The sequence below is a fragment of the Loxodonta africana genome, chromosome X, assembly GCF_030014295.1.
Source record: "Loxodonta africana isolate mLoxAfr1 chromosome X, mLoxAfr1.hap2, whole genome shotgun sequence".
Taxonomy (NCBI): domain Eukaryota; kingdom Metazoa; phylum Chordata; class Mammalia; order Proboscidea; family Elephantidae; genus Loxodonta; species Loxodonta africana.
In genome coordinates this window covers 37,933,147-38,005,235 of record NC_087369.1, presented here as the reverse complement: position 1 = coordinate 38,005,235, position 72,089 = coordinate 37,933,147, and positions in this window count along the sequence as shown.

Sequence of the window (72,089 nt, the reverse complement as noted above, 5' to 3'; positions counted from 1 at the left end):
AACAAGCTCAATGAACCCCATAAAGGATAGACCTCAAAAAAAGTCACCAAGACATATCATAATCAAACTTTCCAAAACCAAAGACAAAGAAAGAATTCTGAGAGCAGCTAGGGATAAACAAAAAGTCACCTACAAAGGAGAATCAATAACACTAAACTCAAATTACTCAGCAGAAACCGTACAGGCAAGAAGGCAATAGGATGACATATAAAAGCCTTGAAGGGAAAAAAAAATTGACAGCCAATAGTTATATATCCATCAATATTATCTCTCGAATATGATGGCAAAATTAGGTCATTTCCAGATAAAGAGAAATTAAGACAATTTGTAAAAAGCAGACCAAAATTATGAGAAATATTAAAGGCAGTCCTCTGGTTAGAGAACCAACAATATCAGGCAATAATTCAAGACTAGGACACATGACAGATCAACTGGATATCAACATAGACAGGGAATTCACAGAAATAAATCAAAGGTAAAAGATTGAAAATAGGGAACCAGAGACATAAATACGTAAAAGACAACAATGTAAAACAAAAAAAGAGGGAATAAATGTTGTGGTCACAGAACTTCCATATGGTGAAGAAGTCACAGCGATATCAAGAAATAAAAGACTGGTTAAAACTTAGAAAAATAAAGGTAAATTTCAAGGTAACCACACAGGAAGCTAACAAATCTACCCTTCAAAATAAAAAAAAGAAGAAAAACATAAAGACTCTGCAAACACAAAACCAACAATAATGAAAGAGATGAAAAGAAAATGCATAAACTAAAAGAACTCAGCATGGAACAAAGAAACTGTCAAAAGCACACACACAAACAAAAGTGACAGCTCTAAACTCATATCTATCAATAATTACACTGAATGTAAATGGCGTAAATGCACTAGTAAAGACACAGAAAGTGGAAGAATGAATACTAAAATATGCTCCATCTATATGCTGTTTACAAGAGACACACCTCAGGCACAAACACATAAACTAAAACCAAAAGACAGAAAAAAAATATCAAGCAAACAATAACCAAAAAAGAGCAGGAGTGGCAATATTAATCTCTGATAAAATAGACTTTAAAGCAAAATCCACCATAAAGAATAAGGCAGGGCACTATATAATGATTAGAGTCTACACACCAGGAGGATATAACCCCAATATATATGCACCCAATGACAGGGCTCCAAAATACATAAAACAAAGTCTAACAACAATGAAAAGAGAAATAGACAGTTCCACAATAATAGTAGGAAACTTCAACACACCTATTTCAGTGGAGGACAGAACATCTAGAAAGAAATTCAATAAAGACACAGAAGATCTAAATGCCACAATCAACCAATTCAACCTCATAACATATACAGAACACTCCACCCAAGAGCAGCCAAATATACATTCTTTTCCAATGCACATGGAATGTTCTCCAGAATAGATTGCATTTTAGGGCACAAAGCAAGCCTTAACAAAATTCAAAACATCTAAATAATATAAAGCATCTTCTCTGATCATACTGACATAAAAGTAGAAATTAATAACAGAAATAGCAAGGAAAAAATCAAATACATGGAAACTGAAAGTCACTTTGCTTAGGGTAATAGAAGAAATCAAGGATGGTGTCATGGATTAAATTGTGTCCCCAAAAAACATGTGTATCAATTTGGCTAGGCCATGATTCCCAATATCATGTGATTGTCTACCATTTTGTCATCTAATGTGATTTTCCTATGTGTTATAAATCCTATCTCTATGACGTTAATGAGATGGGATTAGTGGCAGCTATATTAATGAGGCAGGAATCAATCTACAAGATTTGATTATGCCTTAAGGCAATCCCTTTTGAGATATAAAGAAGTGAGCAGAGAGACAAGGGTACCTCATACCACCAAGAAACACGAGCCAGGAGAATAGCACATCCTTTGAATCCGGAGTTCCTGCACTGAGATGCTCCTAGACCAGGGAGGATTGATGGCAAGGACCTATCTCCAGAGCCAGCAGAGAGAGAAAGCCTTCCCCTGGAGCAGATACCCTGAATTTGGATTTCTAGCTTCCTAGACAGCGAGAGAATAAATTTCTCTTTGGTAAAGCCATCCAATTGTGGTATTTCTGTTATAGCAGCACTAGATAACCAAGACAGAGGGAATAAAAAATTCATAGAATCAAATGAGAATGAAAACACATCTTATCAAAACCTTTGGACACAGCAAAAGCAGTGCTTAGAGGTCAATTTATAGCAATAAACACACAAAAAAGAAGAAAGGGTCAAAATAAAAACATTAACCCTACAACTCAAGCAAATAGAAAGAAAGCAGCAAAAGAAACCCTCGGGCACAAGAAGAAAGGAAATAATAAAGATTAGCACAGAAATAAATGAAATAGAGAACAGAAAAACAATTGAAAGAGTTAACAAGACCAAAAGCTGGTTCTTTGAAAAAAATCAACAAAATTGACAAACCATTGGCCAAACAGACCAAAAAAAAAAGGAGAGGAAGCAAACAAACTGAATAAGAGATGAGACAGGTGATATCACAACAGACCCAACTGAAATAAAAAAGATCATAACAGAATACTATGAAAAACTGTACTCTAACAAATTTGAAAACCTAGAGGAAATGGACTAGTTTACAGAAACATGCTACGTACCTAAACTAATACAAACTGAGGTAGGAAAACTAAAAAAACCCATAATAAAAGAAGAGATTCAAAAGGTAATTAAAAAAAAAAAAACTCCCAACAAATAAAAAGCCCTGGCCCAGACAGATTCAGTGGAAAATTCTACCAAACTTTCGGAGAAGAGCTAACACCAATACCACTAAATCTATTTCAGACTACAGAAAAGGAAGGAATACTCCCGAACACATTCCACAAAGCCTGCATAACCCTGAAACGAAAGCCAGGCAAAGACACAACAGAAAAAGAAAATTACAGACCAATATCCCCCATGAACATAGATGCAAGAGTTCTCTACAAAATTCTAGCCAGTAGAATTCAGCAGCATATCAGAAAAATAATACATCATGACCAAGTGGGATTCATATCAAGTTTGCAGGCATGGTTCAACATTAGAAAATCAATTAATGTAATCCACCACATAAATAAAATGAAAAAAGGCATTTGACAAAGTTCAACACTCATTCCTGATAAAAACTCTATAGGAATAGAAAGGAAATTGTTCAACATAATAAAGGGCATTTATGTCAAGACAACAGCCAACATCATTCTAAATGGAGAGACTGAAAGCATTCCTTTTGAAAATAGAAACCAGACAAGGATGCCCTTTATCACCACTCTTATTCAACATTGTGCTGGAAGTCCTAGCTAGAGCAATAATGCAAGAAAAAGAAATAAAGGGCATCCAAATTGGTAAGGAAGAGATAAAACTACCCCTATATGCAAATGATATGATCTTATACACAGAATACCCCAAAGAATCCACAAGAAACCTACTGGAACTAATAGAAGATTTCAGCAAAGGAGCAGGATACAAGATAAACATACAAAAATCAGTAGGATTCCTCTATATAAACAAAGACAACTTTGAAAAGGAAATCACCAAATCAATACCATTTACAATAGCCCCCAAGAAGATAAAGTACTTAGGAATAAATCCAACCAGGGACATAAAAGACCTATAAAATGAAAACTACAAGACACTACTGCAAGAAACCAAGAGAGACCTACATAAGTGGAAAAACATACCATGCTCACGGATAGGAAGGCTCAACATTGTGAAAATGTCAATTCTACCCAAATCGATCTACAGATACAATGCAATTCCAATCCAAATTCCAATGGCATCCTTTAATGAGATGGAGAAACAAATCACCAACGCTATATGGAAAGGGGGGAGGGCCCAGATAAGTAAAGCATTATTGAAGAAGAATAAAGTGGGAGGCCTCACACTACCTGATTTTAGAACCTATTATACAGCCACAGTAGCCATAATATCCTGTTACTGGTACACAACAGACACACAGACCAATGGAACAGAATTGAGAACCCAGATGTAAATTCATCCAGCTATGAGCAGCTGATATTTGACAAAGGCCCAAAGTCTGTTAAATGGGGAAAAGACAGTCTCTTTAACAAATGGTGCTGACATAACTGGATGTCCATCTGTAAAAAAAAAAAAAGAAAGAAACAGGACCTATCCCTCACTCCATACACAAAAACTAACTCAAAATGGACCAAAGACCTAAATATAAAATCTAAAATGACAAAGATTATGGAAGGAAAAAGTAGGGACAATATTAGGTGCCCCAATGTATGACGTAAGTCAGAAACAAACCATAAATAAGAATGCTCAAACACCAATAGAGAAACTAGATAAACTGGGAGCTCCTAAAAATTAAACAGTTACACTCATCAAAAGACTTCAGCAAAGAGTAAAAAGAGAACCTACAGACTGGGGGGAAAAAATGGAGTGAACAGACCAGTGAGTAAGTTACTGCATAAAAGAGGATTAGTGAGAATCACAATAACTGAAGTAGAGATAAGGTGGTAAGTACTTGTTTTTGTTGTTGTTAGCTGCTGTTGAGTCTGCTGCAACTCAAGCCGATCCCATGTATAACAAAATGAAACGTCACCCAGTTCTTTGCCATCTTCATGATCATTGGTATACTCAAGTCCATTGTTGTGACCATTGTGTCAATCCATCTTTGAGAGTTTCCTGTGCCTTCTTTGATCCTCCACTCTACCTGATGTCCTTTTCCAGCGATCAGTCCCTCCTGATGATGCACCCAAAGAAGGTGAGTCGAAATCTCGGGAACTGTTCTGTGCTTCATAGGGTTTACATTGTCTAATTTTCAGAAGTAGATTGCCAGGCCTTTCCTCCTAGTGTCTTAGTCTAGAAGCTCCTCTGAAACCTGTCCACCATGGGTGACCCTGTTGGTATTTGAAATACTAGAGACATAGCTTTCAGCATTATAGCAAAACATAAGCCACGACAATACAACAAACTGACAGATGGGTAGTGGACTTGTTTTTAGAAGTCATAAAAATGGAATTAACAGGAGATTGGATAAAAGATGAAATTTTATATCATTCTTCCCCTTCAGAACATGATATGGTCCTGAGCTTGAAAGATTGAGTACATGGCAATGAAGTTATCCAATACAATAAAATCAGTATTAAAAAAAAAAAGGTAGTCTTGTTTGGGCAAGATACTGTGTTCGATTTTGAGTTTGTTGAGTTTGAAGTTAGGAGACTCTTTCCTCTGAAATGTGCAGAATCTGAGAGTAGAGAGACAATTTAGCCAGCTGTTGCAGTAGCCCAGCCTCCAATTTGCCAAAGATCATTTTAAATTGAAACTCAATGTAGTACTATGAACACTTATTAAGCACCCGTGTTCAAAATATTGTGCTAATTGCTATGGAATATATTACATGTCATCAAAATATTCTCAGCTTAGTGGGTGGGTTTGGAAATATTAATGGCAATAATTCAAATCTTCTTATTCCTAATTTAGTGTTTTTTTCACTGTATCATGAAATATATGGATGGAAGTTGGCTGGGTAGATATAAAAGACACTGTAAAAGTAAAATCAGTGGGTACGATCACTATAGAAATATGGAGAAGGAGTTGGGGTTTGCTTAGAGAAGAGGAGCGTTAAAAATAATATTAATTTTCAAGGTAACATGAATTCATGAATAATAGGATCGAGTCAAAAAGATGGCAGGAAGGGAAGGAGTGGTATATTTAATTATGAACCAGCAACTTCAGAAGATCGGGATGAATCTCCACATGGAAGTCACTCACAGGAAAAAAGAAAGGTGTGTATGTTGTTGTTTTTGTCAGGTACCATAGAGTTGGTTCTGACTCATAGTGGCCCTAGAGGGCAGAGTAGAGCTGCCCCATAGGACTTCCAAGGGGCAGCTGGTAGATTTGAACTGCTGACCTTTTGGTTAGCAGCTGAGCTCTTAACTACTATACCACCAGGGCTCCAATTTGGAAACCATAGCTCTCTTACAGAATGCATATTTTATCAGACTATGTAGTACTTACCTATCTTGTTTTAATAGGTATGCAGTTTATATTGCATCTTGTAATAAACATATCAGACTGTTCCATATTCAGGACAACAACCACTGGCTCTCTTTCAAATAAACAGGTTATAAATAAATTCTTAATTTTTTTTTTGTACATGCAAATGTTGGTATTCTGAACCTTAATGCAAGGCATGCAGCATCTATTAGATTTTAAATTATTATGTTTTTCACCAATTAGCTTACTTTTTATTCTTAGAGATACTGAAATGTTTTGCCTCTAAGTGCTTGATCAACCCTGCAGCCACAAAATTAATTGGCTTCTAAAATATGTCCTAATTCTCAGTCTTTATTTTTTTAATTAATAATAAAGAATTCTTCAAAGATGAGACTGCATATAATAGAATAATTTAAAAACAGATATTGCAACAATAGATACACAAAACAAAAACTATCACTGGGCGTAGAGAAGTAAATTTTCATCACACCTTATGGAAAATAATATCACATATCTGGTGGGAGGAATACCCTGGTGTGCTAATTGCTCTACATTTACTGCATTCCCCATATGGTCAGAAAAACCCCAATGAATGATGAGAGATTGTCTTTTGGATATTTTGTAACTTCATCAATTCTCTGAAAAGCCTGGCTTATACATTCTGCCAATCAAGCACTAGAGTGTTTACTTCCTAAAAAAGCAGACACATATTGGCATTTCAATTTTTAAGCAATGTTCCTAGTCCGCTACTGACTATGTTTCCTGAGCTCATGAACCATTATAAAACCATTACAAAGACATTTTCTAAAGCCACTTCCTAGAGTCATTTCAATGTTACCATCATTCTAAGATGACCTGGCCATAAACATTGACGTGGGAGAAGTAAATATAAAAGAGCCATTGCATTTCTAGGACTGGAAATTATAAGCATTGTTAGTGCAGTTTTATGTACTTCAACTGGTATTTTAGAAAAGTCACTGTAGATTGGATGAAACAATAGATGGCTGAGGTAAACCTGGATTCACAATTTCTTATGTCACTTAATTGGAATATAAAAATAAAAACTCCCAAATGTATAAATGTTTTCAATATGAAATTTCACATTTAAATTTAAATGCTAGGTTAAGAGACCATATAAAATGAACAAATCCATAATATGAATGGTTGCAGGGAAGGGCATTTTGAAATTCTAAAAAATCAAAGAGAAAATAAAATAATTCTAGGGTGGAGCATTATCAGGGAGAGTATCGTATTGTGATTTTATTTTGTTTTGCAACGTAGGAAAGGGTGTTGTTTATTCAGAAACACATTGGAAGAGAAAGTTCTATTATTCTGGGGCAAGTTTCCACAAGAACAAAAAGAGTCTAAACTGACCTAGGAAAGGTAGGTGGTTTAGGATATTTGTCAATACTCCTTTAGTGACCATGGAGAAATCACTTTCCCATTGGTGTTTTGGTGGTTCACAAAGGCAGAGAAAGATCTGGGGATATAAAGTATGAAAGATGGAGAGAAAAAATGGAGGTAAGAATACCAGACAGCATCAGAGAGTTAAAGACATATGAAGTAAAAAATAGACACAAATAGAGTCAACAAGTAGAGACAGAGAATGAAGACAAGAGTGAGATAAAAGGAGTTTAAATTTCTCACATTTCATAACATGGAGGAACCTGGAAGGCTTTATGCTGAGTGAAATTAGTCAGTTGCAAAAGGATAAATATTGTATAAGACCACTATTATAAGAACTTGAGAAATAGTTTAAACTGAGAAGAAAATATTCTTTCGTGGTTATGAGAGGGGGGAGGGAGGGAGGGTGGGAGGGGGCATTCATTAATTACTTAGTAGATAAAAACTGCTTTAGGCGAAGGGAAAGACAGCACACAATACAGGTGAGGTCAGCACAATTGGACTAAATCAAAAGCAAAGAAGTTTCCTGAATAAACTGAATGCTTCAAAGGCCAGCATAGCAGGGGCAGGGGTCTGGGGACCATGGTTTCAGGGGACATCTAAGTCAATTGGCATAATAAAATCTATTAAGAAAACATTCTGCATCCCACTTTGAAGAGTGGCATCTGGGGTCTTAAACTCTAGCAAGCAGCCATCTAAGATGCATCAATTGGTCTCAACCCACCTGGATCAAAGGAGAATGAAAAGCACCAAGGACACAAGGTGATTATGAGCCCAAGAGACAGAAAGGGACACATGAACCAGCGACTACATCACTCTGAGACCAGAAGAACTAGATGGTGCCCGGCTACAACGGATGACTGCCCTGACAGGGAACACAACCGAGAACCCCTGAGGGAGCAGGAGAGCAGTGGGATGCAGACCCCAAATTCTCATAAAAAGACCAGACTTAATGGTCTGACTGAGACTAGAAGGACCCCGGTGGTCATGGCCCCCAGACCTTTTGTTGGCCCAGGAAAGGAACCTTTCCCGAAGCCAACTCTTCAGACATGGATTGGACTGGATAATGGGTTGGAGAGGGATGCTGGTGAGGAGTGAGCTTCTTGGATCAGGTGGACACTTGAGACTATGTTGGCATCTCCTGCCTGGAGGGAGAGGAGAGGGTGTAGGGGATTAGAAGCTGGTGAAATGGACATGAAAAGGGAGAGTGGAGGGAGAGAGCGGGCTGTCTCATTAGGGGGAGAGTAATTGGGAGTGTGTAGCAATGTGTACATGGGTTTTTGTGTGAGAGACTGACTTGATTTGTAAACTTTCACTTAATGCACAATAAAAATTATTAAAAAAAAGTTTAAATTTCTCAGTGTAAAACAATTCCTCTAGAAGGAAGAACATAGGCTTTTGATTCAGAGAGGCCTAAGCTTAACCATGTCCACAGCCAAGGTAATAAGCCTCTGACCTTAAGTTCCCTCATATATAAAATGATGTTACTGAAACCTACCTCATAGAATTATTGCAAAGATCAAAAAGTGTTAAGTAATTAAAAGTGCTTAGTATATGATTGGTTCTTGATAAATCAGAGTAACAAATTAATGATTATGGTAGTGAGGACAATAATAATTTTTGTGCCAGGTTCTTTTAAAAATGGTTTTCTGGAAGTTACAATGTTCTCCAGTTTAATGATTCCTAATTAATAATTCTTAATTTTGGTTTTGTCTCCCACAGATAACTTACCAGTTATCCGAAGTCCCATGAAGAAACTTTCAAAACAAAATTAATAGGAATTTGCTTCACAATTTTAACATTAATTATGGGATAAACTGTACTTTTAAGAATTCAAATGTAGGTTGGGGAGGGGGTAGGTAAGACTCTATGGGGCTAATGTGGAGGAGCCTTGATATGATTGTGGTGGTAGTAACATGAAACAGCATATGTGATAAAATTGTACAGAGCTGCATGCACACCCCAAAATGCGTGTATAACTGGTGAAATATGAATGAGCTCTGGGATTGTACCAATGTCAAATTCCTAGTTTTGATATTGCACTGTAATTTTGCAAGAGGTTGACACTGGGGGAGGCTGAGTGAAGGGTGCATGGGACATGACTGTACCACATTTCATTGCAACTTTCTGTGAATTTATAATTACTTCAAAACAAAAAAAAAAAATTTTAAGTGTGCAGGGTAGTGATAAACTGAACAACAGGATGTATTTCCCCTGATAGTATAAGGATACATAGAGGTTCTAATTCCTGGAAAGAATAGAATGGCATAACTTAAATCCAAGCCATCTTATTTTATCTAAGAGTTGTTATACTGATAAAGTCTTTCCATACATTTCGAAATAATGTTGTTACCAATTTATTTCTATCTTCCAACAGTAGTTCTGACTACACAGCTTCATGATTCTAGATTTGTTTCTGCGGTCATTTTTAGGGAGACCAGTTGCCATGATACAAAAAAAAAAAAAAAGAGGAGTACAATTATAGTTAAATAAAAGTATTATCTCCTGGGAAAATAACAATTATTCCCTAGAGGTTAACACAAGAGGCAACGGTAGATGATGATGGTATAAATTATAAGAAAATTTCAGCTCTATTAGTGTAAAACTTGTTTAGCAATTTAAATTTAAAAATCAAATGTAGTGGAACTTGACAGAATAAATGATCCTCATTGGGCATTTTGAAATAGAAGTTGAACAACACCCTATTTTCGCTCATTGTTTTAGAGCCATCACCTTACATGTTGCCTATTAGTAAGGATCCAAAATATGTTTAATATAAGACTAGATGGGCACCTGAATGAATGACTAACAATGAATTAATGAATTTGTAGAAAGGATTCCCGAAGGAGAAGACAATGGCAAGAGGCAACTCCTATAGTCCAATATAACTGTGAGGTTCTATGAGTCAATGCATGGGTGGTGAAGATGTAAAATGTAAAATCAGGACATAGGAATGTGGGTTCCAAAGCAATGATGCTTACAGTGAGAGCTTTTCCAACGTAGCCCTAGACTGAGTTTAAAGTATAGAAACTGTGGGAAAAGAAATAGAATTGTTTGACAAGGATAGAAATGGAACTGTCATAAAGGTGACAAAAATTAGATAACTTTCTCCAGAGCCTAACATTACTTTTACATTCTTTGTCAGGAGCAAGATATCCAAGGCCATGCTGGGAAATGAAGCTTAAAGCAATGTTGGAACAATGGTAGTGAAGCCAGTGGGGAATTTTCTCCTATAAAAGGATTACTCTGTTGGGTCTGGTTGAATAATACTTTATACCTCATACAGAAAATTAATTCTAACAGGAAACTAAGGTTTGAAGTTAGAATGAACACTGGAAGTTGTCAGATTCTTATTCCAGGTTCTCATTTGTCAGAAAGAAGGACTTTATCTGGGGACACAAACAAGGAAGGAACCTCGCCACTGCCTGAAATGAACATTATATAAGCTGTCACTCCCTAATCGCAGGTGTAGATGGACCTGAAAAATAACTGTGTGAGAAATCAACTCACAACAACCAATGTCACTTAGATAATCAGTCTAACACTCAAATGCTTCCTGCCTAAAAAACCTAACAGCAAATCTGTTCACAACATCACTAAAGCCTTGGTGAAGGACACAGGATTCCCTATGAAAATGAAACTCCTTTTTACTGTAATAAAATAAAAATATATGTTCCATGATTGGCAAGCATTAACTTTCTAAATATCTTTTTTGTTTGCCACAAAACCATAGGAAGTCACTAACATTTTGAGAATGTTCTGTTACATTCCAAATTATTTTCTATACCAAACTAATCTCCAGTTCCCTGATGATCTCACATTTTAGAATTTATAGTGATTTGATTTATTTTTTCAGAATTAAATTGTATTGATTTCACAGTATGGTCCTCTTCTGACAAATATTATATATTACGTAATGCTTTCAATAATCCAGTGAAGTCATTTCTTTCATTTTACATATGCAGAAACAGAGCATAACTGCTTAAAAGTGAGTTGATGAAAAATGGCAGGAATTTCAACTCTGACTAAGACGGATTAGCCAGGACAAGATTTAACTTCCTTTCTGGAACAAATACAAAATAGACAAAATACCTAAATCAACAATTTTCAAGATACTGTTCATTAGAAAAGGAAAGACACTGATCCCATTGAGATGGGAATCAAATACAGTGAGGCCTATTATTGCCTCAGATTACTACCAGGGTGTGATGCACAAAGGTGGAATGAAGACTGAGCTCAGCAGACTCCCTGAGGTGATAAGATAGAAGTGAGATTCTGGGGATACCAAGGCAGCTAGAGTTCAAACGACAGAGTAATAAAGGAGAACTGAGACTATCTCTATCTGAGACTATGGGAAGTACCACCCACAATACATAAAAAAAAGAAAAAAATCAACAAAACTGAAGGGAGAAATAGACATTTCAACAATAATATTTGGAGAATTCAGTATCCCGCCTTTAATAATGGTATAACAACTATAAAAAAGACCAATAAGGAAATGGAATAACACTATAAAACATCTAGACCTAACAGATATATACAGAAAAAATAAATACTCCATCAAATAGCAATAGGATACACATTCCTCTCCATTGCACATAGAACATTCTTCAGGATAGAGCATATGTTAGACCACAAAGCAAGTTTCCTATAAAAATTGAATGAAATTAGAAGTCAATAAAAAAAAGGAAAACTGGAAATTACACAAATATGTGTAAATTAACACCACACTGTTAAATAACCAATGGGTCAAAGGGAAATCGCAAGGGAAAATAGAAAATGCTTAGAGATGAATAATAATGAAAGCACAACTTATCAAAACATATGGGATGGAGTGGAAGCAGTGATCAGAGGGAAATTTATAAATGGCTACATTAAAAATGAAGAAGTATCTCAAATCAATAACCTAGCTCTACTCCTTTAGGAACCAGAACAAAGCAAAACAAAGCTATATCCAAAGGCAGTAGAAGGAAAGAAATAATAAAGATTAGAGGAGAGATAAATGAAATAGAGAATTTAAAAAACGAGAGAAAACCAAGTAAACCAAAGGTTGGTTCTTTGAAATGATTAAAAAATATTAACAAGCCTTTAGCTAAACTGACTAAAAGAGAGAGATTTATATTACCCTGCTGGTATAGTGGTTAAGAGCTCGACTGGTAACCAAAAGGTCAGCAGTTGAAATTCACCAGCCGCTCCTTGGAAACTCTATGGGGCAGTTCTACTCTGTCCTAGAAGGTCGCTATGAGTCAGAATCGACTCAACGGCACCTAACAACAACAACAAAATAATAATAAATGAAAGTGAGGACATTACTACCAACTTAATAGAAATAAAAAAGAACTTTAAAAGAATACTATGAGCAAATAACACACCAACAAACTAGATAGCCTAGATGATAGGAAAAGAATTCCTAGAAGCATATAAACTACCAAAGTATGTTGTTGTTGTTGTTAGGTGCCGTCGAGTCGGTTCCAACTCATAGCAACCCCATGCACAACAGAACGAAACACTGCCTGGTACTGCACCATCCTCACAGTCATCGTTATGCTTGAGCTCATTGTTGCAGCCACTGTGTCAATCCACCTCATTGAGGGTCTTCCTCTTTTCTGTTGACCCTGTACTCTGCCAAGCCTGATGTCCTTCTCCAGGAACTGATCCCTCCTGAGAACATGTCCAAAGTATGTAAGACGCAGTCTTGCCATCCTTGCTTCTAAGGAGCATTCTGGTTGTACTTCTTCTAAGACAGATTTGTTCGTTCTTTTGGCAGTCCATGGTATATATATTCAATATTCTTCACCAACACCACAATTCAAAGGCGTCAACTCTTCTTCTTTGGTCTTCCTTATTCATTGTCCAGGTTTCACATACATATGATGTGATTGAAAATACCATGGTTTGGGTCAGGTGCACCTTAGTCTTCAGGGTGACATCTTTGCTCTTCAACACTTTGAAGAGGTCTTTTGCAGCAGATTTGCCCAATGCAATGCGTCTTTTGATTTCTTGACTGCTGCTTCCATGGCTGTTGATTGTGGATCCAAGTAAAATGAAATCCTTGACAACGTCAGTCTTTTCTCCATTTATCATGTTGCTCATTGCTCCAATTGTGAGGATTTTTTTTTTCTTTATGTTGAGGTGCAGTCCATACTGAAGGCTGTGGTCTTTGATCTTCATTAGTAAGTGCTTCAAGTCCTCTTCACTTTCAGCAAGCAAGGTTGTGTCATCTGCATAACGCAGGTTGTTAATGAGTCTGCCTCCAATCCTGATGCCCCGTTCTTCTTCATATAGTCCAGCTTCTCGTATAATTTGTTCAGCATACAGTTTAAATAGGTGTGATGAAAGAACACAACCCTGACGCACACCTTTCCTGACTTTAAACCAATCAGTATCCCCTTGTTCTGCCCGAACAACTCCCTCTTGATTTATGTAAAGGTTCCGCATGAGCACAATTAAGTGTTCTGGAATTCCCATTCTTCGCAATGTTATCCATAGTTTGTTATGATCCACACAGTCAAATGCCTTTGTATAATCAATAAAGCACAGGTAAACAACCTTCTGGTATTCTCTGCTTTCAGCCAGAATCCATCTGACATCAGCAGTGATATCCCTGGTTCCACATCCTCTTCTGAAACCGGACTGAATTTCTGGCAGTTCCCTGTTGATATACTGCTGCAGCCATTTTTGAATGATCTTCTGCAGAATTTTGCTTGCGTGTGATATTAATGATATTGTTCTATAATTTCCACATTCGGTTGGATCACCTTTCTTGGGAATAGGCATAAATATGGATCTCTTCCAGTCAGTTGGCCAGGAAGCTGTCTTCCATATTTCTTGGCATAGACAAGTGAGCACCTCCAGTACTGGATCTGTTTGTTGGAACATCTCAGTTGAGATTCCATCAATTCCTGGAGCCTTGTTTTTCGCCAATGCCTTCAGAGCAGCTTGGACTTCTTCCTTCAGTACCAACGGTTCCTGATCATGTGCCACCTCTTGAAATGGTTGAATATCGACTAATTCTTTTTGGTATAATGACTCTGTGTATTCCTTCCATCTTCCTTTGATGCTTCCTGCGTCTTTTAATACTTTCCCCATGCAATCCTTCACTATTGCAACACGAGGCTTGAATTTTTCTTCAGTTCTTTCAGCTTGAGAAACGCCAAGCGTGTTCTTCCCTTTTGGTTTTCCATCTCCGGCCTTTTGCACACGTCATTATAACACTTTACTTTGTCTTCTTGAGAGGCCTTTTGAAATCCTTTCGGTTCTTTTACTTCATCAATTCTTCCTTTTGCTTTAGCTGCTCGACGCTCAAGAGCAAGTTTCAGAGTCTCCTCTGACATCCATCTTGGTCTTTTCTTTCTTTCCTGTCTTTTCAGTGACCTCTTGCTTTCTTCACGGATGATGTCCTTGATGTCATTCCACAACTCGTCTGGTCTTTGGTCACTAGGGTTCAATGCATTAAATCTATCCTTGAGATGGACTCTAAATTCAGGTGGGATATACTTAAGGTCATATTTTGGCTCTCGTGGACTTGCTCTGATTTTCTTCAGTTTCAGCTTGAACTTGCATATGAGCAATTGATGGTCTGTTCCACAGTCGGCCACTGGCCTTGTTCTGACTGATGTTATTGAGTTTTTCCAACATCTCTTTCCACAGATGTAGTCAATTTGATTTCTGTGTGTTCCATCTGGTGAGGTCCATGTGTGTAGTCGCCGTTTATGTTGGTAAAAGAAGGTATTTGCAATGAAGAAGTCGTTGCTCTTGCAAAATTCTATCATTTGATCTCCGGCATTGTTTTTATCACCAAGGCCATATTTTTCAACTACTGATCCTTCTTCTTTGTTTCCAACTTTCGCATTCCAATCGCTAGTAATTATCAATGCATCTTGATTGCATGTTTGATCTATTTCAGACTGTAGCAGCTGATAAAAATCTTCTATTTCTTCATCTTTGGTTCTAGTGGTTGGTGCATAAATTTGAATAATAGTTGTATTAACTGGTCTTCCTTGTAGTCGTATGGATATTATCCTATCACTGACAGCGTTGTACTTCAGGGTAGATCTTGAAACGTTCTTTTTGACAATGAATGCAACACCATTCCTCTTTGAGTTGTCATTCCCAGCATAGTAGACTGTATGATTGATTCAAAATGGCCAATACCAGTCCATTTCAGCTCACTAATGCCTAGGATATCGATGTTTACGTGTTCCATTTCATTTTTGACAATTTCCAGTTTTCCTAGATTCATACTTCGTACATTCCAGGTTCCAATTATTAATGGATGTTTGCAGCTGTTTCTTCTCATTTTGAGTCATGCCACATCAGCAAATGAAGGTTCCAAAAGCTTTACTCCATCCATGTCATTAAGGTAGACTCTACTTTGAGGAGGCAGCTCTTCCCCAGTCATCTTTTGAGTGCCTTCCAACCTGGGGGTCTCCTCTTCCAGCACTATATCAGACAATGTTCCGCTGCTATTCATAAGGTTTTCACTGGCTAATGCTTTTCAGAAGTAAATTGCCGGGTCCTTCTTCCTAGTCTGCCTTAGTCTGGAAGCTCAGCTGAAACCTATCCTCCATGGGTGACCCTGCTGGTATCTAATGCTGGCATAGCTTCCAGCATCACAGCAACACACAAGCCCCCACAATATGACAAACTGACAGACGCGTGGGGGTACCAAAGCATATTCAAAAATAAATAGAAAATTTGAACAGACCTATAACAAATAAAAAAGTAAACCAGTAATCAAAAACCTCCCAACAAAGAAAAGCTCAGGACTATATGGCTTAGCTGGTGAATTCTAACAAATATTTAAAGAAAAATTAACACAGATCTTTCTCAAACTCTTCCATAAATAGAAGAGGAGGAAACACTTCCTAAGTCATTATATGAGGGCAAAATTACTCTGATAACAGAACCAAAGACATCACAAGGAAAAAAAAAATTAAAGACCTATATCTCTTATGTATATAGATGAAAAAATCCTCAAAAAAAATACTAATAAACCAATCTTGGAGCATATTATGAGAATTACACATGATGACCATATGGGAATTATCCCTGTGATACAAAGGTGGCTCAAGATAAGAAAATCAGTTAAAGTAATACATGACATTAACAGAATGAAGGAAAAAATAACACGATTATTTCATTTGATGCAGAAAAAAAGCATTCGAAAAATCCAACGCTCTTTTACAATAAAAATGCTCAACAAATTAGGAATAGAAGTTCCTCATCCTGATGAAGGACATCTATGAAAAACTCATAGCCTACATCATACCTAATGGTAAAGACTGAAATTTTCCTCCTAAGACCGGAAACAAGACAAGGAGGTTCACTCTCACCATTTCTATTGAATACTGTTCTAGAAGTTCTAGCCAGAGTAATTAGGTGATTAAAAAAAAAATAAGTGAACAAACAAATAAACATAGTCAAATTGGAAAAGAAGAGGTAAAACTATATTTGCAGATGACATGACCCTATATGTTAAAAAAAAAGCTAAAGAATTCCCACACGCATATAAAAAACTATTAGAGCTAATAAATTAACAAAGCTTGAAGTTATGAGATAAACATGCAAAAATCATTTGTATTTCTATGAAATCAATAATCTGACAAGGATATTAAGAAAACAATTCAATTTACAATAGCATCAAAAATAATAAAATAGCAATCCAGATGACCTTGAGTTTGGCGATGGCTTTTTAGATACAACAAAAAGTATGATTTATGAAAGAAAAAAATGATAAGTTGGACACATTAATAATGCTTCAAGTACAGTGCTCATGTTTATTTCATGAAATGAAAGAATCCTTTCCATGTGAGAAATTTTGTACTTACTGCCTGGAATATTGTTCACCCAGCATTGTACTTATGTTGCTCATTCTTGTTCAAATTTTAGATCACATTGACCTCTTCAGCTAAACCTTTCCTGACCACCCTATCTAGATTTATCTAACCGTGTATACACTATCAAAACACAAGGCATACTTTCTTCTTTTCACTTACTACAATATACAATTGTCTTTTTTTATTTGGTTTATGTGCTTCAGCAGATATTGAAACATTTCTGTCAAACGCTACCGCTATGTGTTAGTCTACCAGTTTGATGTTAAGATTTAAAATGAACTCAAAATAAAAAGGAAAAACAGCAGTCCAATGTTCTTGTTTTTTGGAATACTTAAGGTTGAGGGCTACATAATGGCCTTTGAGAGTTGTAGTAAACTTGATCATACTCTCAAGCATTTACTCCTATACATCGATTAGATCACCGGAACTGCTCTTTATCACCAGGATGCAAGGAGAAAAGAATGTTACTGAATTTCCTAGAGAGAATATGTCTGAAAGAGATGCACGGTAGTTTATTTTCAAACTAAAGTTTGGGAACTAATTTGGAATATCACTGATTAGTTCTGGGGTTATATTCATGGTGAACCCTATCTAGTTTAATCTAAACCTATAGGCTTAGCACAAATTGATGCCATTGGGCATGCTTGGGTATCCATGCTGGCAAACGGTAATGTTAGCATTCACTCTCAATTCAAGCACTCCCATGAAGATACTATTCTTTCTCTTAAAGGCTCTTCCAGTAGCATCTGAAATCAACCCCAGGGAGAGAGAAAACAAAACACTACTATATCCTGTAAATTAAATCCTCCTCTGAAAGGAGTATAACTGGAGGCCTAGGGTTGTCCTTAAAGACAAGTTTCAGTGTTGTGCAATGTTGCTATGATTCAACATCTACCACACAGAGGGAAAGAGCATAAGCTCAACGCACAAACCCAAAGCAGTTGGAAGGAGTCAGAGAAGAGAAGTTCCTCTTAGTAGAGACACTCAGCATTTCTGTCAATGGCAAGATAACTGTATTTCAAGTCCACTAGACATTGTTGTTATTGTCGTTAGGTGCCATTGAGTCAGTTCTGACTCCTAGTGGCTCTATGCACAACAGAACAAAACACTGCCTGGTCCCGCGCCATCCTTATATTTCAGCCCATTGCTGCAGCCACTGTGTCAGTCCACCTCCTTGAGGGTCTTCCTCTCTTTCTCTGATGCTCTATTTACCAAGCACGGTGTCCTTCTTCAGGGGCTGATCCCTCCTGATAACATGTCCAAAATGTGTAAGACAAAGTCTCACCATCCTTGCTTCTAAGGAGGATTCTGGCTGTAATTCTTCCAAGACAGATTTGTTCAGTCTTTTGGCAGTACATGGTATATTCAATAATTTTTGCCAACACCACAATTCAAAGATGTCAATTCTTTTTCGGTCTTCCTTATTCACCAACCAGCTTTCCATGCATATGAAGTGACTGAAAGCACCATGGCTTGGATCAGGCACATCTTAGTCTTCAAGGTGACATCTTTGCTTCTCAACACCTTAAGGAGGTCTTTTGCAGCAGATTTGCCCAATGCAATGCATCTTTTGATTTCTTGATTGCTGCTTCCATGGCTGTTCATGGTGGATCCATGTAAAATGAAATACTTGACAACCCCAACCTTTTCTCTGTTTATCATGATATTGCTTATTAGTCCAGTTTTGAGGATTTTTGTTTTCTTTATGTTGAGGTGTAATCCATACTGAAGGCTGTGGTCTTTGATCTTCATCAGTAAGTGCTTCAAGTCCTCCTCACTTTCAGCAAGCAAGGTTGTGTCATCTGCATAACACAGGTTGTTAATGAGTCTTCCTCCAATCTTGATGCCCCGTTCTTCTTCATATAGTCCAGCATTTGTTCAGCATACAGATTGAATAGGTATGGTGAAAGAACACAACCCTGACGCACACCTTTCCTGATTTTAAACCAATCAGTATCCCCTTGTTCTGTCTGAACAACTGCCTCTTGATCTATGTAAAGGTTCCTCACGAGCACAATTAAGTGTTCTGGAATTCCCACTCTTCTCAGTGTTATCCGTAGTTTGTTATGATCCACATAGTCGAATACCTTTGCAGTCAATAAAACACAGGTAAATATCTTTCTGGTATTCTCTACTTTCTGCCAGAATCCATCTGACACCAGCAATGATATTCCTGGTTCCATGTCCTCTCCTGAATCTGGCTTGAATTTCTGGCAGTTCCTTGTCAATATACTGCTGCAGCTGCTTTTGAATGATCTTCAGCAAAATTTTGCTTGCATGTGATATTAATTACATTGCTCGATGATTTCCGCATTTGGTTTAATCACCTCTTTTTGGGAATAGACATAAATACGGATCTCTTCCAGTCAGTTGGCCAGGTAGCTGCTTTCCTAATTTCTTGGCATAGACAAGTGAGCACTTCCAGCTCTGCATTCACTTGTTGAAACATCTCAGTTGGTATTCCATCAATTCTTGAAGCCCTGTTTTTCACCAATGCCTTCAGTGCAGCTTGGATTTCTTCCCTCAGTACCATCGGTTCCTGATAATATGCTACCTCCTGAAATGATTGAACATTAACCAATTCTTTTTGGTACAGTGACTTTGTGTATTCCTTCCATCTTCTTTTGATGCTTTCTTCTTCGTTTAATACTTTCTCTGTAGAATCCTTCAGTATTGCAATTCGAGGCTTGAATTTTTTCTTCAGTTCTTTTCAGCTTGAGAAATGCTGAGCATGTTCTTCCCTTTTGGTTTTCTAACAGGTCTTTGCACGTTTCATTATAATAGTTTACTTTGTCTTCTTGAACTGCCCTTTGAAACCTGTTCAGCTCTTTCACTTCATCATTTCTTCCATTTGCTTTAGCTATTCGACCTTCAAGAGCAAATTTCAGAGTCTCTTCTGACATCCATTTTGTTCTTTTCTTCCCTTCCTGCCTTTTTAATGACTTTTTGCTTTCTTCATGTATGATGTCCTTGATATCATTCCACAACTCATCTGGTCTTAGGTCATTAGCATTCAACACATCAAATCCATTCTTGAAATGGTCTCTAAATTCAGGTGGGTTATACTCAAGGTCCTGCTTTGGCTCTCATGGACTTGTTCTAACTTTCTTCAGTTTCAATTTGAACTTGCATATGAGCAATTGATGGTCTGTTCCGCATTCAGCCCCTGGTTTTATTCTGAATGATGATGCTGAGCTTTTCTATTATCTCTTTCCACAGATGTAGTTGATTTGATTCCAGTGTACTCCATCTGGCAAGGTCCATCTGTATAATAACCATTTATGTTGTTGAAAAAAGGTATTTGCAATGAAAAAGTCATTGTTCTTGCAAAATTCTATCATGTGATCGTCTCCAGAATCGTTTCTATCACCAAGGCCATGTTTTCCAGCTACCAATCCTTCTTCTTTGTTTCCAACTTTCACATTCCAATCACCAGTGATAATCAATACATCCTAATTGCATGTCCGATCAATTTCAGACTGCAGAAGTTGGTAAGAATCTTCAATTTCTCCATCTTTGGCCTTAGTGGTTGGCGTGTAAATGTGAATAACAGTCGTATTAACTGGTCTTCCTTGTAGGCATATGGACTTTATCCTATCACTGACAGCGTTGTACTTTAGTGTACATCTTGAAATGTTCTTTTTGACGATGAATGCAATGCCATTCTTCTTTTAAATTGTCATTCCTGGCACAGTAGACCATACGATTGTCTGATTCAAAACGGCCAATACCTGTCCATTTCAGCCACTAATGCGTAGGATATCAATGTTTATGCATTCCATTTCATTTCTGATGGTTTCCAATTTTCCTAGATACATACTTCGTACACTCCATATTCCTATTATTAATGGGTGTTTCCAGCTTGTTTTCTCTCATTTTGAGTCATGCCATATCAGCAAGTGAAGGTCTGGGAAGCTTGATTCCATCCATGTCATTAAAGTCATCCGTACTTTGAGGGGGAAGCTCTTCCCCAGTCATATTTTGAGTGCCTTCAAACATGACGGGCTCATCTCCCAGCACTATATCAGACAATGTTCCACTGCCATTGACAAGGTTTTCACTGGCTAATTCTTTTCAGAAGTAGACTGCCGGGTCCTTCCTCCTAGTCAGTCTTAGTCTGGAAGCTCAGCTGAAACCTGTCTGCCATGGATAACACTGCTGGTATTTGAATATCGGTGGCATAGCTTCCAGCATCACAGCAACACACAAGCCCTCACTGTATGACAAACTGACAGATTCATGAGGGTGCTAGACATTAGTATCAATCAAACAAGTGCTACCCCAGATATGACTATTTATTGCAAGGATCAGGCAAATAATTTTTTTTTAACCTCAAAAGTTCTACTTCATGGTTCTAAGAATCATGCATGGTAACTTTAAGATTTTCTGGATTGGGTAAAACACTGGGATTAATATGGTTCAAGATGGCAGAAAATGTGGAAGGCATCTTGTCAGTTCAAATGAGAAATCAAGAGACAATTATGAGAAATTATTCTTTTTCTAGGCATTCAAAAATCTTGGATCATTTATTTTTACTACCAAAGAGGATCCTAAACCGAAGTCTTCAATAGGCCTTTATTGAATATACTGGCCAAAATGTGGAGATGATAAGTTGTAAAACCCATTCATAGTGACACTATAGGACAGAGTAGAGCTACCCCATAGGGTTTCCAAGGATGAATCTTTATAGAAGGAGATTGCCACATCTTTCCCCCACAGAGCATCTGGTGGGTTCAAACCACCAACCTTTCAGTTAGCAGCCAAGCACTTAACCACTGTGCTAACAGGCTCCTTTGAAAAGGTGTAAGTGGGGCCCTTATGAAGTATTTCTAGTTCGTGCATACAGTACAATAGAAAGAAGCACCATTAGGAGCATCCTGTTTTTTGACATTTGAGCATAGTTCCAGACTTCAATTGAAATTCCGATGCCAAGTAAATAACAGGATGGAAATGTCAAAAGTGTCACCCATGTATAGGTAATTTGAGAGATTCCAAGTGCCTCATCAGCTTAGAGGACTATAGTCTGATAATGCTCTGGTGTGAAGAGGTAGCATCCTTCCATACTCATTCCTCAGTTCGGAAGCAGCGTCTTTTGAATTGTTGAACACATTCAGCAGGCAGTTGAGGCTCCTTACTACAAAGGAAGAGGAAAATATTTCAGAAGAATGGGACGGCACTATATAAGTGAAAAAAAAATTCTTATGCTATTTGGTGTGATGTAATACAAGCTGAATGAAGCCTTTGAAACAGGTGCTATATGCTGCCTAATATGTGGAGGGCAGCTAGAAGTTAGGGACCTGGATCTGCTAGGCTATGGAACCAGCATTCTCAAACACTACTTCATATGGAATTATGTTTCATTTTTGTGTAATTGTGTTGAAGACCAACCACTTAATTCTGTTCCAAATACCCACGGTGTCTATTTTGACAAGCCTATGACTGCTATACAAGAAGGATCACTTAATTTGAAAAGTTGAACTTCCTGTCTTGCAACATGTGTTATATTTATAGCATGAAATATTCTTGTGCCTGACAACTATCATTTTTTTCTTTGTAATCATTTGTTTTTACTGTCACTTTTCTCTTAATATAAAACACATTTGGTGCATTAATGAGCATTAAATGACAAACCTGGAAACAACTGTCGAACTCTGTTATTTCCTTTTGAACATGGCAGAGACTGTGTTAATAATACCTGGTTCTCCCAGTCTTCTTGAGTATACAACTAGACTATAATTTCCAGCCCCTTGCAACTAGTTGGCACAATGTGTTTAGTTCTCACCAAAAGAATGAGAGTAGGAATAATGTGTGCCATTTCCAGACCCAGATAGCTAAGAGAAGCTATCTCTTTTTGCTCAGATACATTTTCAGCTCTGGATCCCTGGGGCACCTGACTGTATATGCCCATGCCCAACTGTTATTCGAATGAGCAATAAGCTGCTAATTTGTTAAGTCATTGATTTTTTCTTTCTTATAGCAGTTATGCTACCCTGAAAATGCAGTGAGGATGAAATATTTGTTCTGTTTTATGTACAATCAACAAAGAACTCTTTGAAGGCATAAACACTATATCCTTAAAGAGAAATTATTTCTGTCTTGAAAAATCTTTAGATAGATATCATTATGTTAAGATTTTGTATTATTCATTAGTTCCTATCTCTCTATATATATTGATCTCATTTCCTGATATTAGGATGCAGAAAGATCTGAAAACAGATCCCTAGAGAGGGAGGGAGAGAGAAAGAACTGTGTGAGCATTAGTTTGTGCATCTGCTTAATGGATTCATACTTTTACTTTTCTTCACTCAATATTTTCTGTTTAAAACATATGGAAAACTAGTAATCATTTTGCTCTGATTCATTGCCAATACCAAGCAAGTAACATAAATTTCCAAAAATTTTGTAACCATTTGTCAAAGTATGATGTCTCCTCCAAAGTTATCTTTGTCATCTGCAGCATTATTTGGGGGAGGGATTTGCTGGAACATTCTTTTAGAGTCTCTTTTTGAGAATTTGGGAAGCCGAAGTCACAGTCACATTTCAGGGTCTAATTTTCAGTAATCAATCATCAGCATAAAAAAATACTGCATGCCAATACCCATTGTCGTTGAGTCAACTATGACTCATAGCAAGCCTATAGGAGAGAGTAGAACTGCTTCATAGGGTTTCCAAGGCAGTAATCTTTACAGAAGCAAATTGCCACATCTTTCTCTCTTGAAGCAGCTGGTGGGTTTGAACGGCTGACTTTTCAGTTAGCAGCTGAGCACTTAACTACTGCACCACTAGGGCTCCTACAGTATGCCAATACGATGCAAAATTTAAATACAGATTTTTTTAATGGGCTTATTTATATGACATATTCTCATATAAATAAACCCATTGACCTCATTCTGGAAATAATATCTCTTTCAAGCCTTTGGAGTCAGATGTAGGACAAGCCCATTTCACAGCCCTCATCTCCTGTGTATCATTGGAAAAAGAGGGAGCAGAGGAATAAACATCCAACTTGGTGTTTATGAATATTAATACCACTAATCCTCCCATTTCACCTTGGGTCTGAAATGGAGGAAACTGTTTCCATAGAAACAAAGCTTTTGGACAGCTTCTTTGTCATGTCTGTCCTGCTGAGTCCAGTTAAAATGGCATGAGGGGTCATTTCCATTTTGTAAAATTTAACACTAGAATCAGGAACATAAAACGCAGGAAGAATATAAATTGTTAAAATATTTGTGTATACATTTAAAATTCTTACTAACTGATAGTCTATTGTTCTTTGAAATATTAATAAATCACTATTTTTTAATTAAGAAAATAAATAATTTATTAAATTGAAACAATTTAGTGGAATATTAGTGGTGTATGGCCAAAAATGGAAATGTGTTTCAATATTTCTTTTTAACAAAAAGTGTGGTAGTAATCAGCATCCTGAAAAATGAGTTAAAAAACATTAAGAGTACATATAATGGGAGCTGGGCACTATTCAGTTGTTCTCGACTCTTGGCAAAGGAGGCAATTGTTCGTGGAAGCAATTAGCCACACATTCCATATCTTCTCCTATTCCTGACTCTCCTTCTTTCTCTGTTGCTCCAGGCTAATAGAGACCAATTGTCATACCTTGGATGGCCTCTTGTAAGCTTTTAAGACCCCAGACACTATCCAACTAACTAGGAGGTAGAACAGAAACACTAAACACATTATTAGGCCAATTAACTGGGATGTCCCATGATGACCCTAAACCTCCAAACCAAGGAACCAAATCCCATGAGGTATTTGGTTGTACATAAGCAGTGTCAGCAGTTACTCTTTCTTTTTTTTTTTTTTGTCATTATAAATATATCTAACACACAATCTTTGCCAATTCAACTTTTCACAGGTGTACAACTTATTGACAGCAATTACAATAATCAGCTGTGCAATACCTTAAGCAATGTGATTTTTCCTTCACTATTAACCTCTTTTCCCCCTCCCTCCTGCCCATGGTTGGAGCCCTGGTGATGCAGTAGTTAAGAGCTCAGCTGCTAACCAAACGGTCAGCAGTTCAAATACACCAGCCCCTCCTTGGAAACCCTATGAGGCAGTTCCACTCTGTCCTATAGGTTCTCTGTAAATCGGAATAAACTCGAAGGCAATGGGTTTGGTTTGGTTTGGTTTTTGGCCTGCCCCTGTAACCATTAATAAACTTCAGTCTCTATACATTTGCCATTTTTTGTCTTTTTATATAGGTGAGGTCATATAATACTTGTCCTTTTGTGATTGGCTTATTTAGCTTAGCATAATGCCCAGGAAATTGCTAGTTGGCATCCTACACAAACATCTTTAGAAGGAAGAGGAAGAAATTGTTTTCAAAAAGGGAGAGATTCGGGTGAAGCCAAGTTGGCGGAATAGACAGACGCTTACCTCTAGTCCTCTTTACAACAAAGACCAAAAAAAAAAAAACAAGTGAAATGCATATATTTGGGACAAGCTGGGAGCCCTGAGCATCAAAGGGAAGCTTAGACAAGGAACTGAGGGGCAGGGGAAGGAAAAGACCTTTCAGAAGCGGAGAGGAGTTGCCGGACCTGAATCACGGGGAGCCCTCGGGCACCATTCCTGGAGCTGCAGCCGTGGCAGCAGCAGGCTAGTCCTAGCATTTGGCCGCAGTTTCCTCAGGAAGAAGCAGCCACCCACACAGCCTACTAACACCTCCAGAAACTGAGGAGAAGGGCACTCCCGGCAAAAGCTAAGTGCTTACATATATTATACCGCACCCCCCCACCCCCAAGCTGGCTTGCCGGCTGAATCCCCGGGCCTGAGATAGACCCTGGTGAGCACCTGGAGCCATCCTCCTGGCCTTGGGGAAGGAAAAAATTTGCAACTGGGGGGAAAAGATAATTTGCTAGCTCCATTAACTGGGGGAGCTCAGGACAGAAGTGGCTCCTGTCCAGGCATAAACCGTCCATGGACCTTCAGCACCTTTCCCTTCTGCATGGACCTGTGTGGGTCTATTTCGGGAGAATAGGCCCTTGTTGGCAGACTCCAATCACTTCAGCTGTGCGGTGGAGAGGTGGGTGTTTGACATTTGACATTGCTTTGCCTATTAAACAAGGTCCTCACCTACCCACAACAGGGACCTAAGGACTGGTGGCTCCACTTGGGTCACCCAGCCACCCGCGACGGGGTCCAAAGATAACTGGTACCTCCCAGTCCTTACAGCCCAAAACTTTGGGTGCCCATGGTCCCTCTGCAGAGCCCAGCCACCACCATGCTCTAGGGAACAGAGACGCGTTTTCCTCAGAGACACTTGGGGTCGGTTCTCAGCCGCCTGCCTTGTTCAGAGCGTGACCCCTGCTACAATCAGATACGGGTATATACACCAATCACCACTGCCCGTCTAAGACTATAGGACAGAGCCTGTACCACACACTTGATATCAGCTACCAGGAAACCTGAGCTGAATTCATACAAGAAAACTGAATGGACTCCTAGACTGATATACCTGATAACAGCTCTAGCCAGCTAGGACAGGACACCAGAGCTCCAAAGGCAAAAATAATCAAGCTAGCTCACTCAAGCAACCCATAGGGGTATAACAAAACAAAACAAAGCAAGCAGCTACTACATAGTAAGCAAGCATAAACTAATACAATAACTTATAAATGGCTCAGAGACAACAGTCAATATCAAGTGAGATAAAGAAACAGGCCATGATCACCTCAACAGGCTCTCAAAGAATCCAGGGATCTATTAGATTAAAGTGTGTTATGGGAATTACCAGATGCAGAATACAAAAGTTGAATATACAGAGCCCTTCAAGACATCAGGAAGGAAATGAGGCAATACACAGAACAAGCCAAGGAACACACAGATAAAGGAACTGAAGAACTCAGAAAGATTATTCAGGAACATAATGAAAAGTTTAATAAGCTGGAAAAATCCATAGACAGACAGCGATCAGAAATTCAGAAGATTAACAATAAAATTACAGAAATAGCTCAATAGAAAGTCAGAGGAGCAGAATTGAGCAAGTAGAAGCTAGAATTTCTGAACTCGAAGATAAATCACTTTGCACTAATATATTTGAAGAAAAATCAGATAAAAGAATTAAAAAAAATGAAGAAACCTTAAGAACCATGTGCGACTCGATCAAGAGAAATAACCTATGAGTGACTGAAGTACCAGAACAGGGAGGGATAACAGAAAATACACAGAAAATTTTTGAGGAATTGTTGGCAGAAAACTTCCCTGATATCGTGAAAGATGAGAAGATATCTACCCAAGATGCTCATCAAACTCCACATAAGGTAGATCTTAAAAGAAAGTCAACAAGACATATTATAATCAAGATTGCCAAAACCAAAGATAAGGAGACAATTATAAGAGCAGCGAGGGATAAAAGAAAAGCCACCTAAAAGGGAGAGCCACTAAGAATAAGCTCAGACTACCTGGCAGAAACCATGCAGGCAAGAAGGCAATGGGATGACATATTTAAAAAATTGAAGGAAAAAAATTGCCTGCCAAGAATCATATATCCAACAAAACTGTCTCTTAAATATGAAGGTGAAATTAAGACATTTCCAGATAAACACAAGTTGAGGGAATTTGTAAAAACCAAACCAAAACTACAAGAAATACTAAAGGGAGCTCTTTGGTTAGAAAATCAATAATATCAGGTATCGGCCCAAGACTAGAACACTGGGCAGAGCAAACAGAAGTCAACCCAGACAGAGAAATCCAAAAAAAACAAAAACAGCAAGATTAAAAAAAAAAAAAAAAAAGCCCAACACAGGGTAACGGCGATGCTATTATATGAAAGAAGACAACATTATATAATAAAAAGGGACTAAGAAAAATGTAACCACACACTTTCCATATGGAAAGGAAGATGCAGCGATACAAAGGAATAAAAGTTAGTTATAAATTTAGAAACATAAGGGTAAATAATAAGGTAACCACAAAGGAGACAAACTATCCTACTCATCAAAATAAAATACAGACTCAGCAAAAACAAAATCAACAGCAACAAATATGAGGAAAGGACAATCTATAAAGAAAATCTACTCAGCACATAATATCAAGTGGGAGAAAGAAGCTGTCAACACACAAAAAAAGGCATCAAAATGACAGCACTAAATTCATACCTATCCATAATTACCCTGGATGTAAATGGGCTAAATACACCAATAAAGAGACAGAGAGTGGCAGAATGGATTAAAAAACAAGATCTGTCTATATGCTGCCTACAAGAGACACACCTTAGACTTGGAGACATAAACTAAAGCTCAAAGGATGGAAAAAAATATATCAAGCAAAAAAACAATCAAAAAAGAGCAGGAGAGGCAATATTAATTTCTGACAAAATAGACTTTAACGTTAAATCTATGAGAAAGGGTAAGGAAGGACACTATATAATGATTAAAGGGACAATACACCAAGAAGATATAACCATATGAAATATTTATGCACCCAATGACAGGGCTGCAAGATACATAAAACAAACTCCATCAGCATTGAAAAGCGAGATAGACAGCTCTACAATAATAGTAGGAGACTTCAACACAACACTTTCGGTGAAGGACAAGACCTCCAAAAAAAGCTCAATAAAGACATGGAAGATCTAAATGTCACAATCCACCAACTTGACCTCGTAGACATATACAAAACACTCCACCTAACAGCAACAAAGTATACTTTCTTTTCTAGTGTACATGGAACATTCTCTAGAATAGACCAAATATTAGGTCATAAAGCAAGCCTTAACAGAATCCAAAACATTGGAATATTTCAAAGCATCTTCTCTGACCATAAAAGTGGAAATCAATAACAGGAAAAGCAGGGAAAAGACATCAACCACTTGGAAACTGAACAATACCCTGCTCAAAAAAGACTGGATTATAGAAGACATTAAGGATGGAATAAAGAAATTCAGAGAATCCAATGAGAATGAAAACATTTCCTATCAGAACCCTTGGGACAAAGCAAAAGCGGTGCTCAGAGACCAATTTATATCAATAAATGCACACATGAAAAAGAAGAAAGGGCCAAAATCAAAGAACTATCCCTACAACTTGAACAAATAGAAAGAGAGCAACAAAAGAAACCCACAGGCACCAGAAGAAAACAAATAATAAAAATTAGAGCTGAACTAAATGAAATAGAAAACAGAAAAACAATTGAAAGAATTAACAAGACCAAAAGCTGTTTTTTTGAAAAACTCAACAAAATTGAGAAACCATTGGCCAAAATGACAAAAGAAAAACAGGAGAGGAAGCAAATAACCTGAATAAGAAATGAGATGGGCGATATTACAACAGACCCAACTGAAATTAAAAGAATCGTATCAGATTACTATGAAAAACTATACTCAAACAAATTTGAAAACCTAGAAGAAATGGATGAATTCCTAGAAACACACTACCTACCTAAACTAACACAAACAAAGAACAACTAAATAGACCCATAACAAAAGAAAAGATTGAAAAGGTAATCAAAAAACTCCAAACAAAAAAAAAGCCCTGGTCCAGACAGTTTCACTGCAGATTTCTACCAAACGTTCGGAGAAGAGTTAACACCACTACTACTTAAGGTATTCCAGAGCATAGAAAAGATGGAATACCACCAAATTCATTCTATGAAGCTACCATATCCCTGATACCAAAACCAGGTAAAGACACCACTAGGAAAGAAAATTATAGACCTATATGCCTCATGAATGTAGATGTAAAAATCTTCAACCAAATTCTAGCCAATAGAATTCAACAACATATCAAAAAAAAAATAATTCACCATGACCAAGTGGGATTCATACCAGGTATGCAGGGATGGTTCAACATTAGAAAAACAATTAATGTAATCCACCATGTAAATAAAACAAAAGACAAGAATCACATGATTTTATCAATCATTGCAAAAAAGGCATTTGATAAAGTTAAACACTCATTCATGGTAAAAACTCTCAGCAAAATAGGAATAGAAGGAAAATTTCTCAACATAATAAAGGGCATTTGTACAATGTCAACAGCCAACATCACCCTAAATGCAGAAAGCCTGAAAACATTCCCACTGCGATCGGGAACCAGACAAGGATACCCTTTATCACCACTCTTATTCAACATTGTGCTGGAAGTCCTAGCCAGAGCAATTAGGCTAGATAAAGAAATAAAGGGCATCCAGATGGGCAAGGAAGAAGTAAAAGTATTTGCAGATGACATGATCTTATACACAGAAAACCCTAAAGAATCCTCCAGAAAACTACTGAAACTAATAGAAGAGTTCAGCAGGGTATCAGGATACAACATAAACATACAAAAACCAGTTGGATTCCTCTACACCAACAAAAGAACATCAAAGAAGAAATCACCAAATCAGTGCCATTTATAGTAGCCTCCAAGAAGATAAAATACTTAGGAATAAATCTTACCAGAGATGTAAAACTTATACAAAGAAAACTACAGTACACTTCTGCAAGAAACCAAAAGAGACTTACATAAGTGGAAGAACATACCTTGCTCATGATAGGAAGACTTAATATTATAAAAATGTCTATTCTACCAAAAGCGATCTATACATTTAATGCAATTCAGATCCAAATCCCAACGACATTCTTTAATGAGATGGAGAAATAAATCACCAATTTCATATGGAGGGGAAAGAGGCCCCGGATAAATAAGGTATTACTGAAAAAGAAGAACAAAATAGGAGGCCTTACTTTACCTGATTTTAGAACATATTATACCGCCACAGTAGTCAAAACAGCCTGGTACTGGTACAACAACAGATACATGGACCAATGGAACAGAATTGAGAATCCAGACATAAATCCATCCACATATGAGCAGTTGATATTTGACAAAGGCCCCAAAACAGTTAAATGGGGAAAAGACCGTCTTTTTAACAAATGGTGCTGGCATACCTGGATATCCATCTGCAAAATAACGAAACAAGACCCATACCTCACTCCATGCACAAAAACTAACTCAAAACGGATCAAAGAATAAATATAAAATCTAAAACGATAAAGATCATGGAAGAAAAAATAGGGACGTTAGGAGCCCTAACGCATGGCATAAACAATATAGAAAACATTATAAAGAACGTAAAAGAAAAACTAGATACTTGGGAGCTCCTAAAAGTCAAACACTTAGGCTCGTCCAAAGACTTCACCAAAAGAGTAAAAAGATTACCTACAGACTTGGAAAAAGCTTTTAGCTATGACATTTCTGATCAACGCCCGATCTCTAAAATCTACATGATACTGCAAAAACTCAAGTGCAAAAAGACAAAAAGCCCAATTAAAAATGGGCAAAAGATATGAATAGACACTTCACTAAAGAAGACATTCAGGCAGGTAACAGATATATGGGGATATGTTCACGATCATTATCCATTAGAGAAATGCAGATCAAAACTACAATGAGTTTTCATCTCACTCCAAGAAGGCTGGCATTAATCCAAAACCCACAAAAGAATAAATGTTGGAGAGGCTATGGAGAGATTGGAACATTTCTACACTGCTGGTGGGAATGTCAAATGGTACAACCACTTTGGAAATTGATTTGGCGTGTCCTTAAAAAAGCTAGAAATAGAACTACCATAGGATCCAGCAATACCACTCCTTGGAATATATCCTAGAGAAATAAGAGCCTTTATACGAACAGATATATGCACACCCATGTTTACTGCAGCACTGTTTACAATAGCAAAAAGATGGTAGCAACCAAAGTGCCCATCAATGGATGAATGGATAAATAAATTATGGTATATTCACACAATGAAATACAACACATCGACAAAGAACAGTGAGGAACCTGTGAAACATTTCATAACATGGAGGAACCTGGAAGGTTTTATGCTGAGTGAAATTAGTAAATTGCAAAAGGACAAATATTGTATAAGACTACTATTATAAGAACTTGAGAAATAGTTTAAACTGAGAAGAAAACCTTCCTTTGTGCTTACAAGAGGGGGGAGTGAGGGAAGGTGGGAGAGGGGTATTCACTAATTAGATAGTAGATAAGAACTACTTTAGGTGAAGGGAAAGACAGCACACAGTACAGTGGAGGTCAGCACAATTGGACTAAACAAAAAGCAAAGAAGTTTCCTGAATAAACTGAATGCTTTGAAGGCCAGCATAGCAGGAGCAGGGGTCTGGGGACCATGGTTTCAGGGGACATCTAAGTCAATTGGCATAATAAAATCTATTAAGAAAACATTCTGCATCTCACTTTGAAGAGTGGTGTCTGGGGTCTTAAACGCTAGCAAGCAGCCATCTAAGATGCATCAATTGGTCTCAACCCACCTGGATCAAAGGAGAATGAAGAACACCAAGGACACAAGGCGATTACGAGCCCAAGAGACAGAAAGGGCCACAGGAACCAGAGACTACATCATCCTGAGACCAGAGGAACTAGATGGTGCCCGGCTACAACGGATGACTGCCCTGACAGGGAACACAACAGAGAACCCCTGAGGGAGCAGGAGAGCAGTGGGATGCAGACCCCAAATTCTCATAAGACCAGACTTAATGGTCTGACTGAGACTAGAAGGACCCCGGTGTTCATGGCCCCCAGACCTTCTGGTGCCCCAGGACAGGAACCATTCCTGAAGTCAACTCTTCAGACATGGATTGGACTGGACAACGGGTTGGAGAGGGATGCTGGTGAGGAGTGAGCTTTTTGGATCAGGTGGACACTTGAGACTATGTTGGCATCTCCTGCCTGGAGGGGAGATGAGAGGGTGTAGGGGGTTAGAAGCTGGCAAAAAGGACACGAAAAGAGAGTGGAGGGAGAGAGCGGGCTGTCTCATTAGGGTGAGAGTAATTGGGAGTGTGTAGCAAGGTGTATATGGGTTTCTGTGTGAGAGACTGACTTGATTTGTAAACTTTCACTTAAAAAGCACAATAAAAATTATTTTTTAAAAAAGCTAACTGAAATACTTTATGTGGCTCAACTTTTATTGCTTTTTATATTTTATTTTTGTCCAAAAAAAAAGTGATTGTTTAGACTGACTCTAAATCATACTGTTTTGTACCCTGAGCCATTGTGGCAGAAAGAGACAACACAATGGTGGGTTGGGATTTTTTAAAGAGAAAAAAAAGCAGGTCCTTCCCTTGATGATGAATGAACATTATAGTTTATGAAGCTCAAAGTCTTGTGAGAACAAAGTGTGAGCAGTGGGAATTTCAGAACCACTTGATAATCAATGTTGAAGACGCCCTGTTGCTTATAAAAAAACCAACTGCCATTACTGCTGTAATTTGGCAAAGACTGCGAAGAGAAAGTCTGAGAATAAAAATAAATCTGAAGGATTGTTGTTTAGTCTTGCACAAAGAACATCTAGTTCAAGTGGCACAGAAACAACAGGAGCTCATTTTGTATATTTTTATAATTGCAGGGTAGCCCCAATAAATAAGGTTGGGACATGGAACCTTCTTTCACATCTAGAATGACTTGGACTACAAGGCAAAATGAATCTCAGTTATTTCAACAAGAGAGAAGTCATTTTCCAAAGAGAAATATTATTCAGGAATGTTCTAAAATTATAAATATAAAGCTTGTTTAAAAATATTCAGTAGAAACTCAGAGGTCCTATTTTAAAATAATTCACTCTAGTCAAAGTCTTTTTTCAGAAATGATTTGTAAGAAAGGTGTATTGGTTTCTAGTCCTGCTGTAACAAATTACCACAAACTTAGCAAACTAAAACAAAAAGAATTTATTACCTTACAATTCTGTGGATTGGAATCTGACATGAGTATCAATAGGCTAAAATCTTCGGGTCAGTAGGGCCAGAGAATCTGTTTCCTCGCTCATTTGGTTGTTGGCAGAATTCAGCAATTATAGGACTGAGGCCCCCAATCCCTTGCTGACTGTCAGCTGTGAATCGTTCTTAGCTTCGAGAGGCCATCTACGTTCCTTGTCATGGCTTCCTTCTTTCAACCTCAAAGATAACCGTGGTGGGATGAGTCTCTCTTACATTTTGAAGCTTTCTTCTTTCATCATCTCATCTCTCGGAAACAATCTTCTGCCTTTCTCTTCCACTTTTAAGGACTGATATGATGACATTAGGAGTCTCTTCGTGGCTCAAATGGTTAAGTTGTTGGTTAGTAACAGAAAGGTTGGAGGTTCAAGTCCACCCAGAGATGCCTCAGAAGAAAGGCCTGATGGACTACTTTTGAAAAATCAGTTTAGGGAGCACAGTTCTGCTTTGACACACATGGGGTCCCCATGAGTTGAAACTTGACTCAATTTCAACTGTTTTTTGTTTGTTTTGTGATGAGATTGGGCCCACACAAATCATCCAGGATAATCTCCCATCTTGAGGTCCTTAACTTTAATCACATCTTCAAGATTCCTTTGACCAATTAAATTGCATATTCAACATATTTACAGGTTCCAGGTGTTAAGGTGTGGATTTGGGGGTGAGTGCCTTGCCACAGGGAAATAATGAGATGACTGATGTCCTCCTTTCTGGCTTTCCTAAATTGCTAAGTGGCAATATAGGACGTTTTATTGGTCATATGATTGAAAGGATAAGTAATTGCTTGGAAATGACTGAATTGTCTCACTCAGGGTGGTTGACATGCTGTTGACTTTCGATATGAAATCAGCTTCTCTAGTGTTTACATTCTCAAAACCATGGTTGAGTTGAAGTATGTGCATGTGCAGAGGGTAGATGGCATTGCATTTCCTAAAGCTCCCAATTCAAGATTTTATGTTCTTTTCTGTGAAATTCCCCATATTTAGAGCAAATTGGAAAAAGTTTCAGGTAGCAGTAGCTGGTCTATGAGTGTTTGTATGCGTGTGCACAGGGCATGTGTTGAAGCCAATATAATTTGACAGATTAAGTTCATATATCATACTAAGTGGTCTAATAAACTAGTTTATTTTAAAATGTTAAAAATAATTCCATTTCTGAACATGTAACAGTAGTTGGGAAGCAAATTACATATGTGACTATACTTGTCTTCAAGATATAGTTTGACATAGAGTGTGAATTAAATGCTACTCTATCCAAATTTAAATCAGAAATGAGTATTTATATTAATACAAAACTAGACAGAGGCTGTTTGTATTCCTGAACTGTCTACTGGAATTGGCTACTAAATAGTAAGCTGTTAAGTCTGTCAAGGAAGGTAGTCTTTATACATGTGTGTTATTAAACATTCACTGGTGAAAGGTAGTGTTTCCTCTCTAACAAAAGTAATTTTCCTTATTTACACAGCACTTATTAAGGAGTAACAATTATCAGTGGGTTGAGCCTATTAAAGTTAAACAATCTATAGCTGAAATGTTGTTCTAGTAAGGAATCACACTAGTTTTATAAAAGTTTTTTTTTTTCAGTACTTAAACTTGAGCAGGGATTTTTGCAAAATGATATCTGAAATGAACCTTATTTCAACACATAATTTTTTTGGTAAAAATGGATAGAATCTTAGTCCTGAGCTACTCATGAATAAAAGATAGCTGTAAATATGCTATGCCCCACCCCTTTTCCACCATAAAAGAAAAAAAAATCTAAATCCCAGAGGCACTTTTCCTGAAACATCTGACTAAAAAGAAAAATAATATAAGTAAATAAAAATGAATAAAGGTCACAAGGTCACAGGAATGAACTTTCCAATTACTTTTTTTTTCCTTTTTTAATCTTAGCAGTGTAACAATTAGGTTCCCAGGACCATTATGGCTTATTTTGAGTTGCTCTCTTACAAACAGAAAAAATTAATCTGACTAAATAATTGAAGCTCAAAGACAGTTGGTCCTCAGAATGATAACCTAACTTTGACATCATCTTGAGTGATCAAAAAAAAGAACAGAAAATCTCAAAAGTACTACCATTTTCCTTCTCCTTGTCAAAGAAAGAAAAAAGAAAGAAAAGAAGATACAGGCAGTCCCCCCATTACGAACGAGTTCCATTTCTAAATCTGTCTTTAAGTTGAATTTGTGCCTAAGTCAGAACATCACTTAGTCAAAAATTTGTCTTAGTACATATTGTACCTTTCTATGCATAAGAGACATTAAATAAACACTTCCAGGCACACTGAAACATCTTTAACATAATAATACAGTGATAATAGTAAAAATAATGTTTTGATGTGCATCACAAAGTAGCACCCATTTGTTATTAGGTCGTATGTACCTCAAATTTTGAATATAATAGGCTTTACGGGGGGAGAGGGTAAGTTGTTTTGTAACTACAGGTCGTACGTAAGTTGGACATTCATAACCCGGGGGACTGCCTTTATATCTAATGTGCAATGTATATTAGAAATTATGACATGAAAAACTTCTTGAGAATAATTCCCTTCAATAGCTTCTTTCAAACAGTACATTTGCATGGCTTCTCTGTAAATAACAGTTTAAGAAGTTCCCTGTAATTGTGATACAAATAGAAAAGTTGCTAGCTGATGGTTAGAGACATATTATCTGTAGAAACATTCTGTATTCAACTGAAGCTCTATCACTGACTTGAGATCTCTGAGTTTTTCCTCTTTCTAAAATAACTAAACTCAAATGCCATTTGAATTTGGTCTGAACCAAAATATAGACAGTGAAATATGTGATTCATCTACTTCCTATAATCCCCAGGCCCTTAGGGTATAGTTTTAATTTCCTTTGACAAAACAGATGAGTTTGGCTTCTTAAGTATTGGTATCTGTTGAAGCCATTATTAGTGATGATCGATATTTAAATAGAGGTACCAGTTAACATAAAAAAAAAGTTTTTTTTTTTACCAGTTAACATAATGAGCAATGTTGCTATTGGTATGTAACAAACAGATTTACAATAATACAGTTAAGTACTTTGTTTAAAAAAGCACTCTATACTTCAACATCCCCCCATCCCTACCCAGATGTAGGTTATAACTAAGGGCATTGTAAATTGATTAACACCAACTTGACATATATAAGAGATACCCTCCTCAAACTATTATAATTTTTTAACCAACAAGACTTATGCTTTTGCCCATCTATCCTTTAGACTTAGAGAAAAACCAGGTGATTGCACCTCAAAAGTTGGAGTGGCTGGAAAATTGAAGTCAGAGTCTACACTTGCAAGAAATATTAGGATCTTCATAATGGGCCACCATTCTAGGGAGCATCATTCATAGAACTACAACAATGGCACTGCCTTGAGTTTTGCAATACAGTTATTGGCTATAGCCCTGAATAGAGTTGCTGAGTCAGAATTGACTTGACAGCAACAAGTTTAGTGTGGTGGTAGTAAAGACAAGAAGCTTAATGGGGCGTTAAGATGGACTTTCCATCTTAATATCTGAAGAAGAACTGTTGCATTTGAATTACTGTGTTGATGAAAAGTATTGAATATACATAAACCGCCAGAACACATAAATTTGTCTTGGAAGGTGCCTTAGGCTGGGTTCTCTAGAGAAGCAAAACCAGTTATATATATAGAGAGAGAGAGAGAGGGAGAGAGAGAGAGAGGGAGAGAGAGAGAGAGACTTATATCAAGGAAATAGCTCATGTGATTGTACAGGTAGTAACATCCCAAGTGTGTGGGTCAGGATAGAGGCTTCTCCTGATTTGTGTAGCTTCAGGGGCTGGTAAACCCAAGGTCAGCAGGTCAGAGATCTGTGAAGATCAACAAATCCCAAGATTGGCAGGCAAGACCACAAGTAAGCTGCTAGCTCAAGTCCCAAGAACAAGTCCCCAAATAGGAGCCAGCTGCAGGGTCCAGAGTGGGTGAAAGCCCCCAAACCCTGCCAGAATATCTGCCCACACTCAATGCAGGCCACATGCCCAAGGAAACTCTCCTTCAGCTGATTGGCTACTCAGAGAAGGTCCCATCACGGGGGTGATCACATATCAAATCTCAACAGGGAAGTGAACACAACATCACACAACTGCGAAAACACTGAGAATTATGGCCCAGCCAAGTTGACAATCTTGACCATCACAGAAGGAGTACAGCCAAAGTGCTCCTTAGAAGTAAGGATGGTGAGACTACATTTCACATACTTTGGACATATTATCAGGAGTAATCAGTCCCTAAAGAAGGACATCACGCTTGGTGAAGTAGAAGGTGAGAGAAAAGGAGGAAGACCCCAGATAAGATGGATTGACACAGTAGGTGCAACAGTGGGCTCAAACACAGCAACAACTGTGAGGAAAGAGCAGGACTGGGCAATGTTTTGTTCTGTTATACATAGGGTTGCTATGAGTCACAACCGACTCGACAGCACCTAACAACAACAATTTTCCATCTAAGCCCCAAGAAGAGAACAAATCAATACAGACTAACTACTTCTACCTTCCAAAGGGGTGTGCTAGAGGCCAACAAACCGAGCTCACCAAACAGGGTTCCTTGGGAACCTTCTCTCATCCCTCTATCCAGGATATATCAGTATTTGAAGAGTCAAAAGAAGCATTTTTTGAAGATGTTAGATTGTAGTGGTACTTCCCTACCCACTCTCTCTGCCCCCACCCCACACACATAAGAATTTGCGGGAAGTAAAAGCCAATGACTCTGACTTCAGGTCCGTTGATGTAATTTCAAAAGGATCATTGGAAGGTTTGCTATATATCCTATGGTTTCAGGGAACATTGGACTGATGTCTGAGTCTAGCCTGATAAATATAAGAGGAGAAGTTTCTGGCTATTGACCAGTGGGGACTGGCCAGAAATAGAGAGGTCTGCACTAGGGCAAACCAATTGTGAGGGCAAGGATGACAAGGAAGAGAGTTAGATGATATCTGTCTTAAAAAAAATTTTTTTTTGCTCTTGACGGGCTATTTTACACTACCTGGAATCATAGCGGGAAACTAATAGAGTGGGTATGGGGGGGGACTGCTGGATACCTAGGCACTGAGGATTAAAGCATTAAAAAGCCCATTGGGAAAAAGGGAATGTCCACCTCACAGGAATTTCAAATGAAGATTCTTAGTAGGGGAATCTCTCAGAAACCCACAAAAAGCACCCCATGAGAAAATGTGCCAAATTTGGACATTTGCCAAGAGCTATACTAGAATGCCCCTTTCCCCTTAATCTCATCTGTTGCTGAGCTCAAACCTGAAGAGTTCAGAGTACATCCAGTGAATAAGAGGAGAAGTGTGTCATGCTGTTAGGAGAATGAAAAGAATAAAAAGGTCAACCAGGCCTCTTGCTGTGTTGGCTTTTGTTTTTGAGGCTGAAGTGAACCGGAAAGGAAAAAGTTTTAATTTTCAATGATGTAAGAATTTTGATTATAAAACTCTTACTGTTGTTGTTCTGGGCCATTGAGTTGATTCTGACTCATAGCGACCCTATAAGACAAAGTAGAACTGCCCCGTAGGGTTTCCGAGGCTATAATCTTTACTAGAGGGGAGCCTCGGTGGTGCAATGGTTAAGCACTTGGCTGCTAACCAAAAAGTCAGTAGTTTAAACCCACCAGGCATTCCATGGGAGAAAACACCTGGCACTGTGCTCGCATAAAGATTTCAGCATAGGAAACCCTATGGAGCAGTTCTACTCTCTCCTGTAGGGGTGTTAGGAGTTGGAATCGACTCAACGACAATGTTTTTTTGTTTGTTTGTTTTTGTTAAGCATTTAACAAGTCTTTCTGTAGACAAATGTTTGCAATGCTCTTGTATAAATATCTAGGAGAGGAGATGCTGCGTTCCAGGATTGGCGTATATGTAACTTTATAAGAAACTGTGTATACGGTCTGGGTCTCTTACCTCTAAAATCACATGATACAAATGGCCATCCATTTTACATAAAAGAAGACTTTAACAGCCTAGGAATTTCTTGAACCAAAACAGCAAAAATAAGAGTGTCATGAAGTGAAGAAGGCATAGAAGTGTGGGCCATTTTTGCCCTCTTTCTTCGTTCTGTACCATGCAACCCCAAAGAGTTAAAGAAGTCATTCTGATTAAATTTTCAACAATAGAGAAAGCTGAAGAGCTCTAAAAATTCTCCAAATTAGCAGTTCTTAAAACGTATCCCCAGCATCAGCATCACCTGGCAACTTAGGAGAAATGCGAACTCCCCCCACACCCCATCCCAAACCTACTAAACTGGAAACTGTGGAGTGGAATCTAACAATTTGTGTTTTAATAAGCCCTGCAACTGATTCTTATCCACACCAAAGTTTGACAGCCTTTGCTGTAAATCTGCACTTATTCAGTATAGTTGCCACTAGCCACATGTGGCTCTTGAAGACTTAAAATGTAGCTTGTCCTAGTTGAGATGTGCCGTAAATGTAATATACACACTAGAATTCAAATGCTTAGTATGAAAAGGATAATGAAAAATAGTTATTACAAAAAGAAAAATAAAAATTGTCTGAGCTCAAATATATGAAATATTTATCTAGTGTCACAATAATGTAAATAAAAATCACCCAAATGTTATATCTAGTATATCAGCTTTACTTCTGCAGTGCAGTGAATTGACATCATATGGCCTCTCTAGCCATGGTCTTGTAACTCCCACAAGATGATTGGGTGGGACTATGCAAGTAAGGTGCTCGTGCCTCACCAAGGGGATTGGACAGTCTTGTAATGCAAATCAGGTGCATGGACTCCTTGTAGGTACATGGTCAATTTTGCCATCCTGGTAGCCTTAAAAAGAGCCAATCCCACAGGTTGATGTGTGGCTTCGCTTCCAACTAGAAGAAGAGCCAGGAGCAGAGTGCATCCTTTGGATCCAGAGTCCCTGCTCTGAGAACCTCCTAGACCAGAAGACAGCTGTAACACTGAAGAGCTGTTAACACTGGAGGAGGCAGCGGCACAAGATGGTAGCAGTAGGCTTCCTGGCCCATGAAGCAGGAGAGCTGGGTGCCTTCAGGCAGGGGTGCCTCAGGGCATTTATTGGCAGAGTTAAAGAAAGAGCTGTAACACTTTTACAAGAAGGGAAGAGGCCAGGCCCCTAGCAGGGCCTGGTGGCAGCAAAGAACTTAACCACTACGCCACCAGGGATTCCTTTATTCCACTACATAGATAGAATATAAATCAACAGATACACTTTCAACTAAATAGAAAGAAAGAGAGACAGAAATAAAAAGAAAGAAAGAAAGGGAGGAAGGGAGAAAGAAAGAGAGAGAGAGAGAAAGAAGGAAGGAAGGGAGAGAGGGAGGGAGGGAGGGAGATAGAGAAAGAGAAAGAAAAGGAAGGAAGGAAGGAAGGAAGGAAGGAAGGAAGGAAGGAAGGAAGGAAGGAAGGAAGGAAGGAAGGAAGGAAGGAAGGAAGGAAGGAAGGAAGGAAGGAAGGAAGGGAGAAAGAGAGAAAGGGAGGAAGGGAGGAAGAGAGGAAGGGAGGAAGGGAGGAGGGAGGGAGGGAGGGAGGGAAGGAGAGAAGGAAGGAAGGAAGATAGGAAGGAAGGAAGGAAGGAAGGAAGGAAGGAAGGAAGGAAGGAAGGAAGGAAGGAAGGAAGGAAGGAAGGAAGGAAGGAAGGAAGGAAGGAAGGAAGGAAGGAAGGAAGGAAGGTAGATTTTATAAAACAGATAAATTTGTAGCACTTTATTAAGTGGAAGAGCGCATGCTACAGCAAGAAGAAAAAGAGTACCAAAGCACTGATGGGAACATTATCCTAGGTATTCTGTTTATTTATGAGATTTTTCTCCCATCAGTAACTCATACAATTTAACATATATGAGCAGCAAGGCTGTAAGAATTCAGAATATACTTAGACAATGCTTTCAATTCATTAAAAAGAATTGTGGCCGATCTCTTGCAGCAATAATTTTCAAATATATGACACTAGATCCCAAACACAAAATCATCTTTTAATTGCTACACAAATTTTAAGATAATAATTTGAAAGAAATCTAAATTTAGTTAATGTGTCTAAACATTACTTCCTACTCTGAAAGAAAGGGTAAAAATGTACCAACTCTCACGTTTATTATAAACCCAATGTTTATAACTTGGAGATTGTTAAAGTACTCGTACATTTGTAGAGGGATTTTTTAAAATAATTTTTATTGTGCTTAAAGTGAAAGTTTAAAAATCAAGTCAGTCTCTCACACAAAAACCCACATACACCTTGCTACACACACCCAATTACTCTCCCTCTAATGACACAAAAAAATAATTTTTTTTTTAATGACACAGCCCGCTCTTTCCCTCCACTCTCTCTTTTCATGTCCATTTCCCCAGCTTCTAACCCCCTCCACCCTCCCATCTCCCCTCCAGGCAGGAGATGCCAACATAGTCTCAAGTGTCCACCTGATCCAAAAAGCTCACTCCTCACCAGCATCCCTCTCCAACCCATTATCCAGTCCAATCCCTGTCTGAAGAGTTGGCTTCAGGAATGGTTCCTGTCCTGGGCCACCAGAAGGTCTGGGGGCCATGACCACCAGGGTCCTTCTAGTCTCAGTCAGACCATTAAGTCTGGTCTTATGAGAATTTGGGGTCTGCATCCCACTGCTCTCCTGCTCCCTCAGGGGTTCTCTGTTGTGTTCCCTGTCAGCGAAGTCATTGGTTGTCGCCGGGCACCATCTAGCTCTCCTGGTCTCAGGATGATGTAGTCTCTAGATCATGTGGCCCTTTCTGTCTCTTCGGCTTGTAATCGCCTTGTGTCCTTGGTGTTCTTCATTCTCTTTTGATCCCGGTGGGTTAAGACCAATTGATGCATCTTAGATGGCTGCTTGCTTTTTCTTAATAGATTTTATTATCCCAATTGGCTTAAATGTCCCCTGAAACCATGGTCACCAGACAGCTGCCCCTGCTACGCTGGCCTTCGAAGCATTCAGTTTATTCAGGAAACTTCTTTGCTTTTGGTTTAGTCCAATTGTACTGACCTCCCCTGTATTCTGTGCTCTCTTTCCCTTCACCTCTCCCACCCTCCCTTCCTCCCCCCTCTCGCAACCACAGAAGAATGTTTCCTTCTCAGTTTCAACTGTTTCTCAAGTTCTTATACTAGTGGTCTTACACAACATTTCTCCTTTTGCAACTGACTAATTTCACTCAGCATAATGCCTTCAAGGTTCCTCCATGTTATGAAATGTTTCAGATTCTTCACTGTTCTTTATTGATGCGTAGTATTCCATTGTGTGAATATACCATAATTTATTTATCCATTCATCCGTTGATGGGCACTTTGGTTGCTTCCATCTTTTTGCTATTGTAAACAGTGCTGCAGTAAACATGGGTGTGCATATATCTGTTCATGTAAAGGCTCTTATTTCTCTAGGATATATTCCAAGCAGTGGGATTGCTGGATCATATGGTAGTTCTATTTGTAGCTTTTTAAGGAAGCACCAAATCAATTTCCAAAGTGGTCGTACCATTTGACATTTCCAACAGCAGTGTAGAAGTGTTCCAATCTCTCCACAGCCTCTCCAACATTTATTCTTTTGTGTGTTTTGGATTAATGCCAGCCTTGTCGGAATGAGATGATATCTCATTGTAGTTTTGATCTGCATTTCTCTAATGGATAATGATCGTGAACATATCCCCATATATCTGTTACCTGCCTGAATGTCTTCTTTAGTGAAGTGTCTATTCATATCTTTTGCCCATTTTTTAATTGGGCTTTTTGTCTTTTTGCGCTTGAGTTTTTGCAGTATCATGTAGATTTTAGAGATTAGAGGCTGATCAGAAATGTCATAGCTAAAAGCTTTTTCCCAGTCTGTAGGTAGTCTTTTTACTCTTTTGGTGAAGTCTTTGGATAAACATAAGTGTTTGATTTTAAGGAGCTCCGAGTTATCTAGTTTTTCTTCTACGTTCCTTATAGTGTTTTCTATACAGTTTATGCCATGTATTAGGACTCCTAATGTTGTCCCTATTTTTTCTTCCATGATCTTTATCGTTTTAGGTTTTATATTTAGGTCTTTGATCCATTTTGAGTTAGTTCTTGTGCATGGAGTGAGGTATGGGTCTTGTTTCATTTTTTTGCAGATGGATATACAGTTATACCAGCACCATTTGTTAAAAAGACTGTCTTTTCCCCATTTAACTGTTTTGGGGCCTTTGTCAAATATCAACCGCTCATATGTGAATGGATTTATGTCTGGATTCTCAATTCTGTTCCATTGGTCCATGTATCTGTTGTTGTACCAGTAAGAGGCTGTTTTGACTACTGTGGCTGTGTAATAGGTTCTAAAATCAGGTAAAGTAAGGCCTCCCACTTTGTTCTTCTTTTTTAGTAATGCCTTATTTATCTGAGGCCTCTTTCTCCTCCATATGAAATTGGTGATTTGTTTCTCCATCACAGTAAAGAATGTCATTGAGATTTGCATCGGAATTGCATTAAATGTATAGATCACTTTTGGTAGAATAGACATTTTTGTAATGTTAAGTCTTCCTATCCATGAGCAAGGTATGTTCTTCCACTTATGTAAGTCTCTTTTGGTTTCTTGCAGAAGTGTACTGTAGTTTTCCTTGTATAAGTCTTTTACATCTCTGGTACGATTTATTCCTAAGTATTTTATCTTCTTTGGGGTTACTGTAAATGGCATTGATTTGGTGATTTCCTCTTTGATGTTCTTTTTGTTGCTGTAGAGGAATCCAACCTATTTTTTCTATGTTTATTGTATCCCGATACTCTGGTGAACTCTTCTATTAGTTACAGTAGTTTTCTGGAAGATTCCTTAGGGTTTTCTGTGTATAAGATCATGTCATCTGCAAATAGAGATAATTTTACTTCTTCCTTGCCAATCTAGATGCCCTTTATTTCTTTATCTAGCCTAATTGCTCTGGCTAGAACTTCCAACACAGTGTTGAATAAGAGTGGTGATAAAGGGCACCCTTGTCTGGTTCCCGGTCTCAATGGGAATGTTTTCAGGCTCTCTGCATTTAGGGTGATGTTGGCTCTTGACTTTGTATAAATGCCCTTTATTATGTTGAGAAATTTTCCTTCTATTCCTATTTTGCTGAGAGTTTTTATCATGAATGAGTGTTGAACTTTATCAAATGCCTTTTTTGCAACAATTGATAAAATCATGTGATTCTTGTCTTTTGTTTTTTACGTGGTGGATTACATTAATTGTTTTTCTAATGTTGAACCAACTCTGCATACCTGGTATGAATCCCACTTGGTCATGGTGAATTATTTTTTGATATGTTGTTGAATTCTATTGGCTAGAATTTTGTTGAGGATTTTTGCATCTACATTCCTGAGGGGTATAGGTCTATAATTTTCTTTCCTAGTGGTGTCTTTACCTGGTTTTGTTATCAAGGATATGGTGCCTTCATAGAATGAGTTTGGTAGTGTTCCGTCCTTTTCTATGCTCTGAAATACCTTTAGTAGTAGTGGTGTTAACTCTTCTCTGAAAGTTTGGTAGAACTCTGCAGTGAAGCCATCCGAAACACGGCTTTTTTTTTGTTGGTAGTTTTTTGATTACCTTGTCAATCTCTTCTTTTTTTATGGGTCTGTTTTTTTAGTTGTTCTACCTCTGTTTGTGTTAGTTTAGGTAGGTAGTATGTTTCTAGGAATTCATCCATTTTTTTCTAGGTTTTCAAATTTGAGTATAGTTTTTCATAGTAAACTGATATGATTCTTTTGATTTCATTTGGGTCTGTTGTAATATCGCCCATCTCATTTGTTATTCGGGTTATTTGCTTCCTCTCCTGTTTTTCTTTTGTCAGTTTGGCCAGTGGTTTATCAATTTTGTTGAGTTTTTCAAAAAAACAGCTTTTGGTCTTGTTAATTCTTTCAATTGTTTTTCTGTTTTCTATTTCATTTAGTTCAGCTCTAATTTTTATTATGCGTTTTCTTCTGGTGCCTGTGGGTTTGTTTTGTTGCTCTCTTTCTGTTTGTTCAAGTTGTAGGGGTAATTCTTTGATTTTGGCCCTTTCTTCTTTTTGGGTGTGTGCATTTATTGATATAATTTAGCCTCTGAACACTGCTTTTGCTGTGTCCCAAAGGTTCTGATAGGAGGTGTTTTCATTCTCATTGGATTCTCTGAGTTTTATTCCATCCTTAATGTCTTCTATAATCCAATCTTTTTTGAGCAGGGTATTGTTCAGTTTCCAAGTGTTTGGTTTCTTTTCCCTGCTTTTCCTGTTACTGATTTCCACTTTTATGGCCTTATGGTCAGAGAAGACGCTTTGTAATATTTCAATGTTTTGGATTCTGCTAAGGCTTGCTTTATGACCTAATATGTGGTTTATTCTAGAGAATGTTCCATGTGCACTAGAAAAGAAAGTATACTTGGTTTCTTTTGGGTGGAGTGTTCTGTATATGTCTACGAGCTCAAGTTGATTGATGGTGGCATTTAGATCTCCCATGTCTTTATTGAGCTTCTCTCTGGATGTCCTGTCCTTCACCGAAAGTGTTGTGTTGAAGTCTCCTACTATTATTGTAGAGCTGTCTATCTCACTTTCCAATGCTGATAGAGTTTGTTTTATGTATCTTGCAGCCCTGTCATTGGGTCATATCTTCTTGGTGTATTGTCCCTTTAATCATTATATAGTGTCCTTCCTTATCATTTCTGAAGCCGGCTTGGAGGTGGGGGGGCACGGAAAATTTGTGCAAGTAATTAGCTTTTGCTGAGAGTGCCCTTTTGCTCAGGTTCCAGAGGTGTGAGTAGGCTGTTTGGCTGGCTGCTTCTCCCTGAGGAAACTGCGGCCCAACGCTTGTACCAGCCTGCCACCGCTGCTCCGGGAATGGTGCCTGAGAGCTCTCTGCGATTCAGGTCCGTTAACTCCTCTCCACTTCTGAACGGTCTCTTCCTCCCCCTGCCCCTCAGTTCATTGTCTAAGCTTGCCTTTGCTGCTCAGGGCTCTCAGCTTGTCACAAATATACTCGTTTCACTTGTTTTTTCAGGTCTTTGTTGTAAAGAGGGCTCGCCGGAAGCGTCTGTCTGTACCCCCATCTTGGCTCCGCTTCCTGTAGAGGTTTTTTTTTTTTAATCATTGTCCAGGAGAATTCAAGAACCTCTACTGTTCTTTAGCTCTAGGAATTTCTCCTTATCCTAGAATCTGAATTTAACTGCAAGATTCTAAAGCAAGTTTCCGGTTTTTCATTTATGTTGCCTTTTACACATTACCCAGAAAAAAACCCAGTGCCGTCAAGTCGATTCCAACTCATAGCGACCCTATAGGACAGAGTAGACGTCTTCCAATATCAGGGCCCATGTCTACTTTCCATTTTGAGAAGTTTCATTCAAATATTTTAGATCCATCATTCTTCCACTCTCTCATTCAGAAATCTTAATAGAGAAAGGTTGAAACCTTTGAATCTGCAGATGTCTCCAACCTTTTCTTTCACATTCTTATTTTTTATGGCTTTTTTATCTGTTTTCCAGAGAACTGCTACACCTGGCCTTCTAGCCTGCCAATTTTATTCTTCAGCTGTGTTCATTTAGGTAAAAACCTATCAAAGGTCTTTATTTTTATTTTAACAGTTTTTTTTCAAACTATCAAATTGGTTTTTCATCATAACTATTTATTGTTCCCTGACTTTTTTTTTCATAATTTCTAAACAGCATAATGGGCATGACTCCCTTTCTATCAAAGGTATTAAATGTTTTTATTTTTAGGTCTGTACAGGAAACCCTGGTGGTACAGTGGTTAAGAGCTATGGCTGCTAACCAAAGGGTCAGCAGTTCAAATCCATCAGGTGCTCCTTGGAAACTCTATGCAGCAGTTCTACTCTGTCCTATAGCATTGCTATGAGTTGGAATCACCTTGATGGCAATTTTTTTTTTTTTTTTTTTTACTGGCAGCACAAATGGTTAACGTGCTCAGCTGCTAACCAAAATGCTGGCAGCTTAAGTCCACTCAGAGACACCTCAGAAGAAATGCCTGGTGATTTATTTCTGAAAAATCAATCATCAAAAACCATATGGAGAACAGTTTTATTCTCACACACACGGGGTTGCCCTGAGTTGGAGTCAACTCAAAGGCAACTGGGGAAAAAAAGATTATTCTAGTATTTCTAGTGATCCACTGTAGGTGTTATAATTTTATTGTCTGTTGGAGTGTTTCTCCCCATGACATTGGCTTTCCTTGGATAAGTGGTGATTCTGCCTTAACCACTCACTTCCAGAGTGAGAGTTCCTTCTCATGCCTCCTTGTATTCATCCTGGATTATGATTACCTCCAAGCCATGTTATCAGCATCTCCTTTAGATTTATGATACCCACATCAGCCTTGTTTCTCAGGTGGCATCCATCCCTGCTTATATTGTGGCTTTGTAACTGCTTTGATTTTGTTATTTTTTGAACACATATATAAATGCTGTTCCATTTTTCCTTCCTGTTTTGTATATAACTCTGTGTGTGTGTAATATATAGTATATAATGTATATGATATTTACTATGTCAACTTTGCTATAAAAATGTTGTTGCTATTGTTTCAATCTCAATTTTCAGTCTAGAATTGTCATGCCAGCACACTCCATGTCTTGTGCAAGTTTTTATGAAATTGTTATTCGTAACAGCACTCAGGTGTCATTTTTTTCTTCTACATTTCCTTGTAGCTGCTTTTGTCTAACAATGAAACACTCCTCAATTTTATAGTTCACATCCATTCTTCCTTAGTATAGTCTGCAAAACAAACCATCCGGATTCTAGTCATAGTCTTGATACCATTTAGTTGCAGGATGTTAGGTAATTATTAATTTCCCCATCTTTAAACTGGGATCATAGTAAATATCTCATCAATTTGTGAAGTGAAGGAATTTTGATTTTTAGTGCCAGGTTGCTATATGTGAGTTCAGATTCTAGATAAAATGCATTCAGGCTCCAAGTGGGCACACAGGCTAAAAATCATTACTATTTTTTAGGGCCCCTTTGCAGGCAGCTGGGGCCTAATAATTTTTACTAACTTCTCCTTCACTTGCTTAGTTCTGCTCTGATGTCAGTTCTGTTACAAACTTTTGTGTAACTTTGGGCAAGTTAAGTAATATCTTATCTCCATGCCTTTTCTAATGCATGAATTCCCTGTGAAAAGAAAACATACTTAAAAAATGTAAAAGTTCATAAGGCACCTAATGAGTTTTACTTCTCTTCTTTCTTAATAAATTGACCAGATTTAATGTTGATGAGTGTTTCTTGCTATTCTTATTTAACATTAAGCATATCCACTCCATTGTCTTTTTGACAACTATGTTGCAGATAAGAAGTCTGACACTAATATGATGATGATGATGATGATGATGATGATGATTATTATTTGTGGGGTAACTATATGTTTCTTTCTCTACAGAACTGTTGAAAGATTTTATCTTTTTTTTAATTTTTATTGTGCTTTAAGTGAAAGTTTACAAATCAAGTCAGTCTCTCACACAAAAACTTATATACACCCTGTTACATATTCCCAGTTGCTCTCCCCCAGTGAGACAGTTTGCTTCCTCCCTCCACTCTCTCTTTTCGTGTCCATTTAGCCAGCTTCTAAACCCCTCTACCCTTTCATCTCTCCTCCAAAGAGGAGACGCCACATAGTCTCAAGTGTCTACCTGATCCAAGAAGTTCAATCCTCACCAGCATCACTCTCCATCCCATTATCCAGTCCAATCCATGTCTGAAGAGTTGGCTTTGGGAATGGCTTCTGTCCTGGGCCAACAGAAGGTTTGGGGGCCGTGACCACCAAGGTCCTTCTAGTCTCAGCCAGTCATTAAGTCTGGTCTTTTTACGAGAATTTGGGGCCTGCATCCCACTGCTCTCCTGCTCCATCAGGGGTTCTCTGTTGTGTACCTTGTCAGGGCAGTCATCGATTGTAGCTGGGCACCATCTAGTGCTTCTGGCATCTAGTCTCTGGTTTATGTGGCCTTTCTGTCTCTTGGGCTCGTAAATACCTTGTATCCTTGGTGTTCTTCATTCCCCTTTGATCCAGGCAGGTTGAGACCAATTAATGCATCTTAGATGGCCGCTTGGTAGCGTTTAAGACCCCAGACGCCACTCTCCAAAGTGGAATGCAGAATGTTTTCTTAATAGATTTTATTATGCCATTTGACTTAGATGTCCCCTGAAACCACGGTCCCCAAACCTCTGCCTCTGCTACACTGGCCTTCGAAGCATTCAGTTTATTCAGGAAACTGCTTTGCTTTGGTTTAGTCCACTTGTGCTGGCCTCGCCTGTGTTGTGTTGTCTTTCCCATCACCTAAAGTAGTTCTTATCTACTATCTAATTAGTGAATACACCTCTCCCACCCTCCCTCCCACCCCCTCTTGCAACAATCAAAGAATATTTTCTTCTCTGTTTAAACTATTTCTCGAGTTCTTATAGTAGTCGTCTTATACAATATTTATCCTTTTGCAACTCACTAATTTCACTAAGCATAATTCCCTCCAGATTCCTCCATGTTATGAAATGTTTCACAAGTTCATCATCGTTCTTTATCAATGTGTAGAATTCCATTTTGTGAATATACCATAATTTATCCATTCATCCATTGATGGACACCTTGATTATTTCCATTTTTTTTTGCTGTTGTAAACAGTGCTGCAATGAACATGGGTGTGCATATATCTGTTCGTGTAAAGGCTCTTATCTCTTTAGGATATATTCCAAAGAGTGGGATTTCTGGATCATATGGTAGTTCTATTTCTAGCTTTTTAAGGAAGTTCCAAATCAATTTCCAAAGTGGTAGTACCATTTTATATTCCCACCAGCAGCGTATAAGTATTCCAATCTCTCCACAGCCTCTCCAACATTTATTCTTCTGTGTTTTTTGGGTTAATGCCAGCCTTGTTGGAGTGAGATGAAATCTTATTGTAGTTTTGATTTACGTTTTTCTAATGGCTAATGATCGTGAGCATTTCCTCATATATCTGTTCGCTACCTGAATGTCTTCTTTAGTGAAGTGTCTATTCATATCTTTGACCCATTTTTTAATTGGGTTATTTGTCTTTTTGCAGTTGAGTTTTTGCAATATCATGTAGATTTTAGAGATCAGGTGCTGACCGGCAATGTCATAGCTAAAAACTTTTCCCCAGTCTGTAGAAAATCCTTTTACTCTTTTGGTGAAATCTTTGAATGAGCGTAAGTGTTTGATTTTTAGGAGCTCCCAGTTATCTAGTTTTTATTCTGCATTGTTAGTAATGTATTACATATTGTTTATCCAATGTATTAGGGCTCCTAACGTTATCCTTATTTTTTTCTTCCATGATCTTTATCGTTTTAGATTTTATATTTAGGTCTTTGATCCATTTTGACCTCATTTTTGTGCGTTGACTGAGGTACTGGTCTTGTTTCATTTTTTTGCAAATGGATACCCACTTATGCCAGCATCATTTGTTAAAAAGACTGTCTTTTCCCCATTTAACCGTTTTGGGGCCTTCGCCAAATATCAACTGCTCATATGCAGATAGATTTATGTCTGGAGTCTCAATTCTGTTCCATTGGTCTATGTATCTGTTGTTGTACCAGTACCAGACTGTCTTGACTACTGTGGCGGTGTAATAGGTTCTAAAATTAGGTAGAGTAAGACCTCCCACTTTGTTCTTCTTTTTCAGTAATGCTTAACTTATCTGGGGACTCTTTCCCTTCCATATGAAGTTGGTGATTTGTTTCTCCATCTTATTAAAGAATGTCATTGCAATTTGGATCGGAATTGCATTAAATGTCTCAATCGTTTTTGGTAGAATGGACATGTTCATGATCTTAAGTCCTCCTATCCATGAGCAAGGTATGTTTTTCCACTTATGTAAGTCTCTTTTGGTTTCTTGCAGAAGTGTACTCTAGTTTTCTTTGTATAAGTCTTTTACATCTCTAGTAAGATTTATTCTTAAGTATTTTGTCTTCTTGGGGGCTACGATAAATGGTATTGATTTGGTGATTTCCTCTTTGGCATTGTTTTTGTTGGTGTAGAGGAATCCAATTGATTTTTGTATGTTTATCTTGTTTCCCCAAACTCTGCTGAACTCTTCTATTACTTTCAGTAGTTTTCTGGAGGATTCTTTAGGGTTTTCTGTGTATAAAATCATGTCATCTGCATATAGAGATAATTTTACTTCTTCCTTGCCAATTTGGATGCCCTGTATTTCTTTATCTAGCCTAATTGCTCTGTCTAGGACCTCCAGGACAATGTTGAATAAGAACAGTGATAAAGAGCATCCTTGTCTGGCTCCCAGTCTCAATGGGAATGCTTTCGGGCTCTCTCCATTTAGGATGATGTTGCTGTTGGCTTTGTATAAGTGCCCTTTATTATGTTGAGGTATTTTCATTCTATTCCTATTTTGCTGAGAGTTTTTATCATGAATGGGTGTTGAACTTTGTCCAATGCCTTTTCTGCATCAATTGATAAAATCATGTGATTCTTGTCTTTTGTTTTATTTATATGATGGATTACATCAGTTGTTTTTCGAATTTTGAACGATCCCTGCTTACCTTGTATGAATCCCGCTTGGTTATGTGGAATTCGTTTTTTGATATGTTGTTGAATTCTGTTGGCTAGAACTTTGTTGAGGATTTTTGCATCTAAGTTCAGGAGGTGTATAGGTCTGTAATTTTCTTTTCTTGTGATGTCTTTACCTGGTTTTGGTATCAGGGATATGCTGGCTTCATAGAATGAGTTTGGTAGTATTCCGTCCTTTTCTATGCTCTGAAATACCTTTAGTAGTAGTGGTGTTAACTCTTCTCTGAAAGTTTGGTAGAGCTCTGCAGTGAAGCCAACCAGGCCAGGGGTTTTTTTTGTTGGGAGTTTTTAAATTACCTTTTCAATCTCTTCTTTTGTTATGGTTCTATTTATTTGTTCTACCTGTTTGTGTTAGTTTAGGTAGGTAGTGTGTTTCTAGGAATTCATCCATTTCTTCTAGGTTTTCAAATTTGTTAGAGTACAATTTTTCATAGTAATCTGATATGATTTTCTTAATTTTGGTTGGCTCTGTTGTTATATCACCCATCTCATTTATTATTCAGGTTATTTGCTTACTCTCCTGTTTTTCTTTTGTCAGTTTTGCCAATGGTTTATAATTTTGTTGGTATTTTCAAAAAACCAGCTTTCGGTCTTGTTAATTCTTTCAATTGTTTATCTGTTTGCTATTTAATTTAGTTCTGCTCTAATTTTTATTATTTGTTTTCTTCTGGTGCCTGAGGGTTTTCTTTGTTGCTCTCTTTCTGTTTGTTCAAGTTGTAGGGATGGTTCTTTGATTTTGGCCCTTTCTTCTTTTTGTATTGCGTGCATTTGTTGATATAAATTGACATCTGAGCACTGATTTTCTGTGTCCCAAAGGTTCTGATAAGAAGTGTTTTCATTCTCATTGGATTCTCTGAATTTCTTTATTCCATCCTTAATGTCTTCTATAATCCAGTCTTTTTTTTTTTTATTAACTTTTATTAAGCTTCAAGTGAACGTTTACAAATCCAATCAGTCTGTCACATATAAGTTTACATACATCTTACTCCGTACTCCCACCTGCTCTCCCCCTATTGAGTCAACCCTTTCAGTCTCTCTTTTCCCTCTCTCTCTATCCTCCCATCCCCCCTCCAGACAAGAGTTGCCAACACAATCTCAAGTGTCCACCTGATATAATTAGCTCACTCTTCATCAGCATCTCTCTCCCACCCGCTGACCTGTCCCTTTCATGTCTGATGAGTTGTCTTCGGGGATGGTTCCTGTCCTGTGCCAACAGAAGGTCTGGGGACCATGGCCGCCGGGATTCCTCTAGTCTCAGTCAGACCATTAAGTATGGTCTTTTTATGAGAATTTGGGGTCTGCATCCTACTGATCTCCTGTTCCCTCAGGAGTTCTCTGTTGTGCTCCCTGTCAGGGCAGTCATCGATTGTGGCCGGGCACCAACTAGTTCTTCCGGTCTTAGGATGATGTAGGTCTCTGGTTCATGTCGCCCTTTCTGTCTCTTGGGCTCTTAGTTGTCGTGTGACCTTGGTGTTCTTCATTTTCCTTTGCTCCAGGTGGGTTGAGACCAATTGATGCATCTTAGATGGCCGCTTGTTAGCATTTAAGACCCCAGACGCCACATTTCAAAGTGGGATGCAGAATGTTTTCATAATAGAATTATTTTGCCAATTGACTTAGAAGTCCCCTCAAACCATGTTCCCCAGACCCTCTCCCCTGCTCCGCTGACCTTTGAAGCATTCATTTTATCCCGGAAACTTCTTTGCTTTTGATTCAGTCCAATTGAGCTGACCTTCCATGTATTGAGTGTTGTCCTTCCCTTCACCCAAAGCAGTTCTTATCTACTGATTAATCAATAAAAAACCCTCTCCCTCCTTCCCTCCCTCCCCCCTTCATAACCACAAAAGTATGTGTTCTTCTCAGTTTTTACTATTTCTCAAGATCTTATAATAGTGGTCTCATACATTATTTGTCCTTTTGCCTCTGACTGATTTGGCTCAGCATAATGCCTTCCAGGTTCCTCCATGTTATGAAATGTTTCACAGATTCGTCACTGTTCTTTATCGATGTGTAGTATTCCATTGTGTGAATATACCACAATTTATTTACCCATTCATCCGTTGATGGGCACCTTGGTTGCTTCCAGCTTTTTGCTATTGTAAACAGAGCTGCAATAAACATGGGTGTGCATATATCTGTTTGTGTGAAGGCTCTTGTATCTCTAGCGTATGTTCCGAGGAGTGGGATTTCTGGGTTGTATGGTAGTTCTATTTCTAACTGTTTAAGATAACGCCAGATAGATTGCCAAAGTGGTTGTACCATTTTACATTCCCACCAGCAGTGTATAAGAGTTCCAACCTCTCCGCAGCCTCTCCAACATTTATTCTTTTGTGTTTTTGGGATTAATGCCAGCCTTGTTGGTGTGAGATGGAATCTCATGGTAGTTTTAATTTGCATTTCTCTAATGGCTAATGATCGAGAGCATTTTCTCATGTATCTGTTGGCTGCCTGAATATCTTCTTTAGTGAAATGTGTGTTCATATCCTTTGCCCACTTCTTGATTGGGTTGTTTGTCTTTTTGTGGTTGAGTTTTGACAGAATCATGTAGATTTTAGAGATCAGGCGCTGGTCGGAGATGTCATAGCTGAAAATTCTTTCCCAGTCTGTAGGTGGTCTTTTTACTCTTTTGGTGAAGTCTTTAGATGAGCATAGGTGTTTGATTTTTAGGAGCTCCCAGTTATCGGGTTTCTCTTCATCATTTTTGGTAATGTTTTGTATTCTGTTTATGCCTTGTATTAGGGCTCCTAAGGTTGTCCCTATTTTTTCTTCCATGATCTTTATCGTTTTAGTCTTTATGTTTAGGTCTTTGATCCACTTGGAGTTAGTTTTTGTGCATGGTGTGAGGTATGGGTCCTGTTTCATTTTTTTGCAAATGGATATCCAGTTATGCCAGCACCATTTGTTAAAAAGACTATCTTTTCCCCAATTAACTGACACTGGTCCTTTGTCAAATATCAGCTGCTCATAGGTGGATGGATTTATATCTGGGTTCTCAATTCTGTTCCATTGGTCTATGTGCCTGTTGTTGTACCAGTACCAGGCTGTTTTGACTACTGTGGCTGTATAACAGGTTCTGAAATCAGGTAGAGTGAGGCCTCCCACTTTCTTCTTCTTTTTCAGTAATGCTTTGCTTATCCGGGGCTTCTTTCCCTTCCATATGAAATTGGTGATTTGTTTCTCTATCCCCTTAAAATATGACATTGGAATTTGGATCAGAAGTGCGTTATATGTATAGATGGCTTTTGGTAGAATAGACATTTTTACTATGTTAAGTCTTCCTATCCATGAGCAAGGTATGTTTTTCCACTTAAGTATGTCCTTTTGAATTTCTTGGAGTAGAGCTTTGTTAGTTTTCTTTGTATAGGTCTTTTACATCCTTGGTAAGATTTATTCCTAAGTATTTCATCTTCTTGGGGGCTACTGTGAATGGTATTCATTTGGTGATTTCCTCTTCGGTGTTCTTTTTGTTGATGTAGAGGAATCCAAGTGATTTTTGTATGTTTATTTTATAACCTGAGACTCTTCCAAACTCTTCTATTAGTTTCAGTAGTTTTCTGGAGGATTCCTTAGGGTTTTCTGTGAATAAGATCATGTCATCTGCAAATAGTGATAACTTTACTTCTTCCTTGCCAATCCGGATACCTTTTATTTCTTTGTCTAGCCTAATTGCCCTGGCTAGGACTTCAAGCATGATGTTGAATAAGAGCGGTGACAAAGGGCATCCTTGTCTGGTTCCCGTTCTCAGGGGAAATGCTTTCAGGTTCTCTCCATTTAGAGTGATATTGGCTGTTGGCTTTGCATAGATGCCCTTTATTATGTTGAGGAATTTTCCTTCAATTCCTATTTTGGTGAGAGTTTTTATCATAAATGGGTGTTGGACTTTGTCAAATGCCTTTTCTGCATCTTTTGATAAGATCATGTGGTTTTTGTCTTTTGTTTTATTTATGTGATGGATTACATTAATGGTTTTTCTGATATTAAACCAGCCTTACATTCCTGATATAAATCCCACTTGATCATGGGGAATTATTTTTTTGATGTGTTGTTGGATTCTATTGGCTAGAATTTTGTTGAGGATTTTTGCATCTATGTTCATGAGGGATATAGGTCTATAATTTTCTTTTTTTGTAATGTCTTTACCTGGTTTTGGTATCAGGGAGATGGTGGCTTCATAGAATGAGTTGGGTAGTATTCCGTCATTTTCTATGCTTTGAAATACCTTCAGTAGTAGTGGTGTTAAGTCTTCTCTGAAAGTTTGGTAGAACTCTGCAGTGAAGCCGTCCAGGCCAGGGCTTTTTTTTGTTGGAAGTTTTTTGATTACCGTTTCAATCTCTTTTTTTGTTATGGGTCTATTTAGTTGTTCTACTTCTGAATGTGTTAGTTTAGTAGGTAGTGTTTTTCCAGGAATTCATCCATTTCTTCTAGGTTTTCAAATTTGTTAGAGTACAATTTTTCGTAGTAATCTGAAATGTTTCTTTTAATTTCAGTTGGTTCTGTTGTGATGTGGTCCTTCTCGTTTCTTATTCGGGTTATTTGTTTCCCATCCTGTATTTCTTTAGTCAGTCTAGCCAATGGTTTATCAATTTTGTTTATTTTTTTCAAAGAACCAGCTTTTAATCCAGTCTTTTTTGAGCAGGGCATTGTTCACTTTCCAGGTGTTTGATGTCTTTTTCCTGCTTTTTCTGCTGTTGATCTCCACTTTTATGGCCTTATGGTCAGAGAAGATGCTTTGCAATATTTCAATGTTTTGGATTCTGCTAAGGCTTGCTTTATGATCTAATATGTAGTCTATTCTAGAGAATGTTCCATGTGCACTAGAAAAGAAAATATACTTGGTTGCTGTTGGATGGAGTGTTCTGTATATGTCTACGAGCTCAAGTTGCTTGATTGTGACATTTAGATCTTCCTTATCTTTATTGAGCTTCTTTCTGGATGTCTTGTCCTTCACGAAAAGTGGTGTGTTGAAGTCTCCTACTATTATTGTAGAGCTGTCTATCTCACTGTTCAGTGCTGATGGAGTTTGTTTTATGTATCTTGCAGCCCTGTCATTGGGTGCATAAATATTTCATATGGTTATGTCTTCTTGATGTATTGTCCCTTTAATCATTACATAGTGTTCTTCCTTATCGTTTCTGATGGATTTAACTTTAAAGTCTATTTTCTCAGAAATTAATATTGCCACTCCTGCTCTTTTTGGATTGTTGTTTGCTTGGTATATTTTTTTTCATCTTTTGAGTTTTAGTTTGTTTGTGTCTCTAAGTCTAAGGTGTGTCTCTTGTAGGCAGTATATAGACGGATCTTGTTTTTTAATCCATTCTGCCACTCTCTGTCTCTTTATTGATGCATTTAATCCATTTACATTCAGGGTAATTATGGATAGGTATGAATTTTTAGTGCTATCATTTTGATGTCTTTTTTTGTGTGTTGTTGACAATTTCTTTTTCCCACTTAATTTTATGTGCTGAGTAGAATATATATTGCCCTTTCCTGATATTCATTGTTGATTTTGTTTCTGCTGAGTCTCTATTTTTTTCTTGTATTTTATTTTGATGTGTAGGATAGTTTGTCTCCTTTGTGGTTAGCTTATTATTTAGCCCTGTTATTCTAAATTTAACTTAACTTGTATTTCTTTGTATCACCATATCTGCCTCTCCATATGGAAGATCTGTGACTACATTTCTTAGTCCCTCTTTTTGGCTTTAATGTTGTCTCCTTTTACATATTAACATTGCTGTTACCCTGTTTTGAGGTTTTTTTTTTTTCCTTTGCTTTTTTTATTTCTTTGTCTGGGTTGACTTCTGATTGCTCTGCCCGGTGTTCTAGTCTTGGGTTGATACCTGATATTATTGATTTTCTCACCAAAGACCTTCCTTTAGTATTTCTTATAGTTTTTTTTTGTTGTTGTTGTTTTTACAAATTCCCTAAACTTCTGTTTATCTAGAAATGTTGTAATTTCACCTTCATATTTAAGAGACAGTGTTGGATATATGATTCTTGGCAGGCAATTTTTTTCCTTCAATTTTTTTAAAATAAGTCATCCCATTGCCTTCTTGCCTGCATGGTTTCTGCCGAGTTTATTCTTATTGGGTCTCCTTTGTAGGAGACTTGTCATTTATCGCTTGCTGCTCTTAAAATTCTTTCTTTATCTTTGGTTTTGGCAAGTTTGATTATAATATGTCTTGGTGACTTTCTTTTAACATCTATCTTATGTGGAGTTTGATGAGCATCTTGGATAGATAACTTCTCATCTTTCATGATATCAGGGAAGTTTTCTGCCAAAAAATCTTCAACAATTCTCTCTGTATTTTCTGTTATCCCTCCCTGTTCTGGCACTCCTATCACTCATAGGTTATTTCTCTTGATAGAGTCCCACATGATTCTTAAGATTTCTTCATTTTCTTAAATTCTTTTATCTGATTTTTCTTCAAATATATTAGTGCCATGTGATTTATCTTCTAGTTCAGAAATTCTGCCTTCCACATGCTCAATTCTGCTCCTCTGACTTTCTATTCAGTTGTCTACTTCTGTAATTTTATTGTTAAACTTCTGGATTTCTGATTGCTGTCTGTCTATGGATTTTTCCAGCTAGTTAAATTTTTCCTTATGTTCCTGAATAATCTTTCTGATTTCTTCAGTTGCTTTATCTGTGTGTTCCTTGGCTGGTTCTGCATATTGCCTCATTTCCTTCCTGATGTCTTGAAGGGTTCTGTATATTAATCTTTTGTATTCTGGCTCTGGTAATTCCAGGAATGCACTTTCATCTAGAAGATCCCTTGATTCTTTGTTTTGAGAGCTTGTTGAGGTGATCATGATCTGTTTCTTTATGGGACTTGATATTGACTGTTGTCTTCAAGCCATCTACAAGTTATTGCATTTGTTTTATCTATATTTGCTTACTGTGTCGTAGTTGCTTGCTTTGTTTTGTTTTGATATGCCCAAATGGGTTGCTTGAGTGAGCTAGCTTGATTATTTTCACCTTTGAAGCTCTGACGTCCTGTCCCCAGATGGCTAGAGCTGTATCAGGTATATCAGTTTAGGAGTCCATTCAGTTTTCTTGTATGAATTCAGCTCAGGTTTCCAGGTAGCTGATCATCAAGTGTGTGGTACAGGCTCTGTCCTACAGTCTTAGAGGTGCAGGAGTGATTGGTGTAGGTATCAGTATCTGGTTGCAGCAGGGGGTCACACCCTGAACAAGGACAAGGGGCTGCAAATCTTCCCCCACGTGTCTCTGAGAAAAGCGTGTCCCTGATCCCTAAAGTGTACAGGTGGGTGGGTTCTGCAGATGGACCATGGGCTCCCAATGTTTTTGTTTGTAAGGACTGTGAGGTACCAGTTATCCCTGGATCCCTTTCATGGGTGGCTGGGTGACCTGAGTGGAGCTACCAGTTCTTAGGCCCCTGATGTAGGTAGGTGAGGACCCTGTTTAATAGGCAAAGCAATGTCAAACATCAAACACCCAACTCTCTGTGGCACAGCTGAAACGGTTGGTGTCTGCCAACAAGGGCCTATCCTCCTGAATTAGGCCCATATGGGTCCATGCAGAGGGAAAAATTAAAGTCCATGGACCGTTTATGCCTAGACAGAAGCCAGTTCTGTCCTGAGCTTCCCTGGTTAGTGGAGCTTCAAATTATCTTTTCCCCCAAATGCAAGTTTTTTCCATTTCCTAGGCCAGGAGAATGGCTCTAGGTGCTCAACAGGGCCTATCTCAGCCCCAGGAATTCAGCCCCTGAAGCTGTCTTGGGGGCAGACGGCGGAGGGGGTGTGCAGTAAAATATACGCAAGTACTTAGCTTTTGCCGAGAGTGCCATTCTTCTCCGGTTCTGGAGGTGTGAGTAGGCTGTGTGGCTGGCTGCTTCTCCCTGAGGAAACTGTGGCCAAACTCTAGTACCAGCCTGTCACCGTGGCTCCCAGGAATGGTGCCTTCGATTCAGGTCCGGTAACTCCTCTCCGCTTCTGAACCACCTCTTCCTCCCCCTGCCCCTCAGTTCGTTTTCTAAGCTTGCCTTTGATGTTCTAGTCTCCTAACCAAACCAAACCAAACCCATTGCCACAAAGTCTATTCCAACTCACAACAACCCTATAGGACAGAGTAGAACTGCCCCATAGAGTTTCCAAGGAGCACCTGGTAGATTTGAACTGCCAACCTTTTGGTTAGCAGACATAGCTCTTAACCACTATGCTACCAGGTCAAGGCTTCTAGCTTGTTATAAATATACTCTTTTCACTTTTTTTTTCGGGTCTTTGTTGTAAAGAGTGCTCGCCGGAAGCATCTGTCTATTCTGCCATCTTGGCTCCACCTCTGAAAGATTTTATTTTTATCCTTATTGCTCTCACATTTCAACAGGATGTGTCTCATTGTGGGTAGTTTTCATTCATCCTATTCTTACCTACCTATCTATCCTAAAGCCACTGACTTGTGGTATTTCTGTTATAGCAGCACTTGATAACCAAGACAGATTTTGCTACCAACAAGTGGGGGTGCTGTTGTAACAGATACCTAAAATGTGGACACAGTTTTAGAATTGAGTAACGGATAGAGGCTGGAAGAGTTTTAAGGTGCCTAATAAGCCTAGATTGCTTTGAAGAGACTGTTGGTAGAATTATAGACATCAAAGGCGATTCTGAAGGAAGTGAGGAGAACTATAAAGAAAATCTCTATTGTCTTAGAGAATACATATGGCACCAGCAACAGAATGTTGCTAGAAATGTAGATGTTAAATGTGCTTCTGGTAAGGATTTAAAAGAAAATGATAAGCATGTGATTGGACAATGGAGTAAGGGCAACATTTTTTGTGTAGTGGTAAGGAGCTTGTCTGAACTATGTTCAAATGTTTGGTGGAAGGTAGAACTCGGATAGTGATGAACTTAGTGACGAACTTGGATAGATGGCTGATGAGATTTTTAAGCAAGATCTTAAAGAAACCATGTGGTTTCTCATTGCCATTTATAGTAAAATGTGAGAGGAAAGAGATGGACTTAAAAATGAACAGTGCAAAATGAAAATAGAACTTAAAGATTTGGAAAATTCTGTTGTACAAACTAAGGGCATATATTCTAGAATGTTCACCAAGGACGTGGCTACACAATCTTTTGTTAAGGAATTAAGCCTGTGACTGATGTGACCAACTAGGACAGCAGAAAATCTATCTGCTTAGACTGAAGGGGACAGAGAAAGAACAAAGGAAAGAATGCTGTCTGCCTTTTGGAATTCTACAGGCAAGAAACAGACGAAAGGAGCTACACCTGTTGTCCTCCGAGAAAAGAAAAAGATATCCCTGGAGCAGCTGGGAGATCAGAAAAACTGTTGGAATGAGCATAGGAAGGAGGGACTTTTTGGTTTCAAATGGTAGTGCCACAGTCTCTTGGATCTCCAAGAGTGAGGCCACAGCCTCCCAGGTTTCAAAGAGTTGGATCTTCACCAACTCAATTCCAGAGTGTGGGGCTGCCGTTAAGGTGTGCCGGGGGGATGGAGCTGCCACCCAAAATTGAGGGGATGGTGCTACCTACTATTCCCAAGGGGCAGAAGAAAGGGGCCTGCCAGGGTAGAGGGATTAGGGTCACCACTAAGATGGACTAGGAGAATGGGGATGGCTAAAGCCGAGGGAGCTGAGTTGCCATCCCAGAAGTGCTGGAATGTGAAGCTGAAGGCCAGGGTAAAGGGCCTCCACCCAAAATCCGGAGGGCATGGCCAATACCCAGAGTCTGGAGGGTGAGGCCATTGACCAGATGGTCTCAGAGAAGAGAGGATTATTTTCAAGCCTTGAGAGCTAATGTAATTTGATCAGCTAGGTTTTGGACTTGCTTGGAGCTTGTTATTCCTTTTTTTCTCTCCAATTTTCCCATTTTTAATGGAAATGTCTACCTTGTGCCTGTTCTACTATTGTACTTTAGAAGCAGATAATTTGCATTCTAGATTTCACAGGTTCACAGATGAAGAGGAATTTTGCCCCAGGATGGAATACGCCTAAAGACTCACCCATAATTGATTTAGAGGATTCAGAAGATGAGATTTTGGACTTGGAATTGATTTAAGACTATTGGGATGATATGATGGGGTGAATGTGTTTTGTTTGTGGCAAGGACATTAATTTTGGGGGACTAAAGGATGGAATGGTATGGATTGAACTGTTTCCCCCAAAATATGTATCATAATCCTAACCTCTATGCCTGTAGTTATAATCCCATTTGGGAATGAGTTTTCTGTTATGTTAGTGAGCCAGGATTAGTGTAAGGTGTACCTCGAGTCAATCTCTTACAAGAGATAAAAGGAACAGATTAGTCAAGCAGAGATGGGAGAAGAGAGATGTCAAGCCACTCGAAGATCATTCAGGAGCCGAAAGCCAGAGACAAGGACCTTCTTCCAGAGCCGACAGAGAAAGAAAGTGTTCCCTGGGAGCTAGCGCCCTGAATTTGGACTTCTAGCCTCCTAAACTGTGAGAAAATAAATTTCTGTTTTTTAAAGCCACCCACTTGTGGTATTTTTGTTATAGCAGCACTAGATAACTGATAGTATCTAGCTAGCTGTTGGACAATTAAATCTTAAAGTGCATACCTTTTTCTCAGTTCTAAAAATTTTTCTACCATGACTTAGTTCATTTTTCCTCTAACCTCTCCCTCTGAAAATCTAACAAGAACAATATTGGAACTTCTGAACCTATTTTTCCATGGTTTAGGTCTTCTCTTTTACTTTCCAGCATTTGCCCCTTTGAATTATGTTGATAAAGAATTCCTAGTTCCAAAGTTACTTGCGAATTCATTCATTTACCCCATTGCCACCAGGTCAGCCCTGACTCATGGCACCTACTTGTGCTACAGAGTAGAACTGCTTCCTAGGGTTATCTTGGCTATAATATTTATGGAAGTAGATTGCCAGGCCTTTCTTCTACAGTGCTGCTGTGTGGGTTCGAGCTGCCAATCTTCAGGTTAGGAGTCGAGCACAAACTGTTTTTGCCATCTGGCGTTAGCAGAGTTTATTCTACAATTCGGCCATGCAATATTGACTGCTCCTTTCCCCCCTTTGGAAGAGATGGGGAGTGTTAAATCTACTCTTGCTGATTTTAACATTTAACTTTCTATAATATTTGTTTACCTCATATATTTGATAATTCATGTTTGTGTATTCAGCATTGTTTTTATGCATCTCTGTTCTCCTGACTAATCTGGTACCATTTCTGCCCTGGTTGAATGAAGGAAAGGTGAAGATTGCTCCTGATGAGGTCATCTTCTGGCTGGGAGAGGTTCCCTGCCTCTCCTACATTTCTAAAAGCAATCTGCGCTGTGCTCTTCCTCTCCAGCCTCAGTACTCCAACTCCTGTTTTAATCTACAGGCTTTTGCCAGGTGTTCAGTATGAATAAAAGAGGAGGAAAGGGAAAATACGCACAGCTGTTCCAGAGTTCCCTAACTAATGACCCTGCTGTACACTCCTGTTCTTTGCAAGAACTGACTCTGAGCTTGGAGCTTCCACAGAACCAGTTTCAATTCTAAGCAGTCTGTTGGCATATACTGACATCTGATTTTTTCAGTCAACACCATTCTATCTACTTTCCACCATTTAGAACTCTGTCAGCATTTCTGGACCACTGGTTGTACTTTTTCTTATTTTTCACTGCTTTAATGATTTTTTTCCCCCCTAAAAGGTTCCCCTTCCTCCATTTCTGGAGAATTTATCTGAGTAAGAATTAAAAAATGCATGGTCAGCTCATTGTCTTATTCTCAACCCCATTAGTCTACTATCAAATGATTCTTTACTCCATTCCTACTACCCATTTGGCAAGTTCTTCCTGTAATTAGTAAACATCTTCTGATAACAAATAATGTGTTGTATAGTACTGCGTGTTTTTTTTTTATATATAGTACTGCTAGAACTTACTTTGCCCTGAAGTGCTAGAAAATAATGACCCTCACTGCCACCATTCCAAACCCACCAGGACAGCTCTTACCAAATGACTGACAGTGTGGGGGCATTAATATCACATCCCTACCACTCCATGGCTGAGATGATGTGGAGGTATGTATTTTCTAAGGCTTTCCAGGGTTTTCCTATAGGATTAACCTCCAGGTTAACCTGCCCATTGTGGTAGCTGGCTTAAGAGCACATACACAGCCTTGACATTCCTGTCTCACATCCCCGTATCCTGCTGGTATTCCCTGTCCCTCCTAAATAACTACTTGCACTCAAATCTTTGACTTTAGGGAAACCCAAATGAAGCAATCACCACACATCAAATAACCATTATGTCATGAAATGTGTCTGATCACGTATTATGGTTATTTGAATCTGAACATAAAAGCAACATATATTACAGGAAGTTTTGTTATATGGCATGCAGTTGAATATTCTAAGTGTGTTTTATAGCATAATAGTCTGGTGAAATGTTGAGGTAATAAAGGTATCTGTGACCATATAATTTTGAGAAATACTACATACTATATTCTTCTCTTAAAGATTCTCAGTGCATAAGAGCATATTAAAAGTAAAGACAGGATCTAAATTAAAAAATAAAAATACCTTTGTCTTCATTCGATGTTAGTATTTCTCAAACTAATTTAACTAAGGAAACACTTTCTCACATAATTCCTATTGCTATCCACTGAAATGAGTGTTCTGTTTGAACATAATCCTTAACAATAGCAATGAAAAAATATGACATGTTTATCTGTGGGAAGCTGACTTACCTATACAATTATCCAAAGTGTGATCTTGATTTCATTAGCTCCATAATTTTATCAATCAAGCGAAACTGCTGAGACAATAGTAACTAATTAAATCTCTTGACTACATTGGAAATGGCATTGCTTAAAAGAGTCCTTTTTAATTTGACCTTTAATTCAGATTAAAACCTGTCCCCAGCCCCTCACAATGTGTGATCTTTTCAACATTTTGCTCTAATTTCTTATCTATTACCACATAGCTAATATAACATTGAGGTGACAAAATTAGTGCTTATGTACACTCTATCAAAGAACATAACTAGATTTATTGTTGGCTCAACAGAGTTTCCTTTGATTAGGTCAGTAAATGACTTTGTCAGATGATTATGTCTATTTTTCTTCAAAGACTGAAAAATAGTCTTTGAATGATGATTAGTTAATAAATACCAAACAATTGTCAAATGGCATTTTTAAAATTTTACATGTGCATGACAGCAATAAACATTTAAGTATCAGGATTTTGTTGTTTGTTTTTTAGGACTAAATACATGACTTTTGCCTTTAAGTTTACTGTGTCTTTGAGTGATAACTGGACTCTGAATTTACAGATTTGCTTAAATTATAGAGGTTTTCTCAGTTAAAGTATCATTCATTCACTTAAGATGAATTTAACATCTAGTTTTTTTCCTCTTTGATCAGAGATATTTTACTTTCCAATCATTTTTTCATACTTCTGTCAGAGCTGTCTTCAAAGTATAGTCCTAATCCTTTTACCCGCCACTCAAAAGCATTTCTTATTTTGACACCATTAAGGCCTTCTCCAAATATGTCTATGAAACTCACACCTATTTTCGAGAAGACCCAGCTCAAGTGGCTCTTCCTTTATGAAGTAAGTCTCGAATCCCACCCCACTAGAATTAATCTTGCCATTCTCTGGGTTCTTTTACAATGAAGCTTCTATGGGCAAAGGGCTTCACCTCTCTGAAATTTCTTCATTTGTTGAAATAATAACAACTACACCACTGGTTGTTATATACAACAAATAAGTTGAAGTGTGTAAAGTACCAAGCATAGGGCTTGGCAGATATTAAAGCTTAATAAATTGTAACTATTATTATGTCTTATTATTATAGCACACAATCTGCCTTGTGCTACAGTTATTTGTGAACAAGCATGTCTCTATTAGCATATAAACACTTTGAGGGAATATTTTATGTTTAAATTTATCTCAGTACCCCCAAGATGTTAAGCAATTTTCTGGCATATATTGCTTGTTTGTTTTACTTTTAATACATAGTAAACTAATGCAAAAATAAACTTATGTGCATTCATATGTCTTGCAATGCTATTTCCATGTTATGCTAATCAGCTTTTGTGTTGGTAATCAGCATGAAATTACCCAAAAGGTAGTTAGAAGATTAGATCTAGTGGTGAACATTTAAAAATTGTTACACTAAATGAATTAAGGAACTGCTAGAATAGGTGAGCTCTCCTCAATAGATAAATGCCTTCCTAGAGTTGCTAAGGGAAACCCTAGTGGTGTAGTGGTTAAGAGTTACCACTACTAACCAAAAGGTCGGCAGTTAAAATCCACCAGGTGTTCCTTGGAAACTCTATGGGCAGTTCTACTCTGTCCCATAGCATCACTGTGATTCAGAATCCGCTCGACAGCAACAGGTTTGGCTTTTTGGTTTAGAGTTGCTAACACCTAGCAATTTCTAGTTCTAAGAATCGGGGAAAAAAATTCACAATTGACTAAGTTCCATCCCATCTTGAAAAATGACTCCAGATTTTTTCTTTTTTGTCAGCACCAGGTAACAGAAAGATTAGGCTTGGGCCTAAATATCTCTTCTTCTCTACGCTAAAATTAAGAAACGCACAAGTAAAGCAAGTGCAATATAATATAATTAACAATGAATTCAGCTGTTCTATTAGATTTTTTCTTTATTTATAAATATTATGTAATTTTGATAGTAAAAGGGTATTAGGATACTGTATACCTACCTGATGGCCAAAAAAAAAAGACCAAAAAGAAAAAAACCAAAACAAATACTGTTGACGATAGGGAACAACCTAACTCTCATACACTGCTTGTGAGAGTTCAAATTGGCACAATGTGCTTGAAAAGGAGGATTGTCTAGGGCTGGATACATGCACACCCTATGACTCACAATTCCACTCCTCTCTACACATAACAGAGCCCTGGTGGCTCAGTGATTAAGAGCTCGGCTGCTAACCAAAATGTCTGCAGTTGGAATCCACCAGCCACTCCTTGGAGACCCTAGGGGGCAGTTTTACTCCATCCCATAGGGTCGCTCTGAGTCAGAGTCAACTCCACGGCAGCAGGTTTGGCTACATTTAATAGTGCGCATACCAAAAAACAAACCAAACCCAGTGCCGTCGAGTCGATTCCATTTCATAGCCACCCTATAGGACAGAGGAGAACTGCCCCATAGAGTTTCCAAGGAGTGCCTGGTGGATTTGAACTGCAGACCCTTTGGTTAGCAGCCGTAGCACTTAACACCTGCACCACCAGGGTTGCCAAGAGTGCGCATATATTCACCAAAATAAATGTTCATAGCAGCACTATTCATAACAGCCCCAAATTGGAAATTACCCAAGTGGTTATCAATAGTGAATGGACAAATAAATTGCGGTATTTCTACAAAACAGAAAACCATTCAGGAATGGAATTGACCTACCACAATAGGCAACAACGTAGATGAACCTCATCTGACCCTTACCCACCACTGCCTATCAACCCTCCCCCGTTAATTTTCTATTTATCACCCTCTGACATCTATATATTTAACATATTTATTATCTCTCTTCCCTATCAAAGTGTAAGCTCCATGAGGGCACTGTATTTTGTCATTTTATTTATTTATTTTTGTAATTGTCATTTAGGTGGAAGTTTACAGAGCAAATTAGTTTCTCTTTAAACAGTTAATACTCAAATCGTTTCTCCACCCCTGGGTCCCTGTTTCCATTCGTCCAGTGTTCCTATCCCTTCCTGCGTTCTCTTCTTTGCTTTTGAGTTGGTGTGCCCATTAGTCACCTATACATGATTGAACCCTGAAGTGTGTTCCTCACGTGTGTTATTACTGGACCTATAAAACTCGTTGCTGTCTAGTCGATTCAGACTCATAAATAACAACCCTATAGGACAGGGTAGAACTGCCCGGTGCTGTCTCCAAGGAACGCCTAGTAGATTCGAACTGCCGAACCTTTGATTAGCAGCCATACCTCTTAACTACTAGCCAACAGGATTTCTGTTGGACCTATAGCCTGTCTAATGTTTGGCTGTCTGTTCTGGGCTCAGTCTGGTGAAGGCTGTGGTAGTTGTGGTTCATCACTACTTTGGACTAATCTTTCCCTTGTGTCTTTAGTTTTTCATTCTCCTTTGTTCCAGCTGGGATGGGACCAGTAGATGTGTCTCAGGTGGCCGTTCACAGGCTTTTAAGACCCCAGTCACTACTCACCACATCCCGATGTAGAACATTTTCTTTATGCCAGTTGAGCTAGATATTCCCTGATGTATTTTGTCATTTTAATTTACTGCTCTGCCCTCGGGGTGCAGAAAAGTGTCTGGCTCTGGCACAAGGGAAATGCTCAATAAATACTTTATAAATTGACGAATACTGCTTCATAATTTTTAAAGAATGCAGGAACAAAAGAGTAGAAACTACATGAATCCATTTATATACATTTCAGTAACAGACAAGACTAACTTATGGTGTTAAAACTCGGAAAATATGATTTAGTACCGGGACAATAGTGACAACAAGAGAGTTTGAGGGTGGCTGCCTCAGTGCTGGTAATATTTTATTTCTTGATCTACCACTGTGCCACCAGGGTGCCATCTAGATGCTCATTTCATGGTTGTCGTCGGTTTGTAAAATATGTCCAAAGTGTACTTATAAGCAGTATACATACAATACGTGCACTTTTTTCAAAGAAGAGTTTGTTGCCTTCGAGTCAATTCTGACTTATAGTGACCCCATAGGACAGAGAACTGTCCCATAAAGCTTCCAGGGTTGTAATCTTTATGGAAAAGGAGCCCTGGTGGCACTGTGGTTAAAACATTTGACTGCTAACCTAAAGGCCGGCGGTTCCACTGTGCAGGAGAAAGATGTGGCAAGTCTGCTTCCATAGAGATTCACAGCCTTGGAAACTGTCTAGAGTCGCCGTGAGTCGGAATCTACTCAACAGCAGTGGGTTTGGGAATCTTTACAAAGCAGACTGCCACATCTTTTTCCCACAGAGCAGATGGTGGATGCCAATTGCCAACCTTTCGGTTAGCAGCTGAGTGCTTTAACCACTGCACCACCAGGGATCCTTAAACAAATTTAAAGAAATATTGTAGAGAATAATCCAATAATCACCATAAACCCACCAACCAGTTTAAGACATAAAACATTACACTACAGATGTAGGTTCCTGCACTTTTCTCCTGAGGCAGTATCATATGTCTGAATCGACTCGATGGCACTGGGTTTTTTAGTGGAGTGAGAAGTTAGCCTGCCTGGCTTCAAATGCTAGCTAAAACATCACTATATTTCTGTGACCTGAGCTATTTCTTCATTGTTGTTCTTAGTTGCTGTGATCCCTGTGTGCAGAGTAAAATTGCTCCATAGAGTTTTCAAGGCTGTGAAATTTTTGAAGCGGATTACCAGGCCTGTCTTCTGAGGCACTTCTAGGTGGGTTCAGACAGCCAATCTTTCAGTTAGTAGTCTAGCACTTAACTGTTTGCGCCACCAAAGGACCCATTAGTTATCTCTTATGTGTCTCAATTTCTCCGTCTATAAAATGCAAATAATAATGGTACTTAATTCATAGGGTTGGAGTGAAGATTAATAAAGCCTATGTACATAAAGTTCTTAGACTAGATTCACATGAACTAAGCACTATAAGTTTTAGTTACTATTAATCTGAAGCTGATGTTTTCCATTTCTCATTTCCATGCATGTTTATATATATATGTATACGTATATACGTATATATACACACACACAAAAAAAACCTCACTGCTGTTGAGTAGATTCAGACTCACAGTGACCCTATAGGACAGAGTAGAACTGCCCCATAGGGTTTCCAAGGAGTGGCTGGTGGATTTGAACTGCTGACCTTTTGGTTAGCAGCCATATCACTTAACCACTGGGCCACCAGGGTTCGCATATATGTATATGTATGTGTATATATATACATATATATATATATATATCCCTAAAACTATATGCACTATAAGGACAAATACAAACTAAAAATAAGAAGTTTGAATTCTCCCTGTTGAAAATAAGGAAAAAGGCTCCTCTTCTCTACCGTACTTTCGGAATTAACTTTAGATAACTTGTAATTATAAACTCTTTCTCTGTCTCTTGGAAAAGTATGTAAATCAAGGTTGTTTCCTCAAGAACCTGGAGCCAAGTCTTTTGAAATACAATCTTCAAGTAAGATCTCACCCTTATCTCCCAGTTTACTGGAAGGAGATTAACATAACTCCAGGTATTCTGCCATAAACACACTAGAAAAATAGCAGTTTTGTCTTAAAACATAAATTGAATGAGCTGTATACATCTAGCCATGTAGGGCGTAAGATTTCTTTCTCTCTTTGCAGTCTCTTTAGTGGATTGCTTGTGAAATATCACATTCTGGCTTAATGCTTATTCAATAATAAAACTTTTCTTTCTCTTCTGTTTTAGTGGAGAGGTTTTCTGGGTTGGGATTGGATTTTGTTTTTAATTATATTCCCCCAAAAGCACACACACACACATTCAAAACCATGCACACACAAACACACACACACACATTCTAACACACACATGGATATTACATTGTTTTACATGGTTTAAAACTTTATGTAAATAGTATCAAAAAGCACATATTCTTCTCCAATCTGATTTTATTTTTTACCATTTTTTTTTGGCACTCATGGAAATTATTAGTCTTAACTATAGTGGAAAGCCTAAAATTAACTGTTTCACTATTTTGACATTGTGCATGTTTCTAATGTTTTGCTATGATGAAATATATTGCTATGAATGGTCTTATGCATATATCCTTGTGTAAATATATAAGAATTTATTTAAGATACATATTTATGATTGAAGTTGTTACATTATACCTACTAGGTAATGTAATTTTCTTCCCCAAAGTGGATGTTCTGATTTAAATTCCACCACAGTTAATGAGATTTCTTGCTCCATATACTTGCCCAAACTTGGCATTGTCAGATTTTAATTTTACCAGTTTTACAGATGTAAAATGGCATCTCATTTTAGTTTTAATTTGCATTTATTTGATTATTAGAGAGGTTGAACATATTTTCTAATATGTATGGCCCTTTCCTTTTTCTTATACTGTGAAATGCCTATTCTTCTCTATTGCCCATTTTTCTAAATGGCTATTTGTATTTTTCTTTTTGATTTCCAGAAGTTAATTCAATATTTGCTATGCTAATACTATGGATTGTATATGTTGAAAGTCACTTTGTCAAGTCTATAGTTTATATTTTCAATTTCTTTAACAGTCTTTTGCTATTTTTATATGTAAATGTCAATATAAATTCACACCCACCCATATTTTTGTGGTTTAGTTAAGAAGCCCTTCTACACCCTGAGGTCAAAAAAATATTCTTCACCATTTTATAATAAACTGTCAAAAACATAACACTTGGAGAAACACCCAAAATTAGTGTAACAGAATATGTTTATTGTGAGTAGATATGATTCGAATTGGGCAGTGTTACCCGAACATGTTAGGAAGGCGCTCTGAAGAGGGGACAGTAATAGCAGGCTATATAGGTTTTGTAAAGTTAATTTCTCAAAAGGTAGCATCAAAGCACAGAGCAGGTTACAAAAACAATCACCACGGACATGCCATACATCCTAAAACAGCCTCTAGTCAGACCTTCTGCCACTCCTCTGTCAGCTTGTTGTACTGTGGTGGCTCGCATGTTGCTCTGATGCTAGAAGCTTCACCACCAGTATTTAAAATACGAGTAGGG